The following is a 62,267-nucleotide window of genomic DNA, read 5'->3' on the forward strand; positions in this document are numbered from 1 at the left end:
CTTACGACAGAGTGTCAAGATGAAACACATTCATTATGTTTATTATATATAGTAATAATACTGATAATAGTGTTTACATTCAGGCAGTTGACACTATCTAAACTATTTTAAACAGAATTTTGCTATTTATTGTTATTAATTATCATTATAATAATAATTATAAACTAGTGAAGGCAAAAAAAAGTGATTAAAATAGTGAAAAAAAGACATGACGACACACTGGGATATACATTTTCCCATAAACATTCATATAACTTTTATCTTAAAATGTTGTTACAATTCAACTACTTTGCATGTGCACATGTGGAAGAGAAATTTGGGGTTGAGATTGAGTTCTTGGTTGTTTATAATGTTGTCTGTAATATTTGCTTTCTGATTAATATGTCTTGGACTGTAACTATTCATTTGTGTGCTGTGTGTGTGTGTGTGTGTGTGTGTGTGTGTGTGTGTGTGTGTGTGTGTGTGTGTGTGTGTGTGTAGGTGTACTGTTTGCTGAAGCAGGAACATTTCATCAGTGTCGGGTCAAAGAAAATTCCTGAACAACCACCAGGAAACCACCTCGGTCACCACAGCAACAGCTGATCCTGGACTCCAGCCTCCATTCAGTCTGATCCAACAAGACCTTCACATTTCAGAAAGCAGAAAAGAGCAAATGAAGGGTGTGGACAAGTTAACTTCCTGCAGAATTACTAACATATAAATGAATGTAACCGTGATACTTTTTTTTTTTTTTTTTCCTCAGGATTCTTTGATGAATAGAAAGTTCAAAAGAACAGCATTTATCTGAAATAGAAATCTTTTGTAACATTATAAATGTCTTTACTGTCACTTTTGATCAATTTAATGCATCCTTCCTGAATAAATGTGTTCTTTTTTTCTTTTTTTAATCTTACCCCAAACATTTGAATGAAAGTGTATCACTGTTTTGACAAAAAAATATTAAAGGGTTAGTTCACCCAAAAATGAAAATAATGTTGTTTATTACTCACCCTCATGTCATTCCACACCCGTAAGACCTTCATTAATCTTCGGAACACAAATTGAGATATTTTTGTTGAAATCCGATGGCTCTGTGAGGCCTACATAGGGAGCAATGACATTTTCTCTCTCAAGATCCATTAATGTACTAAAAACATATTTAAATCAGTTCATGTGCGTACAGTGGTTCAATATTAATATTATAAAGCGACGAGAATATTTTTGGTGCGCCAAAAAAACAAAATAAAGTCTTATATAGTGATAGCCGATTTCAAAACACTGCTTCAGGAAGATTCGGAGCATAATGAATCAGCGTGTCGAATCATGAACTGATTTAAATATGTTTTTAGTACCTTTATGGATCTTGAGAGAGGAAATGTCATTGCTCCCTATGTAGGCCTCACGAAGCCATCGGATTTCAACAAAAATATCTCAATTTGTGTTCCGAAGATTAACGAAGGTCTTACGGGTCTGGAACGGCGTGAGGGTGAGTAATAAATGACAGAATTTTCATTTTTGGGTGAACTAACCCTTTAAGCTGCAAAAACAGTTTTCAACACTGATAATAATCATAAATGTTTCTTGATCATCAAATCAGCATATTAGAATGATTTCTGAAGGATAATGTGACACTGAAGACTGGAGTAATGATGCTGAAAATTCAGCTTTGATCACAGGAATAAATTACATTTAAAAAAATATTCAAATAGACATAAATAAACAGTTATTTTAAATTGTAATAATATTTACAATATTACTGTTTTACTGTATTTTAATCAATTAAAAAGGAACTTAAAAAGGTTATTAGTAAAATAGAAAATTCCGCTTTGATCACAGGAATAAATTACATTTTAAAATATATTCCAATAGAAAACAGTTCTTTTAAATTAAAATAATATTTCACAATATTACTAATTTTTTGATCAAATAAATGCAGCCTTAGAAGACTTCCTTCAATTTGTGGATTTTACATCTAAAACAAAGTAATATTTCACCCTGGTAATGAATTATTGGGTAAGACACATACTGTGTGTAAATATTTAGCATGTGTGTACATGTACAGTGATTTCTGCTCATCTGTCATACTTCAGCATGTTGAAACACACTGATGTTCAGAGTTTTGCCCTGCAGTGACAGTACAGCCCTGTTTGTAACATTCACCTTTATTCTTCAAAGATCTTCAAGCTTCACATGGGTTTAACCAGCTTAATGACTTATGTCTAGCAATTTATATTCATGTCCTCATTATGATGTGATATTTATATAATGACTAGTATGATTCAGCAAAGAACCCTCTTTATTTTAGGAATTAGTGATCTTGTGTCCTGTTGGGATTGATTTTGCAATAATGGCTGGCTTATTGTACATAATCCATCTTATTACATGCATACTTAATATTATTCAGCTTATTACACGAATGCGTAAATAAACAGCACTGTTCTTCTTCTTCCGCTCTGGAAGTCTATGGCAGTCCATAGAACAGTTTGGTAAAAAGTTGTGAAGTTTGGCACACTGATAGAGAGTCTGAACATTAACCACAGCAATTTTGGAGTCTCTAACTTAGTCCCTCTAGCCACCAACTGCCCAAATTTTCACTTATGTTTGTGCTTACATATTTTTCAAAAAAATTGGCCAATTATCCTGAATTCACTGTTATTTTACTTTACCATAAATGCTTGTCAGTACATTTGGCAGTGCACTTTAAAGTGTTAGTTCACCCAAAAATGAAATTAGTGAAAATAGTCAGTACTCACCCTCATGTCATCCCAAACCCATAAGACCTTCATTCGCTTTTGGAACACAAATTAAGATATTTTTGATAAAATCCAATGGTATCTGATCCACACATAGGCAGCAATGACATTGCACCTTTTGAGGTCCAGAAAGGTAATATAGACATCTTTAAAACCGGAGACGTGACTACAGTGGTTCATCCTCACATGCATGCGTCGTGCTGCTCACGTGACCAGAGCCGGCCGATACTGAGCCGCCGTTCAACGTAAACACTGAAGCTCTGCAACGAAAATAGCGTAGCAGCATGACAGGGGACAGATGAATTTGTCAAATAAAGTCACAATTTTTGTTTTGTTTTTGAGCACAAAAAGTATTCTCGTCGCTTCATAATATTAAGGTTGAACCACTGCAGTCACGATGACGGTTTTAACGATGTCTTTAGTACCTTTCTGGACCTCAAAAGGTGCAATGTGTGGATCAGATACCCTCGGATTTCATCAAAAATATTTTAATTTGTGTTCTGAAGATGAATGAAGGTCTTACAGGTGTGGAACGACATGAGGGTGAGTACTTAAGGGCAGAAATTTCATTTTTGGGTAAACTAACCCTTTAAACGTAGTTGAAACACAATATAAGTAATTATGAAATTGCATGAAGTGGACTCTTAAATTCAACTAAATGCATTATGTATTTAAACAATAATACATTTTCATTTACTTGTAAAATCATGCAATTAAGTGTCTGAAAACATTACATTATGCTAAAGTATGCTAAAGTGTACTTCTTTTTCTCAAGGGAAGAGACCATGGAGTCAGTGATGTGAAACTAGCACAGTGATCATTTACCAGTTTAGAGGTCATTTGTACACTACGTTTGACCAATCAGAATGTGATATAAATATTCAGTTGAGTTGGCAGGAGGTGCAGTGAGATCATGTGACCTGAATGAAAGAGGACCGCATACCGGCGATGAGTCCATGCCAACAGCTGCTGATGGGCTTCTTTCCTGGTGCATTTGTTTTCTCTAATCTCCAGCATTGTCCTCATGGTTCACCCTCTCCTGGGCTCAGTTAGCAGTCTAACATTTGACTTTGGTGATCATTATGCAAGCTTCGCTCTGGCTCCCATCTGCTGCTGCGCTGGCTGGAGTCTCTCACAGACTGACACTGTGTTTCACACCTTATTTGTCTGCTGCTCTTCCCCACCTGAGCAGAATTAGCTACACTTTAAATTGTTTATTTCATAAAAATCAAATGAATTGATTTTAAGTATTTTAGTTCATTATCTTGTATACTAGAGACTGGGGGTAGTGGGGGCTGTATTTTGCAACCCTATAGTCCAATAGCATAAATGTCTGTTTTCTCTAGCTGTGGCACCTCAAAAAAATTGAAACTGAGATATAATCATATTTTTGTAGTATCTGTTATGAACACAATAAAACCACACTAGCATACATTCAGACCAGGGATGACAATATAGCTAATTAAAGTTGATTTTAACTGATGGGTTGAATTGTTTTTCCAGGATAAGGAATGTATGTATATTTGTAGGCCTATATGCTATAATGTATGAGTATATATACAGGTGCATCTCAATAAATTAGAATGTCGTGGAAAAGTTAATTTATTTCAGTAATTCAACTCAAATTGTGGAACTTGTGTATTAAATAGATTCAATGCACACAGACTGAAGTACTTTAAGTCTTTGGTTCTTTTAATTGTGATGATTTTGGCTCACATTTAACAAAAAACCACATATTCACTATCTCAATAAATTAGAATACTTCATAAAACCAATAAAAAAAAGGATATTTTAAACAGAAATGTCAGGCTTCTGAAAAGTATATTCATTTTTATGCACTCAATACTTGGTTGGGCCTACTTTTGCATGAATTACTGCATCACTGCGGTGTGGCATGGAGGCAGTCAGCGTGTGGCACTGCTCAGGTGTAATGGAAGCCCAGGTTGCTTTGATAGCAGCCTTCAGGTCATCTGCATTGTTGGGTCTGGTGTCTCTCATCTTCCTCTTGACAATACCCCATAGATTCTCTATGGGGTTCAGGTCAGGCGAGTTTGCTGGCCAATCAAGCACAGTAACACCATGGACACTGAACCAGATTTTGGTACCTTTGGCAGTGTGGGCAGGTGCCAAGTCCTGCTGGAAAATGAAATCAGCATCTCCATAAAGCTTGTCAGCAGAAGGAAGCATGAAGTGCTCTAAAATTTCCTGGTAGATGGCTGCGTTGACTGTGGACTTCAGAACACACAGTGGACCAACACCAGCAGATGACATGGCAGCCCAAATCATCACTGACTGTGGAAACTTCACACTGGACTTCAAGCAACTTGGGCTATGAGCTTCTTCACCCTTCTTCCAGACTCTAGAACCTTGGTTTCAAATGAAATACAAAACTTGCTCTTATCTGAAAAGAGGACTTTGGACCACTGGGCAACAGTCCAGTTCTTCTTCTCCTTATCCCAGGTAAGACGCCTCTGACGTTGTCTTTGATTCAGAAGTGGCTTGGTACGTGGAATGTGACAGTGGTAGCCCATTTCCTGAAGACGTCTGTGTGTGGTGGCTCTTGATGCACTGACTCCAGCTTCAGTCCAATCCTTTTGAAGCTCTCCTAAGTTCTTAAATCGGCTTCGCCTGACATTCTTCTCAAGCCTGCCGTCATTCCTTTCACTTGTACGCCTTTTCCTACCACACTTTTTCCTTCCAGTCAACTTTCCATGAATATGCTTTGGCACAGCACTCTGCGAAAAGCCAGCTCTTTCAGCAGTGACCCTCTGTGGCTTACCCTCATTGTAGAGGGTCTTCTGGACAACTGTCAAGTCAGCAGACTTCCCCATGACTGCTGTTGGGATTACTGACCTAAACCCAGTATTTATACCCTGAGAATGGTAATTTAATAGAACTTGAAATTAAATATTCTAATAATTTGAGATACTGATTTTTTTATTTTGATGAGCAGCAAGCTGTAATCATCAAAATGAAAACAAAAAAGTCTGAAAATATTTTACTTTATGTCTAATAAATCTAGAATATATTTAAGTTTTACTTTTTGAATTAAATTACAGAAAAAAAAAAACTTTTTCATGATATTCTAATTTACTGAGATGCACCTGTATGTAGCTATAATTTCGTCAGTTACTTTTTTATATATTTTTGTCAACTGTGCATGTTGTGAATGATGCTCTCTCTCTCTGTGTGTGTGTCTTTAAAACATGAAAGGTGATTTAAAATGTCCTTCCTACTAAAGTTCTTCTATATGACATTGCTGCAGAAACTCCCATTTGGAACCTTTTTTAAGAGTGTAATGGCCTTGTAATAACATCTGGCTCGATGAAAATGATTAAACCTCTTTATTTGTACCGCACGGCATGTTTACAAATTGCACGATTTTCCCACCAACGCATTTAAATGAAGATCCGGGTAAAACAGAGCGCCATCATGTCAACTGTTGCTATGGTGACACGTAACGTGCCGCGGGGCACCTGACGCTTGGACAGGTGAGTGAGTTGTGAAAGCTTCTGTTTATCTAATAAAACAACCTTAAACTAACAAAAAACGGTGTTGAAAAGTGATTTAGATATAAAAGAATTCTGAACTTGTTTGGTTTCTGTCGCCATTTTTACAGTCGAATTTATATGTGAATAAACCAACATTCACTCTTATAAAGTATTTTTCTTAACTTAGCCTACGTGTTTATACAGATACATTTTGAATGTTTTCATATGATTTTACAGGTTAAAGCACACGTTTCTGTTCCAGAGTTAGGCTACTGACTACTGGAAGCTGTTGTGTTGATAGAGCAGTGATGCGCTTCATCATGGCCACGCGCACAGACCGCCTCGCGCAGCCCAAACCAAACCTGCTCAGATTCCCAGACAGGTTCGACACTGTGGTACACCACCACGCTTACTTATATAAATGATCAGGGTGTGGAATGTCCTGTATATGACCGGATATTTATATAGAACACCGCGGTGACAAGTTTTCCAATGACATAATTTACTTAAAGGGATAGTTCAGCCCATCATTTCTCACCCTCAGGTTGTTCTGAGTAAACCTGTATTAATTTATTTTCTTCTGCTGAACACAAAAGAAGATATTTTGAAAGGATGTCGTTAATCAAACAGTTGATGGACCCCATAGACTTCCATAGTATGGGAAAAAACTGACAGTGTTACAACTGACCCCACCTTATATATAATGATAAATAATGAGTAATAATTCAGAAAATGTAAAATAAAATCTTACCCTGCTTTGAAATGTCACTTGAAAATATGATATAAGATATACAAGTACTTAAATATGTGGCAACATCCTCTATAGAGGACAAAACTGAATTGCTCTGTCCCAGGAGAATAAAGACTGCCATTCTCTCATATGGTCAAAACCTCTGTGTTTGACCTAGTTTTTTGTAAATGAACTGGCGTGGTTGCCCACAAGGGGGCTCTTGGACTCATTCAAACAGCAGCAGATAACTTGGGCTTCCTTTTGTGAATTATTCATGCTTTCACATTAACTTGTCTCTGCCGCATTCGCGTCTGTGTCTGAGGTTGTAACATTGCTGTGACATTGACCCAACAATAGTTTTGGAAATGTACACTCTTAAAAATAAAGGTTTCAAAGAGGGGTTTGCAATGATGCCATAGAAGAACATTTTTCCACTATAAAGAACCTTTTGTGCATCGAAAAGGTTTAATGGATGTTAAAGGTGGAACCATCACTGCAAATGCTTTGTTTTTTGGTTTGTTTTTTTAAGAGTGTATGATGAAATACAGCAAATGTGTTAACTTTGTGTTTTGCTGCAAAAATGATTTTGTCTTCTTTTAATACTAATATAGACGCTCAGTATACTGGCTTGATGAACTCCCAACCAGGACAAAGAACACCTCCACAACTGCCTTTGGTATGAGAATCACTTCATTTACCGAACGCCTTGATGCATTGTGAAAATGTTATAATATAATCTTTGCTTACATCCAATTAACTTCAAATTGGTTGAAAAATTGTAATGAACTTAAGGTTGCAAATCTGTCACCTCTTTTGCTTTTACAAGATGTAATATAAGTCTCTGGTGTCCCCAGAATGTGTCTGTGAAGTTTCAGCTCAAAATACCCCACAGATCATTTATTATAGCTTGTCAAATTTGCCCCTATTTGGGTGTGAGCAAAAACACACAGTTTTTGTGTATGTTCCTTTAAATGCAAATGAGCTGCTGCTCCCGACCCCCTTTCCAGAAGAGGGCGGAGCTTTAACAGCTCGCGCTTCGGTTGCTCAACAACAACAAAGCTGGAGAAACTCACGCAGCCAAAATGGCGATTGTCAGTAACGGTGTTCAGCCTTACATTGTTCAAAACAGTCGGACACTGATGGAGAGACTCAGGAAGAAGTTACAACTTTTAGAATGAAACTGGACGTTTCTGAATGGTTAGTGGATAAATTTATGTAGTTGCTGTGGAGTTTATTCAACTCATCGACTAGCATGTGCCGTCATGTTAATCTTTTGTGCAAATCCAGCGTTGAATTGACCCTCGTTTGTGAAGCAGTCCGGTGTAAAATGATGGCATGGTAACAACACTCTACTACTACAACTCTTCCTCTTCTCTAAAGCAGCCCACCATGGCCTCACCCCCTTTGTTGTGTGTTCCCGGGGGCAGGGTTTATGTAAATTTTAGGGTTAGTGATGTCACCAACCTGGGAAGAAGCTTGTTGTAGTCCTTAAACAGAAAATTCTGTAAAAGAAAATATCTCCCTTTGCATTGAACGTTGAGCGTCGTAACTTTGCAGATGTTATTTATGCTCTAACAGCAACATTACACATGAGAAAAAGGGAAATCATCATCAACCACCCCTTTAAGGCAGGACTTTTTTTTACAGTGTGAAAGTTTACAATCTGTACTGTGTATATCAAACATATTTTCAGTAAAGATGTTAATTTAAAAAGGTAATTGAAATTGTCTCCACAGAACTGACTCCTCGCTTGGAGCAGCTCACCCAGAGCAAACAATCAAGCCGTTTCTATGAGGAGAGCAGGTGACTAATGTTATTGCCATTAAAACTATTTAATATAAAGTTACAGTTCTTAAAGTTTAAATCCATTTGCATAACAAGTCAATTAGACTCTCCTGTTTTACAATATACTGTGTAGAGTAACAAATGTTAAAGGGGGGGTATAATGCTATTTCATGTATTCCGACTTATTTACACTGCTAAAGAGTTGGATTCTCATGCTAAACATGGCCAAAGTTTCAAAACATGAGTTGGACGTATGACAGAGTATTTCTGTTCCAAAAATTCTGTTCCAAATCCTCATAGGATTCGGACTTTTTTTTTCGAGTATCGGCCTGAGTGATGTCAACAAGGTCGGAATTCCTTGCACGGGCACTTCTCCCGGAAGGGCGCGCGCACACGTGGACCTGAGCGAGAGCTCAAGAGCACGCCCATCAACGTGCGTTCGGCTTTACGGAAGTCATCAGCAGCGCTGCACAGGTCACAGGACTGCACGAAATCAACAATGTCATCATAGAAGTGTGTTTTTGGTTGTGACGGAAAGATAACCTTCTTCCCAAAGATCCCAGTGTTCAGTGGAGCTGAGAGATTTGTTCTCACGCATTACATTGATTCGCTCTTGATATTTGTTAATAAAATAACCATATAAACTGATAGTTTCAATCATCTTTTTTATTGGTTAAAATGAATGGAGAATATCTCGTGTTTTTTCCGTGGCTGCTCGAGCCCTCGGGATCTGCGTTTCATAAACAAGGCCCAGTTCTACACTGGATTTACAGGTCATTTAAAACTGAAAGATGGAGCGGTCACAGCGATAATGATCCCGGTCATGAGTCGGAACCACAGGTGGTGAGTAAAACTGCTTCAAATGTCTGTTTTGTTGGCAATAGGCGCCTAAGTGCATATAATGTAAACAACACGAACATATTCATTATTCATCATTTACTATACGCTATATTCATTATAGTGATTCAAAAGTTATCCAGGGATAATGCGGTGGTGTATTGTGTGTGTTTAAATATAGTTGTTTAGCAGACCATTGATAGCTTGTAGATGATCTCTACACAAAAGCTGCGCGTACTTGTCACTCTTTAGCTCCGCTCACAGGACACGCCTCCAGGCGCTCGGCTGTTTTCGGAAATACTCGGTACAGCGTATGTATCTTTTATAAATATGATAAAACTAAAGACTTTTTGGAGATATGAAGGATGCACTACTACTCTATAGGTACTCAAGATTAACATGAGATTAGCAGAAACTGTGTGTGATACCCCCCCCTTTAAGTTATAGAAATATATGCATGTATTAATATAATTTCCATTCATTCTTGAACAGTTTTTTTAAATGAATGTATGTATATGAAGTTTTTATAGCCACCTAAACCATGTTTTACATGCACTATACACACCTCAGCCTTCATTAATGTGTATATGCAGCAGACAATGAGAGTTAATCTCATATTCATTCCATTTTATCTTCGTTAAAATGCACACACAATAATTTCACTTCCACAGTATCCCATGATGCTTATCTCATAACTTCAGTATCCGTTTAGAGTTTAATGACGCAGTCACCAGCAGTACATCATCTGACGTCTTCATGCAATAAAAGCTCTCCTGCTCACTGTCCTCATGGTTCCATTCAAACGCTAAACTCAGTCTCAGAGCTCATCGCAGGGCTTTTATTGGCTGTGTTCTCAACTCATGTTGGCATCTGTAATTAGTTAATAAGCAAATATGAATCCAGCTCTCTCAGGTGTCATCTAGTTGATTTGAAGAAAAGAAAGAAGCTTCAAGATCATGATCACGATTCATGGCAGTAATAGTTTAGACAAATAAAATGTGAACCAGAAAACATACTGCAGCAACAAACATTTTCACAAGAAATGGAAGGTCATTGTCTTGCATTCTGTACCGTGTGCTCTGATATTACATTGCACATTTGGGAATGTAATTTTTTTTTTTTTTTTTTTTTTTTTTTTGCTTTTGCATACAGAGAATTTGCATACTGTGTACCATGTACTGCAGAAAAAGTATTATGGCAGTATGCTATTCTTAACATACCTCATATGTCTGTCGTTACAGAAGGTCACCGGAGTGGGTGGTAAGTGCAGCAGCACTAAAAGCATGTCCTTCTCAAAGAGTGTGTTCACTGGCTCTGCCTCGTGTGCCAGTTGATGGATGGCAGCCTGATCGCCCCCTTCTGGCTCCTGTGAGTAAATACACTACATCTTACAATGACAGTCTTACAGTTTGAGATAAGTCTTTCGCTCCAAAACATATTTTTTGAAATTGAACTGTTTACTAAACTGACAAAATATTAAATAGATAGATAAATAGATACGCAGATAGATAGATATGCAGATAGATAGATAGATCGATAGATAGATAGATATGCAGATAGATAGATAGATAGATAGAACGACAGATAGATAGATATGCAGATAGACCGATAGATACACAGATAGATAGAATGACAGACAGACAGATAGATAGACAGACAAATAGATAGATAGATAGATAGATAGAATGACAGACAGACAGATAGATATGCAGATAGATAGATAGATAGATAGATAGACAGAACGACAGACAGACAGATAGACAGATAGACAGATAGATAGATAGATAGAATGACAGACAGACAGACAGACAGACAGACAGATAGATAGATAGATAGATAGATAGATAGATAGATAGATAGGTCGACAGAGAGAATGATAGATAGAATGGCAGACAGAAAGATAGACAGACAGACAGACAGACAGATAGATAGATAGATAGATAGATAGATAGATAGATCTATAAGGCGATAGATAGATTTAGAAGAAGTATAAAAGAAGAGATTTCCCCTCAATAGCCGTTATCAGCATTACTATCTGCACCCAAACACTTCCCGTTGTTACATATGAGTGTTTCTCACCTCTCTGGAGGAAGTTCCACTTCTCTTCAGCTCAGTGTGGTGTGTAGGCTTTTTCCACTTGAAGATTACGTCACTGAAACCTTGAACACCTAAGACAATGAAAGACCTACCAAAACTTTTTTTTTTTTTTTTTACCCCCAGACTCAAAATACGATCACAGCCCACAGTATAATCTGACCACATACAAAATTCAGATGGGGCAAAGACTTTTTAACGGCACTATATTGGTTTCTGTGTTCTTTAAAGATCTAGTACATGCACTACCATTCAAAAGTTTGGGATCAGTAAGATTTCTGGGATCACTTTACAATAAAGTTCCATTAGTTAATGCAAGAAAATGCATTACCTAATGTTAACTAACAATGAGCAATACATTTGTTACAGTATTTATGAATCTTTGTAACATTTGTTGATAAATGTTAGTTCAGGCTTATTTAAAATATTAACAGGTACAACTTTTGATTTTAGTAATGTATTAGTAAATGTTGAAATTAACATTAACTAAGATTAATAAATGCTTAGGAAGTGTTTTTCATTTTTAATTCAACTAATGTAGGTAACCAATGTAAAGTGTTACCATTTTTTTAAAAGAAATAAATGCTTTTATTCAGCATTATGCATTAAAATGACAATAAAGACATTTATAATGTTACAAAATATTCTATTTCAAATAAATGCTGTTCATCAAAGAATACTGGGGGAAAGTGTATCATGGTTTCCACAAAAATATTAAGCACAACCATTTTCAATACTGATAATAATAAGAAATGTTGATCTTGAGCAGCAAATCATCATATTAGAATGATTTCTGAAGGATCATGTGACACTGAAGACTGGAGTTATGATGCTGAAAATTCAGCTTTAATCACAGGAATAAATTACATTTAAAAAATATTCAAATAGACATAAACAGTTATTTTAAATTGTAATAATATTTACAATATTACTGTTTTACTGTATTTTAATCAATTAAAAAGGAACTTAAAAAGGTTATTAGTAAAATAATTGTAATAATTTGGAGACCTACGGTGAATTGAACATGGGGAAAAATGGGGGAAAAATATTATTTAAATATTATGTATTGATTATTGAAAAAATAAAAATTAAATGATAAAAATTTCAAAATAGAAGCATTTTCACTAGCAAACTCAAAGTATACTATACTTTACCATTTCTAGTATATTTTGAAAGTGTGCAGATGTGTTTGCTTTATCAGCAAATTTTGGTTCGTGGCTATGAGGTTAACTAAAGGTTTTTATCTATTTAAAACTGGTACAATCCCTTCACTGTCTCCCACCCCACCTTCCTGTTTCAATATGAAATATATTGTCGACATAGGAAAAATACTACGTTCTTCAAGCCATTTCCTGGGCTCTGAGATTCAGTGAATGTCTGGATGGTAAATGATATCTGTGATAAGAATGTTATGATTTGTTATGTCCCAATATTTGTACTGTATGCTGTCTTACTACACTCTCAAAGTATGAACATTCCTACAAAGTCTTGATTTTGTTTTTGGGGTCTACTAGAATAGGCTCTTTTTTCACGTATGCCTTGGGCAGGAATGATTTAAATTAGGAATATTGTGACGTGTTCCTTCCCAGAAGAAAACTCAAGACTACAATGGAGGCATTTCAGGGAGTTCAGAAACAGTGACACTGATATAGAGAATAACTCCTGCTGGAGGGACTTTGCAACTTTGCAGACCTTTTTCATGCTCAAACAGCAACATTACACACTAAAAGAAGTTGGAAATGTAAAAAAGCATAATAGGTCCTCTTTAAACTCAAGAAGTTAGATCTCCAGAAGCAGGATCTGGCAGTGGTCAGATCTTCAATTCAATTCAATTCAATTCACATTTATTTGTATAGCGCTTTTCACAATACATATCGTTTCAAAGCAGCTTTACAGAGAATGCATGTCAACATTACAATTTGGAGAATGCAGTTAGTTAATAATGTAATAATTTAGGCAATTAATATACAATTACTGTTAGCAATTTAATTGAAGGTAGAAGCAAAGAGCTCCTGGAAAAATGAATTACATATTAACAATAATTAGGATATATAGAAATTTGCGAATGTGCGTGTTGATCCAGATGTTGCATCTTCTGAAGTCATCGCAGGAGTTGGCGCCGTCTCTTCAAAAAGTGTTGGTCATCTGAGGTCTTCTTAAGAGGCTGGATCCAAACTGAAACTGATATACTCTCTAGTCACCTCGGGACGGGCGTCCCGAGGTAAAACGGAAAAGCAAATGGAGAATAATTAGCATAGCTGCTGTTCATAACATTAAGCAAAGATAGTCATGTGCAATTGATCTGATATGAGATGCATTATGTGAATGCTTGGCTAAAGAGATGCGTCTTTAATCTGGATTTAAACTGGGTGAGTGAGTCTGAGTCCCGAACATTATCAGGAAGGCTATTCCAGAGTTTAGGAGCCAAATGTGAAAACGCTCTCCCTCCTTTAGAGGACTTAGCTATCCTAGGTACAACCAGAAGTCCAGAGTTTTGTGATCTTAAAGAGCGTGAAGGATTGTAAGGCGATAAAAGATCGGTTAAGTACACAGGAGCTAAACCATTTAGAGCCTTATAGGTCATTACCAGTACTTTATAATCGATACGGAACTTAATAGGTAACCAATGTAGAGATGATAAAATTGGTGTTATATGATCATATTTTCTTGACCTGGTAAGAACTCTAGCAGCTGCATTTTGTACTAATTGTAGCTTGTTTATTGAGGAAGCAGGGCAACCAGCTAGTATAGCATTACAGTAATCTAGTCTAGACGTCATGAAAGCATGAACTAACTTCTCTGCATCAGAAACAGATAACATATTCCGTATCTTAGCAATGTTTCTGAGGTGGAAGAAGGCTGTTTTTGTAACATATGAAATATGATTTTCAAAGGACAAGTTGCTGTCTAATATAACACCCAGGTCTTTAACTGTCGAGGATGGAGTAACAGTACATCCTTCTAAATGCAAATTCTGAGAGATTCTGTGTACAGGTTTTTGGCCCAATAAGTAATACTTCAGTCTTATCTGAATTTAATAGAAGAAAATTACTAGTCATCCAATGTTTTACTTTTTTAACACACTCTGTCAGATTGGATAATTTAGAGTTTTCATCTGGTTGTGTTGAAATATATAAATGAGTATCATCGGCATAGCAGTGGAAACTAATTCCATGTCTTCTTATAATATTACCAAGTGGCAGCATGTATACTGAAAATAGCAGAGGGCCTAACACAGATCCTTGAGGCACTCCATAATTTACTATCATTATCTTAGATTTTTCCCCGTTTAAATAAACAAAATAAACAAAATTGTGACGGTCTGATAGATACGACCTAAACCACCGTAATGCCTGTCCCTGAATACCAGTGTAATTTTGTAGTCGATCTAGGAGTATTTTATGATCTATAGTGTCGAACGCAGCACTGAGATCAAGTAACACTAGTATTGAGATACAGCCTTGGTCAGAAGCTAGAAGTAAGTCATTTGTAATTTTAACGAGCGCAGTTTCTGTGCTATGATGAGACCTGAATCCTGACTGAAATTTTTCATAGATAGCATGATCTTCTAATATTCTTCAGTGCTCTCCTGGGTAGGGTTGCACCAGCCGTTCGTAAGTTCTCTCTTAAATTGGAACGTAAAATCCACACTGGAGGTAACTACTAGCTAGTTTGTAAGTAACTCTGTACTTTATTCGATTGCACCATTTGTTTTTAAGGCAGATCATAGCTAGTACGTCGTAAGCTTTCTGTAAAGTAATGCATAGTCGCATATGGCGTTTACCCTCAATGATCCAAAAGCAACCTTCAAATATGTGAGCAAAAGTTGTTGAAATGCTGTGAATAAATAAATGCTGATACAAAAAAAAAACATAAGAAATGTAGGGAAGCTTGTTTCCGCCAGTAAATAAAAAATAAAAGAGGTAATTGCGACTTTTTATCTCATAATTCTGATATATCTCATATCTGAGATTTAAACTCGCAACTGGGAGTTATAAAGTCAGAATTGCATGATATGATGTCAGAATTACGAGATATAAAGTCAGAATTGCGTGATATAAAGTCAGAATTGCGTGATATAAAGTCAGAATTGTGTGTTATAAAATCAGAATTGTGAGATATAAAGTCAGAATTGTGAGTTATAAAATCAGAATTGTGAGATATAAAGTCAGAATTGTGAGTTATAAAATCAGAATTGCGAGTTATAAAGTCAGAATTGCGAGTTATAAAGTCAGAATTGTGAGTTATAAAATCAGAATTGTGAGTTATAAAGTCAGAATTGTGAGTTATAAAATCAGAATTGCGAGTTATAAAGTCAGAATTGCGAGTTATAAAGTCAGAATTGCGAGATATAAAGTCAGAATTGCGTGATATGATGTCAGAATTATGAGATATAAAGTCAGAATTGCGTGATATAAAGTCAGAATTGCGTGATATAAAGTCAGAATTGTGTGATATAAAGTCAGAATTGAGTTATAAAGTCAGAATTGTGAGTTATAAAATCAGAATTGTGAGATATAAAGTCAGAATTGTGAGTTATAAAGTCAGAATTGTGAGTTATAAAATCAGAATTGCGAGTTATAAAGTCAGAATTGCGAGTTATAAAGTCAGAATTGCGTGATATAAAGTCAGAATTGTGTGATATAAAGTCAGAATTGCGTGATATAAAGTCGCAATTCTGACTTATTTTCTCACAATTGTGTTTTTATCACGCAATTCTGACTTTTTCTCAGAATTTCGAGATATAAACTCACAATTGCAAGTTATAAAGTCAGAATTGCAAGATATAGACAAAGTTGCGTGATATAAAGTTGCAATTCTGACGTTTTTTCTCACAATTGTGTTTTTATCATGCAATTCTGACTTTATATCTCAATTCTGACTTTTTTTTCTCAGAATTTCGAGATATAAACTCACAATTGCAAATTATAAAGTCAGAATTGCGAGTCATAAAGTCAGAATTGTGAGATATAAAGTCAGAATTGCAAGATATAAAGCCAAAATTGCGTGAAATAAAGTCGCAATTCTGACTTATTTTCTTGCAGTTGTGAGTTTTATCACGCAATTCTGACTTTATATCTCAATTCTGACTTTATCCCCTGGTTTCACAGACAAGGCTTAAGCTAGTCCCAGACTAAAATGCATGTTTGAGCTGTTTTAACTGAAAGTAGCTTGCCCTGACATATCTTAAAATATGTCAGTGCCATTGTTTTGTCTCAAGATGCACACCAGTAATGTTTTTTTCTAAGGCACGTTCATAAAAGCTGCTTAGATGCCCTAATTGAACTAAGGCCTAATCCTGGCTTAGTCTAAGCCCTGTCTGTGAAACCAGGCCTATAACTCGCAATTGTGAGTTTATATCTCCCAATTCTTAAAAAAAAGTCAGAATTGTGAGAAATAAAATCGCAATTGTAAGAAAAAAATCAGAATTGTGAGATAAAAAGTCGCAATTACCTTTTTTTTGTTTTTTATTTCATGGTAGTAGTAAGCTTCCATAGAAATGACATTAGTTGATTATGACTGATTTTATTTGACATGCACAACACGGAGCGATGGGACAAGATGCACACAGCGGCGCGCACTGTTTAGGATGGGTACGTGTTGAAGAGCCATTAACAAAGTAATCTTTTCACATAATGTTCTCTCTCTTAAAATGTAAGCGAGTGTAAATGTCTGCATTATCATATATGTCAAAAGAATTGAAGTCTGTCAGGTAAAACACAAGCTTACTTAATTAATGGCCATTTATGTCAAAACTAGGCTACATTGTAATTATGCTGGTGCAACTGACTCCTGGTTTATTTTAATTACTGGGTGTGTTGCGCTGTGTTGAGTTTTAAAGAGTTGCATCAGACTGTTATAAAGCCCTCAAGCACATTCTACAGAGTGCGTGTTTACTGTTTATTGCATGACACATGGCAGATCTGGATTCTTGTTGCTTTGCAGTTGAGTATTGCAGTTAAAACAGCCAAGCCAAGTCTAAGGATACGTCATTTAGCCCAACCAAAGCAAACAAAGATGGTGTCGAGTCTGTCGACACACTTCAGCACCGATTCAAGCACCCACGCGTTTGGCGCTCCCACCACACCCTCCTCACGAATACTGCAGCTGGCCTGTGAGTCCTTATCATTAAGTTTGGAGAGCTTTAAATAGTAATTTTGTTTATCTCTCTCACTATTTTTCACTCTCAGCTCCTAAGCAGGTTCATGCGCAGCACGCTCTAGCCAGGCCGGTCTCTTGGCCAGTTCCGGATCGTGTTCTGAAGGCTGTAGCCAGCGAGAGAGTGCAGACGCTGGCTCGACCCAAGACACGTCAGGCCCTGTTTGAGGGGTACGACCCCTACCGGGTCAGTCCTGCTGCACGGGCAGCCACGGCCTCCCCCAGACTGCTGGAGCTGTCTTTACCCTTACCACGCAAATGTAAAAGCCAGTAAACCATCATCCCTCCATCTTTAGTGAGGCTGTTTTGGTACATTTTTATCATTTACATTGCCTGTCAAAGGTTTGGAATAATTAAGATTTTAGAAAGAAGTCTGTTATGCTCACCAAGACCAAGTCATATTGTGAAATATTATTACAATGTAAAACAACTGTTTTCTATTTGAATTTTTAAAATGTAATTTATTCCTGTGATGCAAAGCTGAATTTTCAGCATCATAACTCCAGTCTTCAGTGTCACATGATCCTTCAGAAATCATTCTAATATGATGATTTTGTGCTCAAATATGATCAATTATTATTGGTGCTTAATTAATAATAATGGTTCTTATTATTATCCATGCTTAACACACTTTTTGCTGCAAAATATTTTTGTGAAAGTTTTTTTGTAACACTACAAATGTTATAGCACTTTTGATCAATTTAGCATAGATGCAAACTCCTCACTTTCAGTGAGAACTCACCTTTTTTAGATAAAAATAGGTCACCTATGGGATTTGCATAGATCCAATGAGAAAGTGTTATTATGGGATGGGGGGGATCTTACAAGAGTACTTGTGAACTTACAAGCGTAAATCAAGAACTAGTTGTTTCAATAAGTACTGTACAGTGTTTCCTTTACTCTTTACTTTAAAAACTATGTCTAAATAATGGGTAATATTTTATGTATTTGAGGTCTGAGATGTGGCAAACAGTATTGCCGTCTAATCAGCCAATATTGTCTTAAATATCCTGCATAGCACTTCGTCATTTTATAACGAAGAGATTTTAACCAAATGTTGATTTTGGTAAAATGTTGCAACAATATGTTTTGTTTTTGTTTTTTTGTGAAAAATTACAGTTTTTGACATGTAGGGTAATACAAAATAAATGAAAAAATTCCTACAAATGAGCATGTAAAGCAAATAACTTTAAAAAAATTCAGAGCGAGCATGCCCCCGCCCCGTGCAATGTTCTCACTTTTTTTCCCCCTTACCTGTTTGCATCCCTGATTTAATGCATTCTTGCTGAATAAAAGTATTAATTTCTTTCTTTCTTTCTTTCTTTCTTTCTTATTTATTTATTTTAAATCTTACTTGCACCAAACTTTTGAGTAGTAATGTATCACCGTTTCCATAGAAATATTGCACAACTGTTTTAAACATTGATAATCATCATATTAGAATGATTTCTGAAGGATCATGTGACACTGGAGACTGCAGTTATGATGCTGAAAATTCAGCTTTGATCACAGAAATAAATGACATTTTAAAATATATTCAAATAGAAAACAGAAAGAAAGTAAAATAGAAAGTTGTTTTACATTGTAATAATATTTCACAATATTACTGTTTTTACTGTGTTTTTGATCAAATAAATGCAGCCTTAGTGAGCAGAAAACACTTATAATGTTAGTCAAGGTTTGTTGCTTTTCTAGGACAATATAATATAAGTCAAAATAATTTTGGAATGAAAATGTATTGAAGGCAATTCATGCTAACATTAAATGTCTTCATGTGAGGGAAATGAGATATTTTGTTTCAGTAACATGTTACTGCAGATCTGAAATTGCCTTCAGGCAAACTTTACCTTTTCTGCATTCACTGATAAAGATCACACAATGAATGTTGAGCATCAGTGTGGTTCATCTCTCAGCAGTATTAAAATCCATTAATGATCCGTGTTTTGAATATAACAAATTTAAAGATCTGTATCAAAAGTACCAAACTTTAAATAACCTGTATTTACACACTACATAGTATATCCTTAACAAAAGTACTTTGTAAATTACAATTTGCACGTGTGGTGTAAATGTTGTGTGTGCAGTTCGACTGCCTCGTAATTTCACAAAGAATTTAATGATGGTATTGAAATCAATCTTAATTAGTGGTATTTTATAGGCCTATATCAGTTATGCAATACTGGTTTAACAAGTGATTTGTTTTGATATTCAGCAAACAGCCAATGACTCATTTGAATGTTTTTACTTGAGTTCCACTTGGCTGATGTATGTTGTGTTTATGTCATCTTAAATTCATCCCCATTAAATTCTTCATCACAACCGAACTCACAAGAGACTTATTAATGCTTCCATTTGTTTGTTTTGTGCGATGGAGTGATTGAGTAAATGGCCATAATATGCAGACCCATTATGTTTCCTCAACAAGTGTGTGGTTGATATCATTTCTATTCCAGGTCTTGTGGAAAGTCTTTATCCTCTTCACATGAAAAACACGTCTTTTTTGACCCACCACAGCATATCGGCCTCAACACCTCAGTGGACATTTTCGGTGGTCTTTGGCTAAGATGAGTACCTTTATCATATTCCTTATTCTGTAATGTTACTGCCATTTCTGCCGTATGCATACTGTGTGCATAGTATGGAAATATTCTATGCATAGAATCCCAGGATGACCTGGGGCACGTTCAAGCTCAAACCGGCGCGCAACATTTTGCTAGAGTTTCCGGGTTGAACGACATGTTTCCTGGAAACAGTGTGCAACGGGTTTGAGATACGTTTTCTCTTGTTTGGTGGGCCTGTCAAAAATGCCCAATCAGCAACAACATGCATATAAACTACAGTGTATTAAAGAAACAGCTCATAAATGTAATTAATATCAAAATAAATTCACAAGAGCAAGTATATTGTTTGCACATGTTTATTTACATTAATGGCAAAATAACTTAAATAATAAGAGCACAAGTATAGATCTGGAACTTCTTTAAGTCTGTCTAAATATCATTTAGTAATTGCAATGTCTTCTGGTCCATATCCTTTCCTTAGGAAGGTGTGCTAGACACTGATTAATGTAACATAAAAATACTATAGCCTACTTATATATTTTGCTATTGTAGTGATACTTTCATAAACTTTCATAAACATAAAGGCAAATGTTGGATCACAATTAGGGATGCACCGATACCGGTATCGGTATCGGGCCCGATACCAAGCTCGTGTAGCCTACTTGCACTCGTAAAAATACCCCCGATACCAAAGACCGACAACTCGCGTGAAGTAACTGACAGAATTGTCCGTGCACAGAGACACCGGCGGCAGCAACAAAAACAATGTCAGTCTCAGGGGTGTGGAAATACTTTAAAATTAATGATGACAACCCACACATTGCGAACTGCATGCTTTCAATCACAATTCGTTATCGATTAGTGAAGGTGGGATAGGCGGAATCGCGCTAAATGGCACAGACCAGAAGCACTCTCTCGCGTGCGCGCTCTCTCTTTCTTGCGCGCGGTTATGGCTTAAGTCGACGTAAACGTTTGGGTGAAAACAGGATATATGTGTCAGTATCCGTGGATTCGGTCTTAAAGGGACCGTAGCCTATAATTGTCATTAATGTTAATAAAACAACAAAAGATGTTAAATAAATGTATACATGGTAAATAAACCTATAAAACAAGTTAATTTAATTTGCATCTCTATAGTATTTGTTGTATTGTTTGTAATTCTTTTTATATAACAACAGTTATATATATTGGTAATTATGCCCTTTGAAGGTTATTGGACACTGTGAAATTTTTTTTCTTTAAGTTTGTGACAAGCACATAAAAATTATTACTTTTTTCATTAGAGTAATAATAAAGAAGCTGTTCTAAATTCATTAGTCTCACTGTGTTGTGCTTGGAAAAACTGCAACATCACCAAAAAAAAAAAAAAAGAGAGAGAGAGAGAGAGAGAGAGAGAAATTAATAAATGTATAGGTATCGGTATCGTTGAGTACCAGAAAAAAGTATCGGTACTCGTACTCGGTCCTTAAAAAATGGTGTTGGTGCATCCCTAATCACAATAATTTTCTCTTTTGTTCTCTTTTATTCTGGACGGCAAGGGCAGTAACTGTAACATCGAACGTATTTTGCAGTATTAAACACATATTTATACCGATTTCATCAGGCTCCGAAAATTCTTCAAAAAGAACACAAAGAATGGCCTTCTCAGCTGCCATAGTTGCAACTCTTGCGTCATCAGAATGGGGTGTTCAACGCACCCTTTTCCGTTTAAAAAAACGTTTTGCAATGTTTTGTCGGGGCTGAACGCAGCCCTGTACTGCCAAAATGTGTTGTATACAACAGAGCACACTGAACTGGGTACTGTTTCCCAGAATGCAATGCACAAAACATTTTATTTTGTTCTTCTCATAATTTGAAATGGATTGTATGTTTTAACAAAATTGTATTAAAAATGCTATATACTTATTTTTTATTTCCAAGATGATAACTTGACATGCAGAATCAAGCATGCACATGATGAGGTCATGCGATTTACTATTTAATTTTCACTTAGAAATTTCTAGTAACTTTCACTAATAATTACAAGAAAAAGCAAGTATCGCATTGAATTAAACATAAAATTTTGGAGTAGAAAAAAATGAAATGGTATTTTCTTGTAAAACGTACTCTTAATTATCTTTATTTACAACCTTGAAAAGTCTTTTTTTTCCTAATACAGTGTGCTACTGTTTGGAATGTTTATTGTTACATAATATAGTTACATGATACATATTGTTTGACTTTTTTTAATTAAAGTGCCCCTATTATGGATTTTTGAAAATTACCTTTCATGTAGTGTGTAACATAAGTGAATGAAAACATCCTGTGAAGTTTTAAATCTGAAAGTGCACCGTATATAAAGTTATTGTCTCTCAAAAGTAAGAGTCGACTCTGAGTCAATTAAACAAGTCGTTTGTAAAACGAATTCCAAGCTGTTTTGTTGTGACGTCACAACGAAACATTAGCATATTGCCCGTCCACATATTGCACGCGCAGACACCAGGGAAAATTAATTTTTTCAACAGCAGTACCAGAGATTATATATTATAGAGAGATGTTGTGTAATCTATTGGGTAATGGCCTCTGGTCTCCTTTCCTGCGTACCGCCACAGCTGGAGCGTTAGCATTAAGCCGTTACGCTTTTTTGGCTAAAGGTTGCAGACTTGCCTTCCAGGGGCTTTGGCAGTACAATCTTTTGTTGTGTTCCTGTCATTTTGCTGACAACTGCTTCTCAAACCTCGGGAAGTTTAACGTAGGATTCACAAAACATTTGGTCTTAAAATATGGATCAATGCCCAGTTTATTTGGACCAGCTTGCTCCTCTGAATCTCAACCTGTAAGTATGATTAATAATTGATGTTTATATTTTCTAGCGATCGTTCAAAATTGGTAGTTTTGTATGTTATGTTGTGTAACATACACACTAGTCTGTATGTCTTGCGCTAACCAGCTAACTCACCAGCTAACTCCTTTTCACATTTCCGGGTTTCACAGAAGCAGAAGTCGTCATAGTTGGGTAAAATTTTATAGCGGTGAATGAGAGAATACATTAAATATATTTTTTGTGTTTCCATTTGCTCAAATAGCAAAAGAAAAACTCCACAATAGTGTTTTCACAACTTTCATAAACAGGAAAAAAATAGAGAGCTTTGCCGGATTTACGATATTGATGACCATTAAAAACGCGTCATCACAGTCCGTGAAAAGGGTCTATTTAGATGTGGATCCAATATTGTCTAAAAATGTGTTGATTAATGCAGCTTGTCTGTCTTATTACTTGGAGTAATGATCAAGGGTGGAGCACGACTTTTGTTTACAAAGTCTAATGCATTTTCAGCTATTCATGTTTGTGCTCGGCTAACGTGGGAGTTTACAACATACAAAACAAACTGTTTTTTTCCTCTGTGTTTTTATTATTACAGTAGTATGGAGCTCTATCTGTATTGTAACAGGATGTTAAGATGCTAGTCCGCGCTAACTAGTTGAAGTATTCTCTCTGTAAACAGTAAACATAATGTCAAACAATGATACAGCCATTTTTTACTTTGTTAATAGTTATGACGAAATAGTCTGTACACATCTGGCCTAAATGTTTATCTTGTGTTAGAGGTTTTCAGCTTCGCTTGGCATTCTGATACAGTTCCCACAGGTGCACCTACATAAAGTATAACAGTGACGCTGCTATCACGTCTTATGAATAACGTAAACTAAAGTGACACTTACCATATAGAAACGTTCTACTCTAGTCGTGATTGTGAATCAGTTTCTGGTTGATCGACTACTTCAGACGTTTTATAGTCGAACTCTGGCTCGAATTGAAAGGAGGGGTTTAGAGAGACTGATTCATTGAACTGCTTCTAACAAATCGTTTACAAAACATTGAGAACTGAGGTGAAATTAAATATATATTATGAGAAAACAAAAGTGTTTTTTGACCTTGCATGCATGTAAACCTGTTGTAGGAGACTCCCAAAACAATATTAGGAACTTTAAAAAAGGCATAATAGGGGCACTTTAATACAGTTTGCAGTATATGTAAAGTAAGCTGTAAAGACTATTCTATTGTAAACATAACCAGTTTATTAGGGCCCGAGCACCGATGGTGTGAGGACCCTATTGTAATTGCTCGGCCAATTATTCTTCTTCTCTGAAATGAATCCCATTTTTGAGGGCCTAAATGTGCTCAAAAACTCATGAAACTTTGCACACGCGTCAGAAGTGGTAAAAATATACATCTGATATGGGTCTCAGAATTAGGTGTGACAAAATGGCTCGATAGCGCCACCTACAAAATTTCAATTAAGCGCCCCTTGCGCTACGTTTCACGTACAGGTATGAAATTCGGTAGACACATGTATCAGCCCAATGCCTACAAAAAAGCTCCTGGGTGCAAAATCTGTAAACCCAACAGGAAGTCAGATATTTTGAATTTTCTCTGCAAAATTTTGGCAGTTTTTGCCATTTCCAGACGTTGTACTTTAACGAACTCTTCATAGAGCTTTAATCAGATCAACATCATATTTCTAAAGGCCTTTGTGACGTTAAATTGCGAAGATCTAGACTTTTCACCGAAGGGCGTGTCTGTGGCATCATGACAAAGTTTAATGTTTCGCCATTAAACAGGAAGTTGTTGTAACTCGGGCATACAATGTCCGATCTGCCCCAAACTTCACATGTGTGACAAGAGTCCTGGCTTGAACACATCTGTTCCACAAACCACAATTTACGTATGCTAATGTTATATTTGTTTTTTTTGCAGAACTCCAAGGGGAGGTCAAACACTCATTTGCATGTTATTGAATGAGAATCCGCAGCATACTGTACGTGTTTCAATATCCTGTTCTAATGGGACTTCAGGGGAGTTGATAACTGAAATGTTTGCTTCCTCTGAGCAGGTGTGATTATTTAACATCCGTTTATGACAGACCAAGGGTTTGACAAAGTATTTTACATTAGAACATAGATCATTTGAATCTGTCATCTCCATATATACAGTTTATTTCTCTGACTTATTGTAGTTCATGTACTTTCACTGTTTTATTTCACGTAGCAAAAAATGAATTGGGAAAACAGTTATAACACAATGCCATGAAGAAAACAAAATGCAAGTCTTTAGAAAAGCATTACTGCATGAATGAATGTTGTGAACTTGCACTGTGAAAATATCTCAGTATTTCTCATTTTTAAGCAAATATTTGGTAGATCTAGACTTTTCAGGCGTGTCTGTGGCATCATGACAAAGTTTAATGTTTCGCCATTAAACAGGAAGTTGTTGTAACTCGGGCATACAATGTCCGATCTGAGCCAATCTTCACATGTGTGACAAGAGTCCTGGCTTGAACACATCTACATGGCTATATTCAGTTACAGTCATAGCGCCACCTGCAGGCAACATGAAATGACATGTTTTACACTGTGATTAACTCCTCATAGAGATTTAACCAAAACCACATCATATATGGTCAGTCTAATCTTAAGACTTTAATGATGTTAAATTGTAAAGATCTTGAGTTTTCTTTGAAGGACGTGTCCGTGGCGGCCTGACAAAGTCTGATGTTTCGCCATGAAAGAGGAAGCTGTTGTAACTCAGGCATACAATGTCCGATCTGCCCCAAACTTCACATGTGTGATCAGAGTCCTGGCCTAAAGACATCTATATGCCAATATTCAGTTAGTCATAGCACCACCTGCTGGCAACAGGAAATGGCATGCTTTACACTGTAATTCACTACCAAAAAAACATTTAAACATGCCATAAAGTACCAAACATACTAGAAACATGTTAAATCATGCAACACTCTGCTAAGTGCTAATGTATGCGATTAACGCCATGAAACAGGAAGTTGTTGTAACTCAGGCATACAATGTCCAATCTGCTCCAATCTTCACATGTTCGATAATAGTCCTGGCCTGAAGACATCTACATGAAAATATTCAGTTACAGTCAAAGTGCCACCTGCTGGCAGCAGGAAGTGTGCCACTTTGAAATGACTTTGCCATAATTCTTCTGTATTTTCTCGCTTACATGAATATCACCCACTGTTCACTGTTTTCCTGAGGCCAACGGGTGGCGGTGAGCCCGGGTGCGAGGGCCCTTTCATCGCTGCTTGCAGCTTTAATTTCTTAGTTGAATCAGCTTTGCACTGTGTAATGTTACAAGTTGCTAACTTAAAGGTACTGTTGTGTTTGATTGGCAATAATTGTGTGATTTCTCCTGCCTGTTCCACAAACCACAATTTACGTATGCTAATGTTATATTTGTTTTTTTGCAGAACTCCAAGGGGAGGTCAAACACTCATTTGCATGTTATTGAATGAGAATCCGCAGCATACTGTACGTGTTTCAATATCCTGTTCTAATGGGACTTCAGGGGAGTTGATAACTGAAATGTTTGCTTCCTCTGAGCAGGTGTGATTATTTAACATCCGTTTATGACAGACCAAGGGTTTGACAAAGTATTTTACATTAGAACATAGATCATTTGAATCTGTCATCTCCATATATACAGTTTATTTCTCTGACTTATTGTAGTTCATGTACTTTCACTGTTTTATTTCACGTAGCAAAAAATGAATTGGGAAAACAGTTATAACACAATGCCATGAAGAAAACAAAATGCAAGTCTTTAGAAAAGCATTACTGCATGAATGAATGTTGTGAACTTGCACTGTGAAAATATCTCAGTATTTCTCATTTTTAAGCAAATATTTGGTAAATCTTATATAAATATTTTTGATTCTTAATTTTCTTTTCTGTCATACTCAAATTCTTGTTAATTGAGCGTCAGCCACGCAGCAAAAATAGACTTGGCGCCGAAACCCCTGCTTCACTGCTGCTTACGCGATGCTCCTGCTTGACGCTTACGCACTGCTCCTGCTGCCAGTGTGAATGCACTTATTGATTAACACGCACGCCAAAAAAAATATGCACTGCTCACACGCTGCTTACGCTTGCAGTATGCAACCGGCATAAGGCTGAACACCGTTGCTGACAATCCTCATTTTGGCTGCATGAGATTCTCCAGCTTTGTTGTTGTTGAGCATCCGAAGCGTGAGCTGTTAAACCTCCGCCCTCTTCTGGAAAGGGGGCCGGGAGCAGCAGCTCATTTGCATTTAAAGGGACACACAAAAATGGCGTGTTTTGCTCACACCCAAATAGGGGCAAATTTGACAAGCTATAATAAATAAACTGTGGGGTATTTTTAGCTGAAGCTTCACAGACACATTCTGGAGACACCAGAGACTTATATCACATCTTGTGAAAAGGGGCATAATAGGTCCCCTTTAATGGAAGAATTTTGAAACAACCAGGACTTTTCCTAGAGCTGGTCTCCTTGCCAAACTGAGCAATCGATGTAGAAGGGCCTTGGTTAGAGTGGTGACCAAGAAGCTGATGGTCACTCTGGTTGAGCTCCATGATCATATATATGGAGATGGGACAAACTTACAGAAGGACAAACATCACGGCAACACTCCACCGATCTGGGCTTTATGGCAGAGTGGGCAGATGTAAGCCTCTCCTTGGTGAGGACACATGACAACCCACTTAGAATTTGCAAAAAAGCACCTAAATGACTCTCTCAGACTGTGAGAAACAATATTCTCTGATGAACCGCAGTTCCAGGCATCATGTCCGGAGGAAACTAGGCACTGCTCATCACCTGCACACTACCATCCCAAGAGTAAAGTGTGGTAAAGCCGCAGGGACTGGGGGAGTAGAAGGAATGCTCAACGCAGCAAAATATAGAGTTAGTCTTAATGAAAACCTAGTCCAGGGCATTCAGAACCTCAGACAGGGCAGAAGGTTCTCCTTCCAACAGGACAATGACCCTAAACACACAGCTAAGACAATGCAAGTGTGGCTTATGGACAACTCTGTGAATGTCCTTGAGTGGCCCAGCCAGAGCCTGAACTTGAACCAATCAAATATCTCTGGAGAAACCTGAAAATGTCTGTCCACCGACTGTCCCCATCTAACCTGACAGAGCTTGAGAGGATCTGTTGAGAAGAATGGCAGAAAATCCCCAAATGTAGATGTGCAAAGCTTTGTCATTATGGTGTATGGAGTCTAGACTGATGTGGGGGAAAAAAGTAATTTAAAGTAGTTTAACATAAGGCAGCAACATAAAAAGTAGGTACGAATACTTTCGCAAGGCACCATATATACTGTATTATATTCCCCATTCCAAGCAGCCAAACTTTTATGTTTTTCAGTTTAGCATGTTTCACAGCTCTACATGAAAGAACCTCTCAAAATCAGCAGATGTGGGTCATTTTAAATAAATGTTTCTCTTCCAGAAATTGAACATGTTTGCTTTGCATAATCACTGCATGCATTTTTCAGGGTTAGCAAGCATTTGAAACATTGGCGACTCTTAATAATGACCGAATGCGCCACTGTTGTTTGTGTGTTCAAGCTAGTGTGTGACAAATATTCCCTCATCACTGAGTTGTGTGTTGTGTACTTATAGCTCCACATGAGAGCTTTGAGGTCGTGGTGCTGAGGATTTGCAATTACATGCAGAAAGTTTTCCATCTGATGTAGTTGAAAACAAACATGCCCTCCCTCTGTCTGAACAATTTAAACATAGCTCGAAACCACATCTGATCTCTTATTATTCAAAACTTGTTATTAACCTCTAAATATCACCTGCATGTATTCGATTTCATTTGGTTTCAGTCATCATTTTCAATCCGTTCTGTTTTCATAAGACTGTTTATAAACAATTGCAGTTTTTCTCTTTTAGTCAAATATCTTAAACCATTATGGCAGTTTCAAACAGATAGACTCATTTCCCAAAACTACAATCTTGTTCAAAATTCAAAATGTTCAGCACTGGAAAACACGATTGCATAAGAAATTGCAATCATCTTTTTTTTTATTAATCTCACAGTGTAATGAGCATTTCTTATCTCTGTATTTGAATGGCTTTGTGAGTCATTTGAAGGAAAAAATAAACACAACAAATAGTTTGAGCTTCTTACAATTGCATTTGCAATTTAGCTTTACTATTTTTGTGTTTAAAAATATAATTTTTATTTTATATTAATGTTTAATGCATCACCTTTGAAATTTTTTATTTTTATATAAAATTGTATATAGAAATATAAAATATTATTGTATTATGTGATGCATTTTTATTTTATATACAAATATAAACATTTATATTTATACAAAATTGATTACTATTATTATTAAAATATAATCAGACTCTTTTTTGCATTGTATTATTTGTATAAGAAACATTATATATATATATATATATATATATATATATATATATAAGTATCCAGATGTATAGCCTACTCCATTAGTTCTAATGATGACATATAGCCTGCTGTACATAAGCAACACCCCAAACAGTCAGAGCGCGACACGAACTTTCACACGTTGTTACGCACGTCTGGATCAGCATGTAATATCGAAACCGATCACATCATCACATCGGATCCCCTGCCGTCATTATGTCATTGGCATCACCGGACACTTAAAAGCTGTAAATGCTGGACAGCATTCAACTCTCTGCTTCTTCAGCTTCATCCAGCACAGGTACGGCAGGCGCTCATGTCGTCCTTACGCAGTTACTCGTGCTTTCGCTTTGGGTAATCCACCATAATAGCCATTTAGTTTGTTTCATTTGCGCTTTCATCCATGTCAGATGTGAATGTGTTTCGACTTAAGGACTAGAAAATATAGAGTTATACTTGTTTTTATGATTTACCTGTCCTTTTTACCTGCAAAAACTGCTGTCGATGCCCATTATCGGTGTCTTCTTCTTCTTGCTTGCTTTTATGTATATATTTATGCATTTTAGTTATTTATTTGCACATTTTAAATAATATATTATTATTATAATAATAACAACAATAATATATTAATATTTTATTTTTTATTTTATTTATTTATTTTTTTAGCCTCTACAAATATTCTTTTCTGAATCCATCCAGTGATTGGTATTATTACCAATAATTATTATTGACAGATAATATTAATTATGATTGTTGTTGTTGTTTTGTTGATTTTATGTATGCATGTAAATATTTATTTGCACATTTTAAATAATAGTATTAATAATAATATAATAATTGTGTTATTTGTTTATTTCTCTCTTTTCACACTTTTTTAGCCTCTAAAAATATACTTCTCTGAATCCATACATCCGGTGATGGGACACAATGTGCTTGCGTTTGAAGCTGTTTTAATGTGGAACATTGCGCAAGAGTTTGGCTCTGAGCCTCTGCTGACTTGATTTGTAAATCCATTCACATTTCAGCTAAAATGTCTTGATCTTACTTTCACAGCAGCTGACAGTCTTCAAGTCAGAAATGAGCCAGAGGAAGCTGTGTCAAGCTGGACTCCTGCTCTGGATGTGTGTAATGAACAGGTTCTTGGACACAGGTAAGGGTTTACTTGCTTTTTACTTTATTTTAAAAATGATCGTCTTGTCTGTGTCAAAGGTGTAGTGGTTAAAGATCTGGTAATTGACAGATCTCTGATGCGTGCTTGAGTTAGACATTTAACCACAGTTTACTGTGGGACAGTCCCACGGTAAGTTTGTAGTAAGTCAATGAATAGGCACCCAAAAAAATTCAGTCTCATCCTCTTCCGGTTTTGAAAACGTTCTTTTTTCAGTAGAAAACAACAGAATTTCTGTAGAATCATCACATAGCTTATTTTTTTACACAATGACTGTTCATATAGTGAATGAAAAGCACCATAACACTAGGTCATATGACTCATGTGCTACAGAAAGTTAGTCATACGCAAGTTTTGATCTTTCAATCCACCGAAGCTCTCAAAAATCAAATATGGTGCAGGATGGATATCAGTAACACCATTGGTTCTCACATGTCTCTTAACCAAACTTCGTTGGTGACCTGACACAATACATCAATACATTACAATACATTACCATTTGCTGGGTTTTTTCATTTTCAATCCAACTTGGGTTGTTTTTAACCGAGAGTACAGCTACAAGATAATACAAGTTATGTGTTTAGTTAACATTATGTTTTCAGTTAAGCAGACACAGTGTGCATGTTGCAATGATTACAGCTTATGGCCATAATTATTACAATATAAGAATAATATTTGACAGCAACCTTTGATCCAAGCCAAAATAAGTGTATGCCACCCCTCATATAAAAAAAATTAAACTGATATTTCAGTTGAATCAGTAATTGAACATTTTGCTTATGCATTTGACTGACCTAAAAAAGAAAAAGAAAGAAACGGTGCATTGTGGCATTTTTTTTTTTTTTTTACATATAGGCTACTGTATTTTAAGTGTTGAGCCACCCGTCACCCAAAACAACAGCACAACATTGTTGTGAAACGGCTGTAAAAAATTAAGCACCAACATGAATACTTCCTTCAGTTCATGTTTGTAGTGGTGACATTATTCAGTGTGTCCTGCTGCGAGTTTCTTCATGATTCCCAGAACTGCATTATTTCTTGCCCTTTATCTGAAATCTGATCTGTACGGCTGGTTGTTAAGTGGCTGCGTGTGTGTTCAGCTCACACACAGACAGGTTTGGATGCACTATAGTTGTCACACTGAAGGCTCAATCTCAGTAGCTATAAAGTTTCAACCAAAAGGTCCAATTACACAAATGCTCAATGAATATAAAAAAGATTTTAACTGAAAGATTTTGAACTATGTTCTCAGGTCCAAAGGGTATTTACTTAAAAATAAATGTCATGCTGGAGCAAGTTGTCACATGTTTAAATATGTTGTTATCTTATGCAGTTGAATAAGCCCAGAGACACTTTCTTAATTAAACTTTTTCGCTCTACATGTCACAACACTTTCAGCAGCAGAAGCAGCTTCATCATCAACAACACTGTCCATCACACATTGTGTGATTATGCAGCACATCCACATCACCTGTTACTGGAAAACGACCAACCACCACCTGAACAACAGCAGCTACAGACTTCAGATTAACAAGTAAGCCGCATTTCACACTATCAAAACAATCCAAAATGTATTAGCATGTTTTGGACAGGTATCGTACCATCAGTACCATTGTTTTCATTGAAGTCCCTTAAGGTAACACGTTAATACTATGATATATGAATATGATATCATTCAGTAGCATGGCATTGCAAGTATCTTGGTATTAACATCTGATACCATAGTACCACCACAGTACTTACATTTCTGATCATATGCTCATGGTGGTTTTGATTGGCGTGACTACTGCAAACCTATAGGGAAATTTGTACTGATCAGTGAAACTGATAAATAAAAATCCTTTATAGTTTCAGGAAATGTGCTAAAGCTACTTTATTCAAGTCTCATGCATTGAAATGTCACTCCACAATTAATTCGGTTTCTCATTTGAAATTAATTTACATATACGCAAATACACATCTGTCTTTTTTGGGGCTTTACAAACTAATCTTTATGTGTACAAGCTGACTTGTTATCTTGATTTGAAAGTGGTTAATGTTCTGTCAGTGATGTTTTGAGCAATTGGTGGTTCAAAGTGCCAACTAAGTACAAGTTCTGTTTTCATATTCACTCATTGCAGTGGTTTTTAAAGCATCTTTATTTGCTGTACAGTTTTCTTCATTTGCTATATAGATCTTTGTGGATGAAACAAGTTCTTAGTGTTTCATTACAGATTCTTCAGATCAGTGCTGTGTTTTTTTAAGGGGATCTATTATGCCGTTTTACAAAGTCTTGATTTTATATTTTTAGGTTTTCATGCTTAAATGTTCAAAAAACACATTATTTTCCCCATAATTTAGATTGTTGCAGCTCCTATCTTCCCAGTCTGTCAGTAACGCTCTGTTTAGTTCCTGTCTCTATGAAGCCCCGCTTTCAGAAAAGCACAGTGTGCTCTGATTGGTCAGCTGGACCAGTGTGTAGTGATTGGTCAAGCGCTTTGAGCTTGTTTGGGAAATGTCACGCCCCTTTCCATAACCGCGCGTTTCAACACACTAGGCTTGTTTGTGATGCATCAGCGCTGCGCAGACTGATCGGCGTATGACATCAATGTACCGCAAGAGCGATTCAAAAGCATAAGGAGTCGTATGCTCTCCAAATGCTCTCGCGGTATTTTGATGTCATACGGTGATCGTTCTGCGCAACGCAAATGCATCTCGAACAAGCCTACTACCGACTAACTCAACCTTACATTGTTCAAACCGGAGTCGGACACTGATGGAGAGACTCAGGAAGAAGTTACAACTTTTAGAATGAAACTGGATGTTTCTGAATGGTTAGTGGATACATTTATGTAGTTGCTGTGGAGTTGATTCAACTCATCGACTAGCATGTGCCGTCATGTTAATCTTTTGTGCAAATCCAGCGTTGAATTGACCCTCGTTTGTGAAGCAATCTGGTGTAAAATATCGACATGGCAACAACACTCTACTACAACAACTCTTCCTCTTTGTTGCGTATTTTTGGAGGCAGGGTTTATGTAAATTTTGGCGTTTGTGATGTCATCAACCCAGGAAGAAGCTCGTTGTAGTCCCTACCAGCTGTTTGTTGTAGTCCTTAAAAAGCGATTTCTGTAAAAGAAAATATCTCCCTTTGCATTGAACTTTGAGCGTTCGTAACTTTGCAGATGTTGTTTATGCTCAAACAGCAACATTACACACTAACTGAAGTTAAAAAAGTGAAATCATAATCAAGAACTCCTTTAAATGAGGAATATTGTGACATGTTTGTTCCCAGAAGAAAACTCAAGACTAAAGAAAAGCTGAAAGCTGAAGCTGAAAGCTGAACATGTAAAAAAGCATAATAGGACCCCTTTAAATCACCAGTACATAGTTGGCTGTTTATTTGCAAGCTTGTAAGTGAGTGTGAATATTCTTATGTAATTCTGCACAGAACCAATTGTGAAACAAAACAAAGCTTCATTACTGTGGGTGAATGTGATACCAGAGGGACTAACTGCTCCGTTCAGCCCATCGATTCAGTGTTACACTGTTTCCATGCGGACGTGCTGGCATCCACGCACACTGGATTCATTCGCTCACCGCTGTACTTCTTCAGTGGTGTCAGTGCAGGTACTTCACTTCACTAAACAATATTAATGTACATCTCTGTGCAGACTGTAGCATTGAAACTTGAGGCATGAACACTTTGGACATGTTCGTAATAGCATACCACCATACTATTACTAGTTCTGTAGTATTTAGAGTGTATATTGTGTCTGCGAACTTCCATTATGCATTTAATATACATATAATACACTACTGTTGAAAAGTTTGGGGTCAGTAAGATTTTTTTTTTTTAATAGAAATTAACACTTTTATTCAGTAAGGATGCATTAAATTGATCAAAAGTGACAGTAAAGACATTTATAATGTTACAAAAAAATTCTATTTCAAATAAATGCTGTTTTTAAACTTTCTGTTCATCAAAAATCTTTAAAAAAAAAAAACTATGTATCATGGTTTTCACAAAATTATAAAGCAGCACAACTTTGCCATCGCAGGAATAAATTAAATTTTAAAATGTAATAATATTGCTGTTTTTACTGAATTTTTAATAAATAAATGCAGCTTTACCGACCCCAAACTTTTAAACAGTAGTGCATATATTCAAGATATCTATCATGTTATATTTTGAAATGTTTATGGCTTATCCATATCCAGTCATCCACACTATTTCATATGCTATTTTTTAAATGCACACAGCGCAGTAAGCAGTATGTTAGTATTCCATTCTGCTATTGTAACAGGTCAAGGCTGGTTGTGACAACACAAACAACAAGCAATAAATAAAGAGAACAAAAGCGCACATGCACAGTTTGTTTTTTCCTTTCATATGTTGTCATTGGCGACACGTCATTAGAATTATTTTTATGCAAATGACTCATTTCCATCTATTGTAATGTTTACATTCAGTATTCATCAGGCTTTGCACCTGTGTTCAGTGCCAAGGGCATTTCATACCTGACCACAGTAAAAACAAATAACCTGTCAATAAAAAAGTTTTTTTTTTTTTTTTTTTTTTTACTCTCTCTACTGCAGTGAAACTTGCTCCCCCACAGATAATAAATCTCAATCAATCAGCGAGACCTTCTGAGTGTTTGCAGGTGACCTGGGGAATGAATGAGAAAGTCTACAAGAATGAGGAAGGCTACATATGGCTCCAAATTGAGTACACGACACATGACCAGGTTTATATGTCTATCATGAGCAAAAATATAAGAGCTATAAGAGGGATAGTTCACCTAAAAATGAAAATTCTGTAGTCATTTACTCACCCTCAAGTTGTTCCAAACCTGTATGAGTTTCTTTCTTCTGTTGAACACAAAAGAAGATATTTTGAAGAATGTTGGTAACCAGACAGTTGATGGTAGCCATTGACTTTCATAGTATTTTTTTTTCCTACTATGGAAGTCAGTGGGGCCCATCAACCGTCTGGTTACCAACATTCTTCAAAATATCTTCTTTTCAAAATATCTTTTCTTTTCAAGTATATTACTCTTTTTAAGGCCAATTCACACTGCACTGCAATGTCGGATCAGTGTGTTACCCCTGTCGGCATTTAGTCGCTGATTGAACATGTTGAATTGTCATTTGACAGGTTGTGGATTGTCTGAGAAGTGACGTGCTGTAATCTGGTGATTGTCCGTGTTAGGTGGTGTCTGTCGGTGCAGTGAGAATTGGCCTTTAAAAGTACTGAAAGTTAACAAAACTGTTATTTGATTACACCAAATATAAGATTAGACTATTAATGAAACTCTCTCCTATGATCCTGTAGACTCGATCACAGACTATACAAGCGTTTCCCGAGGCGATACTGGAGCTCTGTGACTTACACCCAGGATCCAAGTATACAGTGAGACTGAGAGCTCAGGACATTCGAGCAAAGGCTCACTGGAGCTCATGGACATCTATAGACACCACCACAGCAGAGAAAGGTAAAACTCTGATGGATTTTGACGTAGAGCGCTGCAGGAATGATGTATTTTTGTAGGCCAACCCAGAAGTTATCACCCTGGTTTCAATAGCAGAGGCCGAATAGGATTTTTCCATTAGCTTTTGGATTGTTGCAGAAAATAAGCTCTGTGACCAAGCAAAAGATTGTGATTCTTACATGGTTTGTTCATCATGATAATCTTGACAAATGAACTTTTATTAATTTTTTAAGCTAAATACAATCGGCAGATTGTACAAAAGCTAAACATAGGCTATAAATGAACTACACTACGGTCGCAAGACTCAAACGTCACCTGAAAGTTTGAGTTAGGAGAGTTTGCATGAGCGCAATTAAAAACACAACAAGGCTGTGAAAGCGAGTTAGTAGTTTAGTTTACCTGTACAGTGTGATGATGTTTAATTTCACCAACAACCTCTGTAGTCCTATTTAGACACTTGTTAGCAACTGTCTTTTTCAAGACAGTTGCTAACAATATATTTGTGATGTATTTTATGTCGTAGAATAAAACGTGAAAATAATTTGAGCTTGTGTTCACCACAGACCCTTTGGGCCCTATCATACACCCAGCGCAATGCGACGCCAGGCACGACACAAGTGTTTTTTGCTAGTTTCAGCCCGACGCATTATCATTTTCATGTCCAGTGCCCACATTGTTTAAATAGCAAATGCACTTACGCCCATCTGTTCGCCCATGGGCGTGCTGGTCTGAGGTGTGTTCAGGTGCATTGTTGGCGTGTTGCTATTTTGAGGCAACTGAAAACAACTGCGCTATTGACCAACTGAAACCTGGTCTAAAGTCAATGACGCAGTATTTTTTTTGTTATTTAAAGGGCGCGTTAGTAATATGCGCCTATAGGCGGGTGCACAACGCGCGTACACTCTGCTTGTTACACACACAGGGACGCGCAGCAGTACACAAACATGCCAAATATTACAAATAAAAGGATTACAATGCTTTAACCTCACGCACGAGGATATCCGTTTACTCTCTGGAGAAGCATTCAGTCTTTCTGCTTGCAGATTCCGCCACGTAAATAGCAATGTAAAAAGCTTTTAAAGGGAATGGGAGATGAAACTCTGATTGGTTTATTGCATGCTTTGCCCAAAACACACCTATGACTCATTAAGAGAATAGGTACAACCTTTTTGGACCATGTGCCTCGCACGCCGACAAATTTTTCTGTCGTTAAACTAGCAAAAGTGGTTCCGACACGCCCTAAGTACACCAGCTCCGTGCACTTCAGACCATGCACGCTTATATCGTTAAAATAGGGCCCTTAGTCTGCCATTTCAGAAAAACCCATTTAAAAAAAACATTGACTTCAGGACGATGTGACAGAAGTGCTAAAATACTCATTTCTGGGGTTTGATCTACAAAAATATGTCATCCCTACAGCACTATTTTCCTTGTTAAAGTGCCCCTATTATGCTTTATCGGTATAACCTTTCATGTAGTGTGTCATATAGCTGTTTGTGAATGTAAAATGCTGCAAAGTTTCAAAGATCAAAGTGCCCAATAAATGGAGTTATTTTCTCCCAAAAGAAAGAACCGTTTCTGAACTGCCGAAGCTAGTCAGTAATTTCAGTTTCACTTCCTGCATGAACCTTTGTAGGTTTGTAACAAATTTGTATAATGCCAGCCTATGGTCTTCATTGGCTGCCTGCGAACAACGTCTACTTTGCCCCGTCCTCAAACACTGTAGTTGTAGCTGAAGCCTGGAAGAGTTTGGTTTGCGTTTTCGACATGTCAAGAAGACTGTTTTCTGAGCTGCTAAAGTAAATCCACTTGGCATGCACTTCAAAAGGATGAGAACCGTTTAGTCACTGTGAGAAAAGAGGTGATGCTGCAATGTATATTATGAGAAAATGAAAGTGTTTTTTGACCTTGGATGCATGTAAACCTATTGAAGGAGACCTCCAAAACAAAATTAAAAACCTTTAAAATAGCATATAGGGGCACTTTAGGCTTGAACCCCTCAAATGAGCGTGCATTCTCACATCCCACCAAATAGACATTTTTTCAAAGCAATACTAGGCCACTCATTATGATCACTTTCAAAGTGTTTGCTGAGAAAAAGAGACATCTGTTTGAGTCATTTGCGTTGAGTAGTGTGGTTAAATGCGGCCGTATGGATGAATATGAGTTACAGGATTGATCTTTCCTCAGCCCCGTCTGCGGCTCCTCGGCTCTGGAGACACATCCAGCCTGCAGAAGAAGCTGGAAAGAGACGCCTCACCCTGCTCTGGAAGGTTTGCTTTTGTTCTATAGAAATCTGTTTTCAAATAGGCTAGACATGATAAGGATGTGATTCAAAGGATGGGAGCTAAAGCGCGTGACTGAATCCTACAGGAAAAACAGGAACCTCTTTATTATGTCAAGAGCATTGTTGCAGTTCTCAGTTATACTGCGTTAGCTTTTTATAAAGATGATTCACTTAAATTTCCTTGAAATGAGAATTAAAAACAGACACAAACAAGTCTGTTCACATACAGGGCTATGTTATGGAGATCTCTGACTTTTGATTGCAGATTTTATCTTTGCAAAATCTGAGCACAGTTGTTGGTACCTGAGACATTTCAGATTACTGGGGACTTTTTAACAGGAGAAACATCTCAATTTAATGTCATTGAGATGACTTGTGATTTTTCTTTCCTGTGAGATGGAACAGTCTGCATGTATTTATGTAGACTAAATAATGACATGATCATTAATATTAAATATGTTTAATATAAGTTTCCACCTGGCATACAGACAAAAACAAACCAACAGCATAAATATAGAGATGTAAAGCATATCAGCGACTGATATAAAGACTTATTTATACTCACTTGTGCATATGGCTCAAGGCACTTCCTGTTTTAATAACACTCTTTCAGATTTTCCTGTGTCAGCTTAAATCTGAAAAAAACAGCACGACCACATCCTGCCTCCCCACCCGGTCTCCACATATCAACCACCTGAATTTAGCACCCGATTTAGTGATTAGACTATACTGCATTTTTCTATGCTAACTTTTTTAAAAGAGATAGTTCACCCAAAAATGACATTTCTGACAACTGTCACCATTTACTCATTATGTTGTTCATGCCTCATCTGTATGACTTTGTTTCTTCAGTGGTACACAAAAGGCATTTTGAACATTTTCATGTCTTTTTAAACATACAGTGAAAGTCAGTGGGGTCCAATGTAAAGTATCATCCTTCTGCTAGAAGATCTAATCCCTGACATGTCCCATAAGCAGGAAAATATATTTTTGATATACTTTTAAATATATTTCAAAATATACAAAAAAAGTGGCTAAAATACACAGATCAGGCATAACATTATGACCACCTTCCTAATATTGTTTTGGACCCCCTTTTGCTGCCAAAACAGCCCTGACCCGTCGAGGCATGGACTCCACTAGACCCCTGAATGTGTCCTGTGGTATCTGCACCAAGATGTTAGCAGCAGATCCTTTAAGTCCTGTAAGTTGCAAGGTGGAGCCTCCATGGATTGGACTTGTTTGTTCAGCACATCCCACAGATGCTCAATTGGATTGAGATCTGGAAAATTTGGAGGCCAAGTCAACACCTCAAACTTCTTGTTGTGCTCCTCAAAACATTCCTGAACCTTTTTTGCTTTGTGGCAGGGCACATTATCCTGCTGAAAGAGTTCAGAGCCACCAGGGAATACCGTTTCCATGAAAGGATGTACATGGTCTGCAACAATGCTTAGATAGGTGGTACGTGTCAAAGTAACATCCACATGGATGGCAGGACCGAAGGTTTCCCAGCAGAACATTGCCCAAAGCATCACACTGCCTCCGCCGACTTACCTTCTTCCCATAGTGCATCCTGGTGCCATGTGATGTAAAAGAAAACGTGATTCATCAGACCAGACCACCTTCTTCCATTGCTCTGTGGTTCAGTTCTGATGCTCACATGCCCACTGTTGGCACTTTCGGCGGTGGACAGGGGTCAGCATGGGCACCCTGACTGGTCTCTGGCTATGCAGCCCCATACACAACAAACTGTTATGCACTGTGACACCTTTCTATCAGAACCAGCATTAACTTCTTGAGCAATTTGAGCTACAGTAGCTCGTCTGTTGGATCAGACCACACGGGCCAGCCTTCGCTCCCCACGTGCAACAATGACCCTGTCGCCGGTTCACCACTGTTCCTTTCTTGGACCACTTTTGATAGATACTGACCGGGACCAGGAACACCCCACAAGAGCTGCAGTTTTGGAGATGCTCTGACCCAGTCGTCTAGCCATCACAATTTGGCCCTTGTCAAAGTCGCTCAAATCCTTACACTTGCCCATTTTTCCTGCTTCTAACACATCAACTTTGAGGACAAAATGTTCATTTGCTGCCTAATATATCCATCCACTAACAGGTGCCGTGATGAAGAGATAATCAGTGTTATTCACTTCACCTGTCAGTGCTCGTAATGGAATGCCTGATCGGTGTATATATTTATTGTATATACATTGTGTATATATATATATTGTCTCATTGGCTCTATTTGTCACATGGGTGTTTGCTGACAGACGAGGGCAGATGAAGATAATTCCAAACAACAAAGTTTAATAGTAGATCCAGACAGCAGGCAGACAGGTGATGCAAACATCGAAACATAACAGTGACCAGACAGAGAATGAATGTGAGGGACCAACTTATATAACAAACACAAATGAGGATGATTAATGGAACACAGCTGATACATATGAACTAAAAATGACGGTAACCAAGGAGACAGACGAGTGGCGGGAAACTGAACAAAGGAACGTGACAAATTAAAAGCAAACCGAAGGTCCGTGAACAAAACTAAACTGAACGTGTTGTTTTTTTTGTTTTTTTTTACGGGTATTATAATATTTCTTCTGTTTACACAAACACACAGGCTTGAGACGATCATTAAACAGAATATTAATTCTTCTGACGTCTCTGTACCCTTATCTACTCGTTGAGGTTCATGGAATAATAATTAATGTGGCTTCAGTTCAACTTGGTAGGTTTTAATAAGTTGTTTGTCTCTTTCTCTGCTTGCAATAACATTTAGAAGGATAATAACCTCAGAATGGTTCCAGGCTCACAGCTGTTGTGATTAATATGTTGTGGTGTGAGGTGATATGGCACATTCTGTCACAGAGGAACATTCGAAACAGGAAATGAACACAGAACCCAGTGCTAATTAAAGACAGAATTGTGTCATGCATGTTTACTCCTTTAAATGTTTGTCATTTTCATTGCTTTATAGTCACTCTTTTACATTTAAGTCTGTGGATCTGCAATGTGGATCAACTAAAGCAGGCCTAAATCTGTTTTGACAAACAAAATAAACCAAGTCAATCCTTATGATCTAAATCGAGGGTTTTCAAACTGGGAAAAGTGGGTGGAAAGTTTAATAGAAAAAAAGATTTTAACAAGATTTTTTTTTTTTTAGGGCTGTCAGTTAACATTTTAATTAAATATGTTGGTAACACTAAAGCCTTTATGTGTAATGCATTATAAAGGTATTCATAATGTACATTATAATGCATTATATCTTTTCATAATAGCAATAATCAGCAGCAGCAGCAGCGTAGCAGATCTATTTTAGCTAAGGTTGTACCTGTTGGTTTTTTGTATATTTCAAAATATACAAAAAAGTGGCTAAAATACACAGATCAGGCATAACATTATGACCACCTTCCTAATATTGTTTTGGACCCCCTTTTGCTGCCAAAACAGCCCTGACCCGTCGAGGCATGGACTCCACTAGACCCCTGAAGGTGTGCTGTGGTATCTGCACCAAGATGTTAGCAGCAGATCCTTTAAGTCCTGTAAGTTGCGAGGTGGAGCCTCCATGGATCGGACTTGTCAAATTTGCCCCTATTTGGGTGTGAGCAAAAACATGCCATTTTTGTGTGTGTCCCTTTAAATGCAAATGAGCTGCTGCTCCCAGCCCCCTTTCCAGAAGAGGGCGGAGCTTTAACACCTTGCGCTTCGGTTGCTCAACAACAACAAAGCTGGAGAATCTCACGCAGCCAAAATGAGGATTGTCAGTAACGGTGTTCAGCCTTACATTGTTCAAACCGGAGTTGGACACTGATGGAGAGACTCAGGAAGAAGTTACAACTTTTAGAATGAAACTGGGCATTTCTGAATGGTTAGTGGATAAATGTATTTATACTACAGGGCTGTTGAATGCTCAAATCTGGTTGGTTGACCAACGTTCTAAGGTGTGCAATTATTTTCAGGGAAACGCACGGCTAAAGTAGTTCTAGCAGGTCTTGACTGCATTGCGATTCCATATCACTTCGCCAAATGATTACAATTATTTAAAAAGGTCCTTACAGTCTGCAACCGCAAAAGAACCAAAACCCACACCGACCAAGCAAATAAATATAGTAAACAATAGGATGAAAAGGACAAATTATTGTCATGGTTTTTGCCACAAAATAAGTTTTATTGTGTCCTGAAAGCGCATACTCTCTTCCGCTCTCTCTCTCTTTCAAACATACAGACGTACTGTATAGTACCGCTTGGGATGAGATGCGTAAGAAATTAGTCCCACACATAAGAGTGTTTTAAGGACAAAAACCTGACAAATGTCTTTAAATACAACATCAGAACAGTGTCTTGAGGTGTGGTAACCATAGTATAAGCAGAATAATTGACTCTGGGCCGTTGAATTCTTAAAAAATAATGCACCACCCAAGGTGGTAATGCGGCCACGACGCAAAACGGAGGTTACACCTCGGGTGTGCATTATTTTCTAAGAATTCAATGGCCCAGAGTTACGTAGTAGTTAAGTAGCCGCTGTGGAGTTAATTCAACTCATCGACTAGCATGTGCCGTCATGTTAATCTTTTGTGCAAATCCAGCGTTGAATTGACCCTCGTTTGTGAATCAGTCCGGCGTAAAATGACGGCATGACAACAACACTCTACTACAACAACTCTTCCTCTTCTCTAAAGCAGCCCAACATGGCCTCACCCCCTTTGTTGTGTGTTCTCGGGGGCAGGGTTTATGTAAATTTTAGGGTTTGTGATGTCACTTACCCAGGAAGAGGCTCGCTGTAGTCCCTACCAGCCGTTTGTTGTAGTCCTTAAAAAGTGATTTCTGTAAAAGAAAATATCTCCCTTTGCATTGAACTTTGAGCGTTGTAACTTTGCAGTTGTTGTTTATGCTCAAACAGCAATATTACACACTAACTAAAGTTTAAAAAAGTGAAATCATCATCAATCACCCCTTTAAAACATAATTATTCATAATAATAGATATCTCTCGGTTTTATGTCTGTTTCAGCCTGTCTCCTGGCCTGAGGTCAATGGTGTTGTGCTCAGTTACTCTGTGTCCTGTCGCAGTGAGCTGGATTCATCGCAGTGGACCTGTGGCGCTTTAAACGCATCCAGAAGCTCCTGTGTCCTCATCATCTCAGTCGACCCCTGTCACTGCAACCTGACGGCTACCAACTCTGCCGGGACGTCACCTCCAGCTCACATCTACATACCTGCGCACACAGATGCAGGTAAATCACTGATGTGATGCTTCAGCTTGTTTAGGAGTTTCAGTGGAATTAATGTATTGGAAAAGGCAGCTAATAACCACTTGTTTTACATGTTTCTAGCTGGTCCAAACTGGTGGTCATTTATGGTAACTAATATAATATAATGTAAAATAAAATATTATATAATATAATTTATGGTCGCTAGTATAATATAATATTATATAATAAATTATTGTTTTTGAGTATTTTGTATTTAACTTAAATTCAAAATTATAAAGAGAAGCAGCTTTCTTTTTTAAAGTATTTCATTCTCTGATTTATTTAAAAATAGGCAACACAACATATTTATTTAATATACAAACATTCTTTTTCATTGAATTGTAAAACAACATCATTATCAGAAACCTTGAGGTCATTTATCCCAAACTTATCTCCCATTTCCCGTCCTAGAAGAACTCCCACCCCCTCAGATAACCAGAGTCACCCCATTGGACGACACTCGCCTGAAGGTGGAATGGACAGCTACACTGAACCAATCAGAGAGGGGCTTTGTGCTGCAGTGGAGTTCTGTGCCTTACAGTGGACCAACTAGTCTACACTGGGAACATATAAATAAAACTGCACGAAGTTTTATTCTCACAGGTCTGAACAATCACTTTTACTCCTTTAGAGATGCACACTAAATCATTTTTTGCTGGATGATATGACAGTGGCCTGTTGGTGTGGATCACCTCACACGTTTACAGTTACTTATGGCATTAATATATTTTTTCATTTTATCTTTATCTTGAATAAGAATAAAAATATGTAACATTTTCCTTCTTTTATGTCCTTAGCTGAAAAACCTTCCCTTGTTTTTAAGATAATGCAGTCTTTTACTACTATAATTATAGTTTAATCAAAGAACTAGAACAGAATAGTTTTAGTACATGTCTGTGTGTGTGTTTCAGGCCTTCTGCCAGAGGTGCCATATAATCTGTCGGTCGTGAGTCTGTATGAGCGACAAGCAGGAAGTGACATGTCTGCTATTGCCTTCACACGGGAAGGAGGTCAGATATTACAAAGAAAGATGTTCATTTATGGGAACTGAAGGTGTGGTAGTACTGTGTGTGGTAGTCATATGCTATGCTCAAAAAATAAAAGAAAAGAAAAGCATAATACACAAAAATGATCTTTAGAAAAGAATGGGGCTAGTTGTCACACATGCTACTGTATATCTCAGTGGGATGTATAACTACACTGCAAAAAATTATTTTCATGATTTGTTATCACAACTTTTTTTCTTTTGTCAAACCAACTTAGATTCTATCTATTAATGTTATCAGATAACATCACAATCTATTAATGTGGTTCAGATAACATCATATTTTGAGTTTCTATCTATTAAACAATCTCCTTCATTGTATTAACTCAAATTTTTAATTTCAATGAACTCAAAATTTTAAGGCAACTTACTTTTTTAAGTTAAACTAACAATAATCAAAAGTCCAAATACATAATTGTTTTACTATTTAAATTTAGCTGAAAAAAAAAAAAAAAAAAAAAAAGTTAAAAAATAGCCATTAAATATGTTGTGGAACATTTGTGTGTGTGTGTGTGTGTGTGTGTGTGTGTGTGTGTGTGTGTGTTGATTACATTATAAATTGTAGATGACATTATAAATTACTACATAACTATATATATATATATATATATACATATATATGTTATGTTGTTATGTAGTAATTTACAATGTCATATTTCATATATTTCACCCCATATACTGTGACAACATGCCCCAGTCACAAAGATAATTTATCTGTTATATTATTTTTATTTTATTTTCTAAAAAAATGTCCTTACCAAATTATGATATCTGACATTTAAAAAATACAAAGGGACATGAAAACCAACCAAAGAAAGGCTGTCATTATAATAATGAATAATACAGAAAAATAAACAAAAAACAAACAAACAGTGCAGCTGCTCATGAATTTGCGTAACCTTCGACTTCTGTACACGTCAGTCCAGCTCATGGCAACACCTTTATTTAAATACATATATCAAGATGAACACGATGAACAGTGTCTGTATGTTCATGTAATTAAAGTAAGTCTGTAAATAAAGGAACATGACTGATGTGTTTCTGTGTATCAGCGCCCTCTGTTGGCCCAAAGATGACAATGCTGAAGACGAGCAGCAGTGGCATTGTTCTGAAATGGGAACCTGTTCCTATAGAGAAACTCCATGGCTTCATCCAGCATTACACTGTTCTGTACAGTATAAATGGCAAAAGTAAAACAAACTTTTCTTTGCAAAATACTGAGAAGCTATTAATTAATTAAATTGACTCGACAGAACTTTCATTTTAGAGTTTGACCCTCCACGTTTGTGTCTGTATCTGAAGGTGAGGAGGCTTACGCTTGCGTTGAACAGATGTCTCTGACTGGACTAACAACAGGAACCTATAACATCTGTGTAATGGCTCACACTGCAGCAGGGGGCGCCGCTGGGCCGTGGCAGATGGTGGCTGTGGGTAAGAATGACGCCATATGGGTTGATTTTTTAATACATTCATGCCTGTATAAACACAGTTTTATCTTTAAACCTGTTTGTGTGTGTCCAAATAAGGGCTTGAGGATGTACAAGTGATCCCCATACTGCTGTGCGCACTACTACTGAGTTTTCTGATACTAATAATCCCATTATGCCTGAGAGTAAGGTAAGAGAGCTTGTAAAATCATGATTGTTATTAAATCTATATTCATTCAAGGAGAGCATTAATAAACATGGTCCAATATTTATCTCACTATAAACAACCTTTGCAATGCAGTATTTTATTTAATATGATAGCATATTAGCATGCAGTACTTATTGTCCCTGTATTTATGTTTGTTTTTTAGGATTAAACAGTGTCTGTGTCCGACCGTACCAGACCCCTCAAAAAGCAGCCTGTCCATCTGGTCTAACACAAACTCATGTCAGGTACACAAAACCCTATTTATAGTTATTCAGCATGGTCAGTGATTCTTCAAAACAACCCACATGCTGAAAAGAGGAATTTATATACACCTCAAGTATATCAGTAACCTATAAACTAAAATCTGTAGGTAAGAATATTTTTTGGCAAATGAATTGTATCTCTTGCTACACTCTGGAAAGAAAATTCCTTTCAAATTAATGTCCAAAGATGTGGCTAAAAAAAACCCCAATTCATTATTTTTTGTATACAGTATATGACTAAGTTTCCACCAATATTAACAATTTTTAATAACGTTTTGTCAAAAGTTATTGTACTTGGTTACCAAGTGTCAGAGAAAAGCATACATAACATTAAATATGTAACATATGATGTATGAAGAAAACAAAGTAAAATCCTGGTAAATAGTGTATAACAAAGTATTTTGTTATATTTATAGAATATTAATATTAATAAATTATTAGTTTGTAATTATTGGAAAAAGTTTATTAGAATGATTTCTGAAGGATCATGTGACACTGAAGACTGGAGTAATGATGCTGAAAATTCAGCTTTGCATCACAGAAATAACTCATATTTTAAAGATTATTATATTATAAAACTGTTTTCTGTTCTATGTTCAACAGCATAAGCTAACATCCACCATGAGCTCCATCATCTCTATCAGTCAAGCTACAAGCTATCAGGGTTATTGTGAGAAAGACTACGTCCCGGTTCAGGTGTTCACCTACCACACTGTTCGACATGATGAAAATGAGGCCGAAACCAAGACCACTGGAACATACCTGGACCCCAAACCAGCACCAACTCAAGCTTTCTCGACACATCTCCTCAACCAGAGCTACACCAAACCAGACCAAGCCATTCCAGCTGGATATAAAGACGACTCGCAGCCCTCATCAGCCGATCTCTTGTTTGACTCACTCTTCAACTATAAAAGGAGTCAAGTTGATTTAAGCAGCTACATCCATGTGTCCCAGAGCTACGCGCCATTTGTTACAACCATAGACGCATACAGAACTCTCGAGCTTGATGAGTGTTCGCACTTCCTGCAGGTTTTACCGGAGGACACCAGCACATAGTTCATCACAGACTAAACAATGAGTCTTACGTGACTGGGGTTTCACACAATCCCACTCTCGCCAGCCAGCCCGCCAAAACATGTGCCATCATATCAAACACCATTTTTGTGTGCTTTCTGATGGACAGATATATACAGGCTTGGGAAGTAACAGGATAGTTTGAACGGCATAAGGCAGGTTGGGACATAAACCTGGATGCAATAGAATCCGATAACTAGTCTGCTCTGCAAACTGTGTCCAGTGTAGACAGCCTCAGTTAATTATAAGAGTTGCACTGGATTTATAAAAGTTTCATTGGCAGGTTCAAGAGATTGTGTTCTGCCCGACACTGTGACCTAGCAGGCAACCTTTTTATCTGAGCACCTCCCGTCAGATCTTGTCTAGGTCAAGGGCTCCACTTCAGAACTGCTAGTTATTTGCACATGTGACACCTCTCACAAAACCACTTTGATCTCAAGAAGAAAATGTGCATAAACCACTGATACCAGTTGCCAATTTCGTGGAAAATTGTGCCGGGTAGGAAAATTGCTTTCATTGCATGGAGATTTGGCCAGTATTTTCTGTTTCTAAGATAAGACAGTGCTATTTTAATGTTAACATCGTAACATTTTTTTTTTTTATCTTATGGTTCCTTGAAAACTACAAGTGTCCACATTGTTACTTTCATATTGTGATATTTGGTTACATTTTTAGTAAGTATTTGTAATTAGTGATTTTTAACCCTCCCATTTCTGTTGACAGTCAAAGACAAATAGTCCCAGACGGACAACACGTTCCCCTTTGTGGGACTGGTTACATCACGGACACATCTTGGAATTATACGGACCTGTTTAACTTGAGAGGAACCAAATATTATTTTGCATTGTGTATTTCCAATGTGGTCTTAACTGTAACACTGCTGCTTACATTAAAACCTGTCGTCTCCTGCTTTTTACTCTGTCCTGCCTTCCTCTGGCCTTTTGGCTGTTAGATGAGTTTATGACTGTTTTGGATGTCAAACAAACAGACAGAACTCAATTCTAACTGGTTTTGGATATCAGACAGAACTCAATTCTAACTGGTTTTGGATATCAGACAGAACTCAATTCTAACTGGTTTTGGTTATCAGACAGAACTCAATTCTAACAGGTTTTGGTTATCAGACAGAACTCAATTCTAACTGGTTTTGGATATCAGACAGAACTCAATTCTAGCTGGTTTTGGATATCAGATAGAACTCAATTCTAACTGGTTTTGGATATCAGACAAAACTCAATTCTAACTGGTTTTGGATATCAGATAGAACTAAATTCTAGCTGGTTTTGGATATCAGATAGAACTAAATTCTAACTGGTTTTGGATATCAGACAGAACTCAATTCTAACTGGTTTTGGTTATCAGACAGAACTCAATTCTAACAGGTTTTGGTTATCAGACAGAACTCAATTCTAACTGGTTTTGGATATCAGACAGAACTCAATTCTAGCTGGTTTTGGATATCAGATAGAACTCAATTCTAACTGGTTTTGGATATCAGACAAAACTCAATTCTAACTGGTTTTGGATATCAGACAGAACTCAATTCTAGCTGGTTTTGGATATCAGACAGAACTCAATTCTAACTGGTTTTGGATATCAGACAGAACTCAATTCTAACTGGTTTTGGATATCAGACAGAACTCAATTCTAACTGGTTTTGGTTATCAGACAGAACTCAATTCTAACAGGTTTTGGTTATCAGACAGAACTCAATTCTAACTGGTTTTGGATATCAGACAGAACTCAATTCTAGCTGGTTTTGGATATCAGATAGAACTCAATTCTAACTGGTTTTGGATATCAGACAAAACTCAGTTCTAACTGGTTTTGGATATCAGACAGAACTCAATTCTAGCTGGTTTTGGATATCAGATAGAACTCAATTCTAACTGGTTTTGGATATCAGACAGAGCTCAATTCTAACTGGTTTTGGATATCAGACAGAATTCAATCTTAACTGGTTTTAGATATCAGACAGAACTCAATTCTAACAGGTTTTAGATATCAGACAGAACTCAATTCTAACAGGTTTTGGATATCAGACGGAACTCAATTCTAACTGGTTTTGGATATCAGACAGAATTCAATCTTAACTGGTTTTGGATATCAGACAGAACTCAATTCTAACAGGTTTTGGATATCAGACAGAACTCAATTCTAACAGGTTTTGATTATCAGACGGAACTCAATTCTAACTGGTTTTGGATATCAGACGGAACTCAATTCTAACTGGTTTTGAATATCAGACGGAACTCAATTCTAACAGGTTTTGGTTATCAGACAGAATTTAAAATTTTACTGGTTTTGGATATCAGACAGAACTCAATTCTAACAGGTTTTGGATATCAGACGGAACTCAATTCTAACTGGTTTTAGATATCAGACAGAACTCAATTCTAACTGGTTTTGAATATCAGACGGAACTCAATTCTAACAGGTTTTGGTTATCAGACAGAATTCAGTCTTAACTGGTTTTGGATATCAGACAGAACTCAATTCTAACAGGTTTTGGATATCAGACGGAACTCAATTCTAACTGGTTTTGGATATCAGACGGAACTCAATTCTAACTGGTTTTGGATATCAGACGGAACTCAATTCTAACTGGTTTTGGTTATCAGACGGAACTAAATTCTAGCTGGTTTTGGATATCAGACAGAACTAAATTCTAACTGGTTTTGAATATCAGACGGAACTCAATTCTAACAGGTTTTGGTTATCAGACAGAATTCAATCTTAATCGGTTTTGGATATCAGACAGAACTCAATTCTAACTGGTTTTGGATATCAGACAGAATTCAATCTTAACCGGTTTTGGATATCAGACAGAACTCAATTCTAACTGGTTTTGGTTTTTAGACAGAACTCAATTCTAACTGGTTTTGGATATCAGACAGAACTCAATTCTGATGGGTTTTGGTTATCAGATGTAATTCAATTCTATATCAGACAGAACCCCATCTTAACTGGTTTTGTATACCAGGCAGAACTCAATTCTAACTGGTTTTGGATATCAGACAGAACTCATTTCTGATGGGTTTTGGTTATCAGACAGAATTCAATTCTATATCAGACAGAACCCAATCTTTACCAGTTTTGGATATCAAGCAGAACTCATTTCTAACTGGTTTTGGGTATTTATTAGGTACATCTTGCTATTACCGGGTTGGACCCCCTTTTGCCTTAGTTCTTTGTGGCATAGATTCAACAAGGTGCTGGAAACATTATGGAGATTTTGCTCCATACTGTCATGATATCATCACACACAGTTTCTGCAGATTGGTCGGCTGCAGATCTATGAAGCTAATCTCCCGTTGCATCACATCTCAAAGCTGCTCTACTGGATTGAGATCTGGTGACTGTGGAGGCCATTTGAGTATAGTGAACTCATGTTCAAGAAACCAGTTTGTGATGATTTGAGCTTTGTGACATCAGAAGATGGGTACACTGTGGTCATAAAGGGATGGACATGGTCAGCAACAATACTCAGGTAGGCTGTGGCATTTAAATGATGTTCAGTTGGTACTAAAGGGGCCCAAAGTGTGCCAAGAAAATATCCCCCACACCATTACACCACCAGTCCCAGCCTGAACCGTTGATACAGATCATCTTGACTATGTCTACATGCCTAAATGCACTAGTTGCTGCCATGTGATTGGCTGATTAGATAGATATCAAGTGTGCCTAATAAAGTGCCCCGTATTGTTTCATTTACAAATTAATAGATTTGAGCAATCCCATTGTAAAATAATGTTAAAAGTTAATTTTTGTGAGCTGTATCTGAAGATAAACCAGACTACGGAAGAGGAAAAGACAACGAGAGGGTCACTAGGCGAGCTTCGGGAATATTTTGTTGGGAATGTTGTGGCTTCAGGCCAGAGTTCACCACCGCTGGTCCATCTTTCCTGTGACTGGAATTCCCAACAAAATCCCTCTTTGTTTGGACAGACACAGGCCAGGGCAGTGTCACACATACATCCGGCTCCACAGAGCTGATCTTCGGCGACAGGAGCACAGATCGGCAGTGTGCCAGAGCTGGTGCAGCAATATTTATTGTGGATGAAATGTGCTATTGTTGACAATAGATGGATATTAACGCTGACCTGCCAGAACCATGCTAACATGCTCCTTACATTCCACCATTCCTTCGGGAATTTGTCAGCCTGCGAATGTGGCTCAAAAAGGAATGGATTAATGCTTAGCACACTATTTGTCATTCCTGTAGTAATGTTGAGAAACTCATGGCTCTGCATGCATATATATTCTGATAAAACACATGTTATTGTTATTTGACTAATAAAGTGAACAGAAAATCACCTTGTGTTATTGTTATCTCAAGTCACGAAGGTTAATATTTGAAAGTAAACGCTATATCTTACTCGGTTTGAGGAAATATGTGCATATACATAGACTATACATATGCTAAATGTGTTGAGTGCTTGGAAATGCCAGCATACACTGGACTTTGGTTATATTTATTGATATTTCTTGGGTGCGGTGATTGATCATAGGGAGATTTCCTTTGCACTTTGACTGCTCTGCAGTGGAGATCTTTTGTGTATGGAGAAATGAAGATGTAAAAAGCACATGTTAGCTTTCTCTCTCTGTGTACACATTTTGTTAACTTTGGGTATTTTTCTGTTTAACTTCCCTAATGTCATCAGAGCAACAGGACAACCTGACAAAACATCCTTGGGACAAAGGAAGAAGGTTCATAAAAGGGTATAGGGATTATCAGGGTTCATTTACTTATTTTAAGAACTAAAATAAGCGGGATATAAAAACAAGCTTGTGTGCGTATATTGCATTGTGTGAGTCAAGTTTGCACATCTTTTCCTGTTTATTATACTAAAGCCCTGGGTATACTAAATTTTTTTTACTGTACGCGCACAGTCGAACGCACAGCCTTGCAAAGTATACTTCATTTGACTCGCTCACATACACAGGCATTCGACGCATGCGCAGTTTTGAGCAATTTCTCGCCACGAGTTACAACCAATGTAAACATCTTTGTATTTTTTCATGGCAGAGTTGTACAAATGAGGGTACTTTCTAACCTCTTCACACAATCTCTTGTGTATGTAGGCCTCCATTGTCCATTGTCTCCATTGTCGCTGTAGCTTGCATGTGTTCCAGTCTGTTCTGTTTATGCAGTTTTTCTTTGACTACCTTGTGATTCGATGCCCCCAGGGCACGGTTGCCACCTTGTGGATAAACAAATTACTGCAAAAAAATGTTTTAAATGTGCATGTGCGACCTGTGCATACAAGTACGCGCGTACTCTACTATGATGAAATTCACGTCTTGCGCACTGTACGTGCAGTGCGAGTTGCTGTGAAAGGCATCCATATGATGGTACGTAAAATATATCTGGGTTACATATTTAAAATGTAACTAACAGATGAAAAAAGACTGTAAACCACAAACTTCACCCAAATGATGTTATTGTGAGATTGGATACTGTTAAGTCAATTAATGAGTTTCATATAAGACCATATACTGTAGTTTTTGTAGTTTTATTCTTTAATTTCTATATGTGTGTGTGTGTGTGTGTGTGTGTGTGTGTGTGTGTGTGTGTGTGAAGGTCATAGATGGCATGAAGGTCTTAAAACGCTTGAACCCCTATAATTGCTATATTGATAATTATAATTATTATTATATTGTAATATTTTACTATTTTATAAAATATATAAAATAGTAAAATATTACAATATAATAATAGTTATAATTATCAATATAGCAATTATAGGGGTTCAAGCGTTTTAAGACATGTGATATGTAATTATTTTACATATCACTTATAATAATTAAGTATACATTTTCTTGAAATAATGAAACAAGAAATATTATCATATTTGTGTGTGCCTGTACTAGCCTGAACAAGTTAATCTTCTGTTTTATTTCACTCTTCAACTCGTGTGTGTGTGTGTGTGTGTGTGTGTGTGTGTGTGAGTGTGATAGAGAACACAGATTGACGTCAGCAGTGGGCGTGTACCTGGGCGAGTAAAGTCAGTTCAACAGTTTGCGATACAGTCTTCACTTTTCAAGAGCCTCGTTCACTTGCGTGAAACTCGCGTCCGTTAAATTACTCAGCGGGAGCGAGGACGCGTTACATCATCAGCTCACCTTTAACGCAGGTGACACAGGACACCCGGAAGAACACTATCGACTATCACGCGAGTCGAGTTTCCATAAAGCCCAGAAGAGCTGAACAGATCACAGTCATGTCAGATCTGAGGAAGAACAAGTTGTTCATTGTGCTGATGGATGTTGTGTGTGTGCTCGTCGGTAAGTCTGATCTTTTTTTACATGTGCATCTCTGTTTAACATGATCTCAGAGCAGATGATTGTGGAATCCAGAGCCTGAGTTTACTGAAGTTCACCTGCCACCTTGAACTCCTGTTTCTTCCCATAGGATACAAGAACATCTCACACAACACATTATATATGGGTCAGGGACTATGGCAATGGTGTCTGACATGATAAAAATGATTTTTTTAAATGTATGTGCCCAGTTCTTAATGCTGTATTGGTTTTTATGTTGGTTTCATACATTTGTAAAAAAGTTCATACCATTTCCTACAATTATTTGCATTTACATACATATATATATATATATATATATATATATATATTTGTAAATATACCATACCGAAATTAAATATACCATACACAAATTCTCATGGCTATTCAAGTTGACCTGGAAAAAAAAAAAAAAAAAAAAAATCCTTTTCATGGAAAGGTCAAAAATATAGAATGACTTTGTTTTCAGGAATTAAAAACATATTCATCATAGAAGAGATGTAAATTATTATTATTATTATTATTATATTTTTTTGTATGAATCGCATTTTTAATGGATTTTTAATTGCATTTTAAATACATAATTTCAATAGATCTGGACAAAACAAATAAGCGTCATGTCGTTTTTTAATGATATTCTGACTTTATCTTTCTAATTTACTTTTATTTAAATGCCAGGTTTATATGAGGTAAAAAACTGTGTTACATTTATTTGTCTAGTGTTTATCATAAGTGATAATTATGTATTTTATGCCGCTTAAAGAGACATTATAGGAACATACAAAGGATGTTACCAAAGTACTTTAAGATTGGGGGGAAATAATATGGTGATAATATGTTCTTTTCTAATTTAATACTAACATTTCCATTACAAATTAAATTGACATGAACAAAGGGACTCCAGGATGATTTGAGATGTTCAAAGAGCTTCTTGAGCATCAATGGAAGAATATCTGACCGTCCGTACAAAGAGTCACATGATCACTAGTTTGCATTTGATTAGTAAATAGAGCAGAATCATTAATTTGACGTCAGAACGTGATCCTTTGTATTACATTGTTGTCAGACTTTTTGACCGCATCAATCCATAGTTTTCCAAGAAATCATTTATAAATTATTGCACCATGGTACCTTTTGTAACTTCAGAGCTTGTTCACACATGCAGTGCTTTATGAATCAATCTTATGTTACAAAAGGACTGACACTCTTTATTTCCATAATTATTAGTTCAGATGTAGTAATCGTTATAACTAGACCCGGGAGATGTTCCCTTGACATTTCTGCTTTATATATGGTTTCTGTGCCGCTGTGTCTTTGTCAAGATTCTGCTTTGTATTTCAACACCGACTATTATTTGAGGCCCCACATAATGACACCTGTAATGTTACACCGGTGAAATGAACTATGCAAGCATTATCTGATGCGCTTCTCTACTGAAGCATATATCATCCATCACAGTAACAATGCAGACCTTTATAGTTGAAGTGAACAATGCCTTCTACAGACAGAGTTTTACTGCAGCTCATATGCTTCAGTTCATCTGTGTGGTCTAAGACCTGTTCAAATGACTCAGCATAGAGTGAATAACATTTATAAATCAGATTTACTTAGTGTGAGTCAGATTTACATCCAAGAAGTGTTCATTAACTGCTGCTGACTCAGCAAACTCTCTCACAGATGTGGACTGATGAGTCTCAAAACTATTACACCACTGCCAGGATTAGTGTATTGGGATCTGTTTTCATTTAAAGCAATAGTTCACCCAAAATTACAACTATACAAGCACTGTAAACATAGTCCATATGATAGGTTTGACTATGATGGAGGGGAAGATTTTCAATGAATAACAGTTGATTCCTCTCACAAAGCTAACAAATTGCATCAAAAGACTTTGGAATATAGTGTTTAAATTGTATGAACTACTTTTATTGAGTGTAACAGTACCACTTTTTAACCTTTTTTTGCCTTGGTTCTAGAAGTATTTTTCCCATTTTTTTTTTTTGTTAAAGAGGACCTATAATGCCCATTTCACAAGATGTAATATAAGTCTCTGGTGTCCCCAGAATGTGTCTGTGAAGTTTTAGCTCAAAATACCCCACAGATCATTTATTATAGCTTGTCAAATTTGCCCCTATTTGGGTGTGAGCAAAAACACACAGTTTTTGTGTGTCCCTTTAAATGCAAATGAGCTGCTGCTCCCGGCCCCCTTTCCAGAAGAGGGCGGAGCTTTAACAGCTCGCGCTTCGGTTGTTCAACAACAACAAAACTGGACAATCTCACGCAGCCAAAATGAGGACTGTCAGTAACGGTGTTCAGCCTTACATTGTTCAAACCGGAGTTGGACACTGATGGAGAGACTCAGGAAGAAGTTACAACTTTTAGAATGAATCTGGACATTTCTGAATGGTTAGTAGATAAATTTATGTAGTTGCTGTGGAGTTGATTCAACTCATCGATTAGCAAAAGATTAACTTGATTAGTTAATCTTTTGTGCAAATCCAGCGTTGAATTGACCCTCGTTTGTGAAGCAGTCCGGCGTAAAATGACGGCATGACAACAACACTCTACTACAACAACTCTTCCTCTTTTCTAAAAGAGCCCAACATGGCCTCACCCCCTTTGTCACGTGTTATTGGGGGCAGGGTTTATTTAAATTTTGGGGTTTGTGATGCCACCAAACCAGGAAGAAGCTCGTTGTAGTCCCTACCAGCAGTTTGTTGTAGTCCTTAAAAAGTGATTTGGGATTTTTACTTCTGAAACTGAACTGTTGCTGTTTTGGTCTCTCTTTTTTTGTTGTTATTTCAATAAACAAAACATTTTGGGTTAACTCCTACTTTAAAAAAACTGTAAACAAGGCCAATTTCTTCTATAGACAGCAGAGACTGACCATCTGAATGATATTTCCTGGCAGTGTGGGCGTGGCCTACAGGTAAAGCCCACCTGTGCCATTCAGTGGGAAGATGATAGTGTGCACTGACAGGAAAGACAAACTCAAACAAAGTGGGCCAAAATAATGAATCCCATGCTTGTTTGTTTGCACATTCTTGCTGCACAGTTTGCATCTGTAAATGCGCTGCGATGCTGCGTGTCAAGGCTTGCTGTAGAGTCAGGTCTGTGCAAGTCACACACTATTCTGTGCTGTGAACACCGGATAAGGATTGCTCTCAAATCATCCCCTTTACATGTCTGTCCAGACGAAAGCAAATATTTGTGCATGTGTCTGGTTATCTGGAGTGGCCGATGGGTTAGAGAGGGATTGTGGAGTTTGATGCATTAAAAACTCTCAAATATATAGTAGGGCTGCACAATTAATTAAAATAATAACAAAATTGCAGTTATCAAATTGCAATAGCTGTGATTTAATTAAATGTATGCACTGCGTATATTCAAAATGAATCATGGCACTGTGTTCTTTTACGCAAGCAACTTGTGATCTGGTGTTTTCAGCGTCTCGGAGAGGCTCTGTTCACAGTAAATGCTGCTCTACAGATCTGTGGGTCCCTTATAACATGCATTAAGACTAAACATCTTCCCATACTTCCCAAACCCTTCAGTTTTCCACCAAAATAAAAGCTTGATGGTTTAACATTTGAAAATGAAGATGAAGAAAACCATAATATTGGTAGTACTGTAAAATAAAATTCTTACTAATATGATTTTCTTAATGTTGTGTACACATAAATTCATATTAAAATTTTCAATTAAGTAATTTTAGTGGTTTTTTTTGTTTGTTTTTTTTTATCCAGATGAATTGGCCATAGCCTTAAAAATGTCATGTGGCGCGACCGTGATTTATCATAAAATTACTTCATTTCCTTAACATGCTTAACTTTTTTTTTTTTTTTTTTTTTTTTTTTTATACAAGTTCTCAGTAATTAAAGTGTTTAGAAACAAAGTATTTGCAGTTCTTTTGAGATTCTGTGAAGAATGACCTTATATTTTTGTTCTATAACTTCAGAGTTGCCTTCTTAAATGCAGTTAACAGACTTATTTTTCCTGTAAATCGCATAAAACTGATAAAAATGTTTTAAAAATACCATTCACTTAAGCATACTGTATCAGTGGTTCATATTTCAGTCGCAGAAATTTAATTACTTTATTTTTAATTTAATACAGTTATTGCTATTATTGGTCGCACCACATGATATTTTCAAATTCAGTCAAAATTTACAGGCACAGAATTGGCCACCTAAACAAAACAAGCTAGCTTCCCACAAAAGGTCACTATGAAATTTGTAATAAAAGTATATATTTGCAGAAATAACTTAATATTCATTGTTTTTTTGCAGTCATACCACATTTTATCCAAATGTGGGAACTACATACCAGCCGTTAAAAAGGTTATTTTTACAAAACTTGTTACAATTGTTACAAACCCGCTCACTGCTTCTATGGGTCCTTCGCAAATTGGTATATGATGCATTTTATTTCATAAAATGGACATCATCGGGCAACGTTTGTTTGTATATTATGATGGAAATATAAATACAAATGCTTTGCAATTTTGTACAGGATTACAAAACACGTTGGAAATCATGCCAAATAGTGCAAAAAAAGAATTTGAATAAATTTAGAGTAATTTCAAAGACATTTCCAAAACAGAAGTTATGGTCGGACGGTCGCACCACATGATATTTTGACACTTTAAATAACAGAAAATTACAAATAACTAATGTTTTTTTGAAAAATTAAAGTGAGTATGTATGGGAGAGGTACTACATATATATGCTATCTTTTTATGCATTTAAACCAAATTTTAACTGAAAAAAAAATGCAACCGGACAGAAAATTTAGGCGTCACATCATTGACCCATATATATATATATATATATATATATATATATATATATATATATATATATATATATATAATATTATGTATATGTATATGTGCGATTAATCGCGACTAGCCAATTTGACAGCACTAATAATAATAATAATAATATATACTGTATATCTAACATAAGTTTGTGCGTGTGTGTAAAATTTATGAATTGATTTGACAGCACTAATTATTATTGATAACATGGTGTGTTTTTTTCCCCTGTCTTTTTTTTATAGACTATTTTATCAAATGTTACTTTGGAACAGTGTAATTTTATCAAAAAATTGCAACTTTGCATTGCAATTTTTATCCTTAAATCATAGATTTGAGGCTGGACTCTTTTCACTTGGTTTAGTGATTACCACCTAGCAACCACCTAGAACACCACAGCAACTGAATACTGTAGCAACGTCCTAGATTCATTAATGATTCACATGCACACCATCTGGATCTGTATAGAGAAACATTTGAGGGGAAAATAATAACATTTATCGAGATAATTGCTGATATAGAAGATATAGGTGCCACTTTCTTCTTTTGAGTTTGTCTGAATTGTAATTTCAAAGGATATTGTTCACTTTTGGCTCTGAAATTGCATTATAGTCCAGCTCAGGTGCCAAATTTCCATGAATATGATTCACTGCCTGTTTAGTATCCTGCCTTTATAGATCAAATTCCATTCACGCCTCATTGGTAGACCTTTGTGGGGTTCGGTATTGGAAAATCTCTGCAGTGTTCAGATTGGCAGGTTGCATTGTTTGTGACATTTGAGCAAATCCTCAGACGTCCACACCCCTCAGAACTTCATACACATCAGTGTCAGCAGAAACGTTTCAAAGCTCTTCATAGTCATACTGAAACTGGTAGTGAAAATGTTAGATTTTAAATGATGAACTTTGCATTAAAGCCTCAATCTTAGACCCTAGAATGAAAATTAAGTAATCATTTACTCACCTTGGTGGTGTTCTAATGCCATATGCCCTTCTTTCTTTCATGGACCACAAAAGGAGAGTTTTTTTTGTTTTGTTTTTGTCCCGCTCACGCTCATCCATATAATAGCAGTGATTAGCTACCAGTATCCTATCCTGAACTATCTTTTTAAAAATAATAGTTCCAAAAGGGTTTTTTCTGGTGATGCCATAGAACAGGGGTGTCCAATCCTGCTCCTGGAGGGCCACTGTCCAGCAAAGTTTAGCTCCAACCCCAATTAAACACACCTGAACCAGCTAATCAAGGTTTCACTAGGCATGCTAGAAAGTTCCAGGCAGTTGGAGCTAAACTCTTCAGGACAGTGGCCCTCCAGGGCCGAGTTTGGACACCCCTGCCATAGAAGAACCATTTTTGGTTCCGCAAAGAACCTTTCAGTCATCAGTTCTTAAAAGAACCACTTTTTCTTAGTGTGAAGAACATTTTAAAAATCTAAAGAACCTTTTGTGGAATGGAAAGATTCCATGAACCGTCACTGCCAATAAAGAACCTTTATTTTTAAGGTGTACAGGGATCCATGGCAGTGAAACTTCATCTCTATGACTTGATTTCCTCTTTCCTTTGATGCATCAGCAGTTTTAGAAGAATTCATGAGTTCATGTTTGTGTTTGCCTTATAAAGTCCTCCACAGGATGCAGAGGATGAGAGTCTCTTCTGTTCTGTATTTCCTCTTCCTATATGTCCCATGATTCCTACTGACTTATTGGAAATGCTCCAGCTACTTAAAGTAAATGCCTCTGATCTATAAAATTCAAAAACATGAACAGCCACCTTGAAGAATGTTAATTACAGGATTTCCTCGAACTAACTGGACTATAGAGTTTAAATAGAAGAAAGTCTATGGAAAAAAATGTAATTCTGTCATCATGAACTCACCCTCATGCTGTTCCAAATCTGTGACGTTCTTTTGTAGAACACAAAAAAATATATTTTTGAAGTACGCTAGGTTTAGTTAGTTGACATTTAGTTGCAGAGTTACTCATAGTGGACTATGAAAATAAAGTGCAACCTTTTTAATTTTTGGGTGAAATATCCCTTTAATAGTTAAAACATTTTCTTCAAATACTTGATCTGGATCTGAGAAAGTTTGCATGCTTTCAAACTCTTTTGTTTGCCTCAAATACACCCTGTGAGTAACCGTGAGAAAGGTCTGTTTTGTGATGGTTCAATACAAGTTGTCAGCAGCATATTGCATCAGATATTTAGTCTTCTTTCATATTGATGAGGCTGAGTAGTGAGGACGAGCTCTTAACATTTGATTTGGAGTGTTTTGCTCTCTTCTCTCTGAATTAGTTTGGGACTTTCTTGGCCAGATAACATCAGATGACATGCCAAACTGATTTAACCCAAATCCTCTGATTTTCAGAGAAGCTGTTGGGCTAAACGCTTAGAGGCTCCGTATTTAATTCTTATCAGATGCTTTCCTTCCTTTTCTTTTAAGCCATGCTTCAATTTCCTCTTCCTACATCTGTGCATAGACGCTTTTTAAGATCGGGTCATATTCTTCACAGACCAAATTTCCTCATTATGTTTATGTTTGTGGGCACAAATGAGCGACAAATGGCTAAAATAATGGGACATACTGGAAGCTTTCTGTTTTTTCATGTCATGCAGCTCATTTGCACTGGCTCCATCCCAATTTGCAAACCATCTATACTGTTTGCAATATTAGGATTTCCAGATCATAGTATGTTGAAAAAAGCAGGTCAAAGGTGCCTGGATGATGTATTATTTCTGTATTTTCGAAGAATAAGTCATTCACAATAAGACCAGAAACGGGTATTAAGGAAGTAAATAGTTTTAAATTCATGTTTACTTAAAGCATGTGTAAAGTACAAGACCTCCAAGCTTCCACAGCAGTTTTTAATGTACACTACTGTTCAAAAGTTTGGGGTTGGTAAGATTTTTAAAGGATTAGTTCACTTCAGAATTAAAATTTCCTGGTAAGTTACACACCCCCATGTCATCCAAGATGTTTATGCATCGCGCATTATGTAATCACGCGGCGGATTGCAGAGGAGTGCAAGATGAACATTTGTGGTTAAAAAGTATATAGTTTTATTTATTTTTTTAGAAAATGGCCGATCATTTCACTAGATAAGACTCTTATTCCACGTCTGGGATCGTGTAGAGCCCTTTGAAGCTGCACTGAAACTGACATTTGGACCTTCAACCCGTTGAACCCCAGAGAAGTCCACTATATGGAGAAAAATCCTGAAATGTTTTCCTCAAAAACCTTCATTTCTTTTTGACTGAAGAAAGAACAACATAAACATCTTGGATGACAAGGGGGTGAGTAAATTACCAGGAAATTTGAATTCTGAAGTGAGCTAA

General features: G+C 36.8%; 3 protein-coding genes and 1 long non-coding RNA gene across 9 annotated transcripts in view; 3 read left to right on the plus strand and 1 right to left on the minus strand.

Moving 5' to 3' along the window:
* Nucleotides 1–6,466: 6,466 nt before the first annotated feature.
* On the plus strand, nucleotides 6,467–18,289 carry theg (theg spermatid protein). Its single transcript, XM_051913239.1, has 6 exons — nucleotides 6,467–6,605; nucleotides 7,565–7,629; nucleotides 8,690–8,756; nucleotides 10,817–10,943; nucleotides 17,616–17,784; nucleotides 17,861–18,289. The coding sequence occupies exons 1-6, from the start codon at nucleotides 6,532–6,534 to the stop codon at nucleotides 18,100–18,102; spliced, it is 744 nt and encodes a 247-aa protein (XP_051769199.1). The 5' UTR covers nucleotides 6,467–6,531; the 3' UTR covers nucleotides 18,103–18,289.
* Nucleotides 10,188–11,044, minus strand: LOC127522930 (uncharacterized). The gene is made up of 2 exons (XR_007932777.1): nucleotides 10,796–11,044; nucleotides 10,188–10,494 (listed from the first exon to the last, which is right to left on the minus strand). It is a non-coding gene; the product is annotated as an uncharacterized LOC127522930 (long non-coding RNA).
* An 11,433-nt stretch (nucleotides 18,290–29,722) lies between the features above and the next one.
* Nucleotides 29,723–48,728, plus strand: LOC127522775 (interleukin-6 receptor subunit beta). 6 transcript variants are annotated; one of them, XR_007932685.1, is made up of 16 exons: nucleotides 29,947–29,970; nucleotides 30,670–30,766; nucleotides 32,186–32,318; nucleotides 34,215–34,393; nucleotides 35,363–35,511; nucleotides 36,099–36,258; nucleotides 38,446–38,528; nucleotides 43,558–43,780; nucleotides 44,210–44,401; nucleotides 44,710–44,808; nucleotides 45,896–46,033; nucleotides 46,146–46,274; nucleotides 46,370–46,460; nucleotides 46,642–46,723; nucleotides 47,345–48,316; nucleotides 48,542–48,728. XR_007932685.1 is itself a non-coding variant. In XM_051913075.1 (15 exons), the coding sequence occupies exons 2-15, from the start codon at nucleotides 30,694–30,696 to the stop codon at nucleotides 47,798–47,800; spliced, it is 2,190 nt and encodes a 729-aa protein (XP_051769035.1). In that variant the 5' UTR covers nucleotides 29,723–29,917; nucleotides 30,670–30,693; the 3' UTR covers nucleotides 47,801–48,728. The 6 variants fall into 6 exon arrangements, 5 of the variants coding, with proteins under 5 accessions (XP_051769035.1, XP_051769044.1, XP_051769036.1 ...); XM_051913075.1 differs by lacking the exon at nucleotides 29,947–29,970 and adding an exon at nucleotides 29,723–29,917 and having other exon boundaries at nucleotides 32,183–32,318; nucleotides 47,345–48,728; XM_051913084.1 differs by lacking the exon at nucleotides 29,947–29,970 and adding an exon at nucleotides 29,723–29,917 and having other exon boundaries at nucleotides 47,345–48,728.
* Nucleotides 48,729–53,837: 5,109 nt separating this feature from the next.
* Nucleotides 53,838–62,267, plus strand: part of plpp2a (phospholipid phosphatase 2a) — a 34,973-nt gene continuing 26,543 nt past the window's right edge. Inside the window, exon 1 of the mRNA XM_051913238.1 lies at nucleotides 53,838–54,106. Within this exon, the coding sequence (XP_051769198.1) occupies nucleotides 54,043–54,106 (64 nt within the window). The 5' untranslated portion in view covers nucleotides 53,838–54,042. The remainder of the gene's footprint in view (nucleotides 54,107–62,267) is intronic.

Source organism: Ctenopharyngodon idella, chromosome 2, assembly GCF_019924925.1.
Source record: "Ctenopharyngodon idella isolate HZGC_01 chromosome 2, HZGC01, whole genome shotgun sequence".
NCBI classification, from domain to species: domain Eukaryota; kingdom Metazoa; phylum Chordata; class Actinopteri; order Cypriniformes; family Xenocyprididae; genus Ctenopharyngodon; species Ctenopharyngodon idella.

What these genes read in the sequence shown, in the direction of transcription:
- theg (XM_051913239.1), top strand. Translation starts at nt 6,532, where the DNA reads ATGCGCTTCATCATGGCCACGCGCACAGACCGCCTCGCGCAGCCCAAA. An exon ending in CTGCTCAGATTCCCAGACAG is followed by an intron (nt 6,606 to 7,564) that starts GTTCGACACTGT and finishes ATACTAATATAG; the next exon opens with ACGCTCAGTATACTGGCTTG. An exon ending in CGTTTCTATGAGGAGAGCAG is followed by an intron (nt 8,757 to 10,816) that starts GTGACTAATGTT and finishes CTGTCGTTACAG; the next exon opens with AAGGTCACCGGAGTGGGTGG.
- LOC127522775 (XM_051913075.1), top strand. Translation starts at nt 30,694, where the DNA reads ATGAGCCAGAGGAAGCTGTGTCAAGCTGGACTCCTGCTCTGGATGTGT. An exon ending in TGCCTTCACACGGGAAGGAG is followed by an intron (nt 44,809 to 45,895) that starts GTCAGATATTAC and finishes TCTGTGTATCAG; the next exon opens with CGCCCTCTGTTGGCCCAAAG. An exon ending in GTGGCAGATGGTGGCTGTGG is followed by an intron (nt 46,275 to 46,369) that starts GTAAGAATGACG and finishes TGTCCAAATAAG; the next exon opens with GGCTTGAGGATGTACAAGTG.